This window comes from Pistacia vera, unplaced genomic scaffold (genome assembly GCF_008641045.1).
Source record: "Pistacia vera cultivar Batoury unplaced genomic scaffold, PisVer_v2 Contig28, whole genome shotgun sequence".
NCBI lineage: Eukaryota > Viridiplantae > Streptophyta > Magnoliopsida > Sapindales > Anacardiaceae > Pistacia > Pistacia vera.
In genome coordinates, this window is record NW_022196090.1 from 551,920 (window position 1) to 624,008 (window position 72,089).

Genomic DNA, 72,089 nt, shown 5'->3' on the forward strand with positions numbered 1-72,089 from the left:
TCGTGTTTCCCACTCTCATGTTCCAATTACCCATTTTCCTCTTCATTATTCTCGCAGGGTTCACCCTAGTTGTCCTGTAGATACTGGTACTTTGGTCCCTGATGCTCCCTCTCTCCCTACAACCACTCAAGCACCTTCTGAGGTTGTGGCTCCTTCCCGCTATCCTCAACGCACTCGTAAGTCCACTGAATTACCTGATTTTTCTTACTCTTATTCTTTTGCTTCTTTTGTAACCTTTATTTACAATCTTTCTGAGCCTTTATCTTATAGTGAGGTAGTTCTAGATCCACTTTGGTAGCAAGTTATGGCTGAGGAACTTTCTGCTTTGCATAAGACAGACACTTGGGATTTGTTGCCTTAACCCCCTAATTAGAAGGCAATTGGTTCTCGTTGGGTTTATAAAATAAAAACTAAGTCTAATAGGTCAATTGAGCGTTATAAAGCTAGATTGATAGCTAAGGGATTTTCTCAACAATATGGTATGGATTATGAGGAGACTTTTGCTCTTGTTGCAAAAATGACTATTGTACGTACTCTTATTACAGTTGCATCTATTTGTCAGTGGCATATATCTTAAATGGATGTTAAAAATGCCTTCTTGAATGGCAATCTTCATGAAGAAGTCTACATGGTACCTCCTCCTAGTATGTCTCATAGTCTTGGAGAAGTTTGCAAACTCAAGAAAGCTTTATATGGTCTAAAACAAGCACCTTGAGTCTGGTTTCTCTACTGTGATTTCTTCTCTTGGTTTTAACTCTAGTAATCATGATTCAACTCTTTTTATAAAGAGTACTCCTGCTAGTCGTATTGTACTTTCTTTATATGTTAATGACATGATTATTACTGGTGATGATGTTGATGGAATTGCCTTGTTGAAATCATATTTGGCTAGTCAGTTTGAAATGAAGGACTTGGGCTCTTTATGCTATTTTTTAGGTATTGAAATAGCTTTCTCTCCAAAAGGTCATCTTCTTTCTCAATCTAAGTATACAACTGACATCTTAGAGCGTGCTTGTCTTACAGATACCAAGATTGTTGATACTCCTCTTGAGCTTAATGTTCGATATTCTCCCTCTGATAGTGTCCCTTTGCAAGATCCCACTTTGTATCGCACTATTGTCAGTAGTTTGGTGTATCTCATTATTACTCGTCCAGATATTGCACATGCTGTTCACATAGTCAGCCAGTTTGTAACCTCCCTTACTACTATTCATTGGGCAGTTGTTCTTCGTATATTGTCGTATCTTAGGGGTACTATTTTTAAAAGTCTTTTACTTCCATCTACATCCTCTTTGGAGTTACATGCATACTCTGATGCTAATTGGGCTAGTGATCCTATTGATCGCAAATCTATCACTGGCTACTGTATTTTTTTAGGTGATTCTCTTATTTCTTGGAAGAGCAAAAAACAACCAATCATTTCTAGATCTTCCACAGAAGCTGAGTATCTTGCTATGGCATCTATTACCACTGAGATAGTTTGGTTACGTTAGTTACTTGCCAATATGGGTGTTTTTCTTTCTCATCCTACTCCTATATACTGTGATAACAAGAGAGCTATTCAAATTGCTCACAACTCAGTTTTCCATGAGTGAACCAAGTACATTGAGATTGATTGTCACCTCACTCGTCATCATCTTCAGCATGGCACTATTACATTGCCTTTTATTTCTTCTTCTATACAGATTGCAGACTTGTTTACTAAGTCACACTCTATCTCTCGCTTTCGTTTCTTGGTTGACAAACTCTCGATGCTTCTTCCTGCCACATCGTAAGTTTGAGGGAGGATGTTAGGATTTATATGTACTTTTTACTTATTCTTAAGGGTAGTTTAGTATTTTTACTCAATTGTGTATATATGTAACTTTACTCTCTTTTTCTTAGGTTAATCTTAATACATGGAACCCTAGTTTTCCTTTCTCAATCTTCTTTAAATCTTTGAGTATAGTATGTTAATAGAAGCAATACATGTCAAGATTAGATAGTTTACTGAAAATACAAGAAGATAAGGACATGAATATAATATTTGTGATGCAGATTATGATTTATGTGCTCAAAGCAGGCATGGAAAGAACTCAATAACAATGCTGCATACGTACTTCATTGGCAGATTTAGATAAAGAGGAAAGTCCAATCTTATTTTTGGAAATTGAAATAACATTCTGGCCGCATACAGAGAAACCAGATATTCCATCTCTATGTCCTTTAAAGACAATGGGTTGTGATAGCCAATTCCTGCAGGAAGTATAGAACAATTGAAGGAATCAGAAGGGAAACCATGTAATCTAAAACAAGAGTTCCACAAATCTCTTCCTGTGAGGAAAGTATTATTTGGGCATGAACCAGGAAATAATTGAGAAAATTTATCTGGTATAATAAGCCTAAACCAAAGATAGGAAATGCCTAAGCCTAAAATGGTATATGAATACGAGAAAGAAAGCCCATAAAGTAAGATTCAGGTATATGAAAATATTCCCCAGTCTATACCAAAATCATTTAAGAAGAATTCAGACAATTACACTTAATAATGTTTCTTTCATTTCCTCTCTCAATTTTACACCATCACAGTTACACAAAGATTGATTGGCGATTGGGGCATTTTCAAGCTGGCTAATCATTCGGAGGTTGTGACCAAAGGTAACAAATCAAACAGATGGCCACCAACTTGGATTACTGCACCTCTGTGGTGGTTTTTACGAGAGGAGAGGGAGGATCCATATTATAAACTGAAACTTTTAGCAGGACTTGCTCAGTTATTATAAGAACTTCCGCATTTTGTGTTTCTTGTACTTAGATCTAAGTTATATAGCAGTATTTTATAGGCATGAAGTTGTATTTTTCATTTTGTTCTTTCTTTGTATCATGCATCTTCTTCTTCAATGGGGGCTTTTTCCTGAGTGGTAGTTTCCTACACTTAAATTGTTTTGTTTACGTTGTGATAAACTCTACAATACATAATACATGAACCATTTCAACAACCTCTTTTCTAATTAGCTTTGCAAGTTAAACCAATCTCGCTATAAATTAAAGCTAAACTCCCCCACAACTTTGCAAACAAATTACTAATGGCCTTTTATTTTTCAGCTTTTCTTATTCCTCTCTTTTTAATTATTTTCTTTCCTTTTTCACTCATATGCCCTAACTCCCTAATCCCTATATCCAAGTACCTGACAAATAATTGTTGCCCTTTGTGGTGAAATTGTGACCCCAGAGCTCTGCAAAACCACTCTGAAAAATTTCACAATAAAATCCCAAGTGGCAGATATGAATGAACTTGGTGTAATCACAGTTCTCTTAGCAACCACGCAAGCAAGATTAACCAGAAATGGTTTCAAAGAAATCCTGCAAAATAAGAAAGATGATGCAGCGAAGAATGAAATGTTGAATTGTTGGAATGATTACACAGTAACAATGGACAAGTTAAGTGCTGTCCATTTGCCATCCAACCAGAAGGATTATAAGGGTATGATCAAATTGGTGAATGAAGCTGTGAAGATGTCAAGAAACTGTACAAATCTTAGATTTATAGACTTTCTTTTCTAGTTAGTATAGTATTATTAAGTTACGTTAGGAAATAATTTATAATCCTAATCACAGGAGAATTAGATTTATAGAATTATAGTTAGACCAGGATAAGATTTCCTGAAAATCTTAGATTTACAGTTAGACTGGGATTGGATTTCCTGAAAATCCTAGTAGATTTAGCCATTTAGGACTCTCATTGAGAGGCTATAAATACTTTCTCTGTAGCACCCAAAAATATATTCAGGAAACTAAAGCAAACAAGTTCGCCAAGTATCTTTTAAATATATTTTTTTCTTTTCCAGGTATCTTTCAAATAAATATATATATGTATTTCTTTTCTTTTCTTTTTTCAGGATGAAGGATAAGAAAATAAGTGTGGATTGGTCGTCAGATCTACCTGAAGGTATTCTTGAGATGATCTCAGAGAAGTTAACTCTAAGTGACTCCGTATCTTTTGGTAATGTTTGCAAGACATGGAGAGGCATTGTGACCAAAGCAATTTGTGCTAAGCCATCGCGAGGTTTTCCATGGCTGCTGATGTCTGGCCAATATGAAACCACAAGAATGAGTTGCTTCAGTATACTTAAAAATAAAATGCGGTTCCTACAGATCCCCAAATCTTACGGAGAATGTGTTTTGAGCGGAGGATGTGTTATGGGATCTTTTGAAGAATGGTTGATTATGGTGAAATTTCATCAATGTCCATTCAAGATCTCTGTGATTAATCCATTGTCAAGCGTTGAAATTCCTCTTCCTCTTGTGGATGAGAATTATCGTAAGTTGATGTTTTCAAAATATCCTGGTGATGAAAACTGTGTATATATGTTATTCACTCAGTTGTGGAGTAAGTCAATATTTTGGACCTCGGGAGCTCAAGATTGGTGTGAACTCGGAGCAGATCGGTACTATGATGGTATATCCTTGAATGGTTATTTTTATCTTCTGTACAATAATAATAACATCAGAGTCATTGATGGTACAAATATTCTTTCAACAGTTACAACTGAATTATACGAAGTTAGAATGCCTCATGACCTACCTATACAAGATGATGATGACATATCAATGTCATCGAAGNTACGGGGACAGACAGTTAGAGGGTTTACTTACTGAGCATTATTTGTGCTCACCCCGTTATTTTCCTTTGTGGATGCAGGTCCTAGGTGATGAAGCAGTCGGAGAGGCGTCGGCAAGCGAAGAGGAATAGCTACACTGTTCCCCTAATTCGTCTTTTAAAATGCATTTTTTGTAAACAGTACTATTTGTGTATAAAAGACATATGTATTATTAATGAAAAGAAACTTTGGGCCCAATTTTTTATTGCAATTATGCATGCATTGTACTAGTTTTCAGTAGTTGTTACAAGATCTACCTGAAGGTATTCTTGAGATGATCTCAGAGAAGTTAGCTCTAAGTGACTACGTATCTTTTGGTAATGTTTGCAAGACATGGAGAGGCATTGTGACCAAAGCCATTTGTGCTAAGCCATCGCGAGGTTTTCCATGGCTGCTGATGTCTGGCCAATATGAAACCACAACAAAGAGTTGCTTCAGTATACTTGAAAATAAAATGCCCCAAATCTTACGGAGAATGTGTTTTGAGCGGAGGATGTGTTATGGGCTCTTTTGAAGAATGGTTGATTATGGTGAAATTTCATCAATGTCCATTCAAGATCTCTGTGATTAATCCATTGTCAGGCGTTGAAATTCATCTTCCTCTTTTGGACGAGAATTATCGTAAGTTGATGTTTTCAAAATATCCTGGTGATGAAAACTGTGTATATATGTTATTCACTCGGTTGTGGAGTAAGTCAATATTTTGGACCCCGGGAGCTCAAGATTGGTGTGAACTCGGAGCAGATCGGTACTATGATGGTATATCCTTGAATGGTTATTTTTATCTTTTGTACAATAATAATAACAGTCATTGATAGTACAAATATTCTTTCAACAGTTACAACTGAATTATACGAAGTTAGAATGCCTCATGAGCTAGCTATACAAGAAGATGAAGACATATCAATGTCATCAAGGTATTTAGTGGAGTTATGCGGAGAGATTATCCTTGTGTATCGATATTTAAGGAGAAAACATGATTTCCACTCTAGCATAAGGTTCGAGACTTATGATTTTAAGATATGTAAGCTGGATTTATCCAAGAAGGCTTGGGTGGCATTAGATAGCTTAGGGGATTATGTTTTATTTGTGAGTAGAAATTGTTCAAGATCTATTCTTGCAAAGGAACTTGGACTTGGTATGGCGAATTGCATCTACTTCACTTATGAATATGATGAACCACTAATGAATGAATGGGAATTCCCTCAATGTCGAGAAGGTTCCAACCAAAGAGATTGGGTTGTTTTCAACCTCGACAAGAATCATTCAAAAAGTTTTTGTCCTACCGAAACTACACTAAATAGATGGCCATCTACTTGGATAACTGTACCTTTATGGTGGTATTTCAAAAGAAAACTCCTCTTTTTATGTAAAGTCTTAATATTTTTTTGTTAAACATTTTATTCTGTTAATAAAGTTTATATTATATGATCATATAACGTGATTATGTTTATTACTCCCTCTGTTTAGAATAAAAGTCGTTTTAGTCTTATAAATTTTTTTCAAAATAAATGTCGTTTGGCCAAATGCAACCCTCTCTCTCTCTTTCTCGAAGTATGCCCCTGTCTCCTCTCTCTCTCTCTTTCCCTCACCTCTCATCTTCTCTCTCTCTCTCTCTCTCTCTCTCTCTTTCTCTCTCTTTCTCTTTCTCTTTCAAAAGCCATTAAACACAACTTTTCCATCAATCATCATTGTTTTTTCTTCGTTCCATTTCCCATGCACTTTCAGAGGGAGGAGCAAAGAAAAAAAAATTTACATTAAAAAATTAGTTTATTAAAAAACGTGCAATAACTGAAAACGGCTTTTATTTCGAAACAGAGAGAGTAATTCTTTTAAGATTGAGATGATGTTAATAAAAAATAAGATCTTATTATGGAATCAATAGGAATAAAGTTGAAAACAAGTTCAATATATACAAAGATAAATTACATTTAGACACTAATTCACAGTAACATTTATTTTATTGATTTATTTTTCATAATAACAATGTAGATTGAAGCGATAGAGAAATTAAATAAAGAAAAAAAATAAGAATATCTATTCAACAAAGTATTAAATAATATTTATAGTGTGATATGATATTTAAAATGGCATACTATACAGTATAAACAACCTTTCCTTAATAATAATATAGGATCTTATAATTTTATATATTTCAATGCATAAATTGAGAACACTTATACTCCCATTGGACGGCGCGGGAGAAATAGAGAAGGCCTAGCTTTAAGCAAATTTATTAAGTCTTTGTTTTTTATGGTACATAACAAATAAGACTTTATTTGTAATGTATCCTCAAGATTCAACAAAATAATTGTTTATCAAAGTCGACAAGAAAGAAATACAAAGAGCAACAAAAGAACAAATATCTCCTTTCCTGCCGGAAACTCAAAAAAATGAATTTCCAAAAGAATAAGAGAACTTGCAATAACAGCAAGTCGGTAACATATACAACCCAAGCCAACACTAGACTCCTAACTTTACTGATAATCACTCAATAATTCACCACCTGCAGTCCATTAAGCCTGAAATATTAAAAATAGTGATTGAATTAGAGAATAACCAAAAAAAAAAAAAAAAAAAATTGGCAATCTAAAAGCGAATCCTAAATACAATATGAAGAGCATCTCCTGATGCAAGTTTTAATCGGAGCATTTGATTATCGTAGATGCTACTACATATACCTTGTTAGCAATGTTGTTCGAGAGCCATTCCAGTCCCTCATAAAGCCCTTCTCCAGAAGTGGCACATGTGCTCTGGATATACCTGCAAAATATCAACATTCAAAAACTTGAGTGTTTTCTATAGGTTTGATTGCCTTCCTCTGGGAGAGTAGCAATATTTATAAATTTTACCAGTGGCGTTGTCGTAGAGAATGAAGGCCAAGCTTATCGGTGATCTCTGCAGCATTCATTGCATTTGGAAGATCTTGTTTGTTAGCAAACACAAGCAACACAGCTTCCCTTAATTCATCCTGTCCACAACAAATAATCATCTTACTATGATTTTATGATAAAAGGTAGTTTTGGTTTCAGTGATATAAATAAATGAAATACAAAACCCAACTAAATTATCTCATGACTATAAAAGCCCCCATACCTCGTTCAACATTCTGTGCAGCTCATCTCTAGCCTCAACAACACGATCTCGGTCATTACTGTCCACCACAAAGATAAGCCCTTGTGTATTCTGGAAGTAGTGTCTCCATAAAGGTCGAATCTGAAATCAACAAACAAACATAGGTTTCCACACAAGTCATGGAACTGCTGCTAGCATAATAATAAGATTATATTTGTGAGTGTGTGTATTCCAGCCTAGTTAACGGGACAATGCAGCACACACAAATGAAAAAGGCATGGGTCAGATTTCCTCAACTAGAACAAAGAAAAAACTAGAATGAATAACTAAATGAAGTTAATTGAGCTAATGTTCAGTGCCAGTTTAGCTTATGGTCATGTGAACTAAGGAAGCCAATAATTGCCGTAACAGCAATTAGCAATACAAGTATCTAAAATATTTGCCCAAAAGAAAAGTGATTCAACAAGCAAAATCGTTTGAATGGATTAAAATTACATCAAACCTATAGTTCCACTCTAAATAAATAAACAAAGAGTAGAAATCAAAGTACACAAGCAACTTACCTTGTCCTGACCACCAACATCCCACACGGTGAAGCTAATGTTCTTATACTCCACAGTCTCCACATTGAAACCTGCCATAATAGATAAAATGAAACATTTTATAATTTAAATATCAAGCCAAAAAAAAAAAAAAAAATAGAGGACGTTATGGATAAGACATCGATTCTGTTGCATTGAAGACTTACTACTACAAACCATAGACCAACAAGCAATCTAGGAATTAACTTCTAATATACCAGATTAATCGAAAGGAAAAACACTATACCTATCATTGTCAAGAAAAAAAAAATCATAAGCATAAAACAATTCCCAGCTTTTGATATCTTCATAGAGATATATGATGCTAAACACCACAGAAACATATAATTACATCTATGTGAGCTTGTGCATACTAAAAGAATTTCCAAAAACAGAAAGCATACCAATAGTTGGGATGGTTGTGACAATTTCTCCCAACTTAAGCTTATACAAAATAGTGGTTTTACCAGCCGCATCAAGACCAACCATAAGAATACGCATCTCCTTCTTAGCAAATAGCTTTCTAAAAAGCTTGGTGAAAGACAGTCCCATCCTACTTCTGATACATCAAATTTCAAATAGTAAGCACAAGTTAATCATCAATTCAGCCAAACAAAAACAATCAATACAAAAATAGGTTCTCAAAAACAAATAATTTGATCTAAAATTCAATATAACAATCGAACATCAATAACTACGGTGATCTAACAGATCAGAAAAGTAAAGTAACAGATCTAATTTCAGATTTCAAAAACAACTAAAAATTCAGATTCAAATTCACTTAAGCTGTTAAATGAAGAACAAAATAGCATAAGATCTAAGCAGAATGGAGCTGAGAATTGAAGTGAAGTGAAGTACGAGAGAAATGAGAAGAGAAGAGAAACTTACGGTTAAGAAAGAAAGGATTTGAAATATGATGTGAAAAGGAGCCGTCGATCACCAGTTAACAAAATAAATTTCAATTTGGAGGGCTCTGTTTGCCTTTTATGTGTCTCGAGAAAAAAGGACGTAAGAGTTATTTCTTTTTTCCTTTAATTTTTGATGGGGTCAGTACTTTTTTCCTTTAATTTTTGATGGGGTCAGTGTAAAGATCGTCAACGAGGAAGGCTCGGTGTTTTGAGTCTTATTTGGCTGCGGTGTTTTGAGTCTTATTTGGCTGCGGTGTTCTGAGTCTTATTTGGCTGCGTTTTTGTCTTTCAAAAAGCCCTTTAAATGTCGACCATTAAAATAAAAGTCACAATTGGTTATAGCCGCAAAAAATAAGTATCATATTGTAATTCATGGTTCTTTTGTTGTTCAATTGAGATAATAGAGAGAGAGAGTTTAATACTAAAAACTATTACGAGAAAAGACATTATAAATTCTAAGTTCATCCACTCTATTTTATAATCTTAAAAACCTTTATTTTTTGCATAAATCTTAAATTTAAATTGTCATAATTATTGAATTGTTTGTTTATTGAAAAACACGTCCATTTTTTTCTATTTTGCAGTTAAAAACTGACATTTTTTTTTCTAAAATGGAAATTGAAGAAAGAGCCAAAGAGGTATTTTGAATATTAAATGGGTTTTAAAAAGATGTTTTTAATTATAAAATGTATATAGTAACGGGGATGCTGACCAAAAATTACTTCCCCCGAATAAAGCGCAGTTGTATTTTGCCAAAGTACTACCATTTGAAAAGGCTCATTTTAAACACAATCACTTGGATGTCAAGACCTTATATTACTTAGAAGTATTGTGTTTAAGTCATACCCATTCAATAAACCCGAAAACCCGAAGAATTAATTAAGATACGTACAAATTAACTGAAATACTCGGACCACAACAAAAAAAAAACAAAAAAAAAAAACCTTTAAACACACTCATCTTGAACTAATAGAGGTCCCTAGAAATGAAAACACAATGTACTCTCATCAAATCTCATTGACGGATTGTATTGCAACATGTGAAGATTATTTCTTCGCAAAGATGAACAGAGTCACTCAAGATTGCCAGCAGCAAGTGGGAGAAAGAATGATTCATTCATATGTTGTAACGTTTTTGTCAGTCAAATAAGCTACAAGCATATTAGCATCCTAGAACAGAAGGAAAAGGAGGTATCATTCAAAAGCTATTATACATTTACAAAATTCCGGGAGTAATGAAAATTTAACTTCTCATCATAACTATAAAGAAGGAAGAAATGAATCAAAAAGAATCTGTTCGAGCAAGGCTAACTAATCTAGTTAATGCAAATGCTTGCCAGTTGCCATCATACAACTGCTGAAGAACCATCAAGGTTTTCATTAAAAGAATCTCTTGTCAGAATCCTTCTCTTCCAGTCAGAAAATTGCAGTGTTACAGAAAACTTGCATCCCCTCCATGACAAATATCAATATTGCTTTACAGATAGTCTCTCTGTCAGAAAATGGAAAGCAAATAAAGGAACAGTGGTTAGATAGCAATTATCTTTCAGTCATTAGAACTGATGTGCACATACAGTGATCAACTGCCTACAAACTGATATACCAGGAAATGAAGCACACAAGCAGGACAGAGCTACAGTCCTTTCTCTGGAATTGTAAGAACAAGACTGGAACACAAACATGTACACCAGAAATGAATTAACAAATATGACACAAGATCTACTCCCTCCCATCCCAGGCACAGGGATGGTTCTATATTTCATTAAATAAATTCAAGTCCTGAGTTATATTAAAGCAAGGTATAATCCCATTAGCGTGCAGAGAAATTGGTAGACATTTTTTGTCCAACAGAAAGTTTTGCACACAACTAAATGTGTCAGAAATTTTATATCAAAGACTATAAATGCTATTTTACTTAAAAATCACAAATCAAGGATATTTTGCCTATGTGCACAAAGTGTCAAAGCTACATAGCTCGTATTGCATTTGCTGTTATAGTTAACCTTTAGATTTGTTAATCTTCAGGTTAATTAACTGGGAGATATACTTACTTATCAGTTCATAGGTAACTATCATTGTTGTTCCATAGAGTGACATATTCAAGAACCGAGGGCCAAAACCTCTATAGAATCCCCACCATCCATCTTCCTTAAGGAGTGTCTTCGTTGTCTTGAGTACTGATGGTCTTCCGACACCAAAGTTATCCATGACCTTTAGCAGAGAGAAAAAGCCAGTCAGAAAATAATCACATCAGAGTTCCTCTGAATATGGCATGTCTTAAGACCCTAATTCTAAAGATTATTCTTAATAAAACAAATCAAAAACTGTTTCCTTTCCATGGGTATACTGGACCAAAGAAACAGATGATAGCTCATCACATTACCTGAAGTCATGTCTTAATGGTGTCAATGGGGGTGGTGATTACTGAGGAGCAAGCACCAGCCACCATTCCTGCCGTGGCCTGAACTGTCACCATCTCCATATGAGATGGTTTCTTCTCTGCTTCATCTCCATACCCCAAGCTCCTAAGAATGAGAAAAGCACAATAATCTATTTAAGATATTCAGTCCGACATGGAAACTGTAATAGGAGATGATATACCTGTGGGAAAATTAGAGACACCTCCAAATTATGTGTTGGGCAGCGCCATAGGTACCCCACCAAAGTGCAGATGCTGGAGACTGGGTCAATGCTGTCAAACCAAATCCTCTATAAATACCACGCAACCCTTCAGTTTTTATCACTTTGCTTATAACATCAAATGGCCCATTGTAGAATGTAGTCCCAGGGAGCCCTTGCACCATCAATCTCTGGCAAATCTGAGAACGTGTCCAATGACAAATAAGGTATTATATCAAGAGATATAGAACATCCTAACTCTTTCTCGGTAGGGAAAATGGACTACATATGGCTTTCAACATATGAAATGTGCTCTGACATAGAGTATTAAAGCAGTTTCCTGAATCTCCAGGATAATCAATCTCAAGTAGACAAGTAACTTTAAAAAATATTGCTACACCAGCCTAGATCCAGACATTTGATTCACTGGATCTTTTGTTTTCTCTTCAGGACGGTGCTTCCCATCAACGTAGCAAAATAAACAAAAGTAAATTAACATGAGGAAGAACAGGTGTACGTACCACATCCAAAGGCACAAAGTACACACAAGAAACTAAATTTGACACCATGCCGGCCACTCCATTAGCTATTCCAACACGGGTTGCTTCAGGCATGTCCACACCTTCAGTATATTTCATCATCATATCTTTTGATACTTCAAGCGATGTCAAACACAGGACCCTACCAGGCATCGATCCAATGGCAGAAGTACCAAAACCTCTAAAAATGCCAGGTATTCCATCATTCTTCAATATATTACTAAACATTGATATCCCCCGTATTTGAGAGTAACCAGAACCAGCTACTTGCATTCTTGTCTTCACCACCGCAGTTGGATGTAATAAGGCTGACTGAGCCGTAAAGAGGATCGCCCCAATTATATGAAATCTTGACTTATCCAGCCTATATTGAAAGATTATGCAAAGCGTTAGTTCTGCCTTTCATTTTAGCACATCAAAACACTAGGCTTATTCTAAGTATTCCTATGTATATATCCAGAAATTAAAAATGAAAATCCAAAGTTTGGGAGTTTTGTGCTATAATAGAACTCAACCCTGCAATAATGATGCTTCAAAATTAAGCTCATTCCCTGTCTTGAACATGTAAATCACATTCTTAATTTGCACGCAACGTATAGTTAAACACAAAATCAACCCCACGATACTAAAATCGTCTCAGGATTTTCTAAGCTGTATTCATATTTGCTAACAGAGTCGACGCATGACCATGATCGTCTTATTGTTAAACTAACCATTACAAAACAAATAAAGCGAAAAAAAAAAAAAAAAACAACGAAACGAGTTATGATATTTTGACAGCTCAACAAGAAGAAGGGAGAGGAAGGAAGCTTACCTGTCCCAGTTGATGTCGGTGTCGGGAAGTGCTAACTCTGGAAGGGCAGCCTCGGCTTCCATCGCCATCTGTTTTCGTCTTCGGTTCTTTTTGGTACGGTGACAGCGACCAATAATCTCGCAGCTCTGTTGGCTTCAGGGGAGCGTCGGTTGAGTCAAAAATAAAGGAAGAAAGCGAAGTTTAGAGAAAATTCCAGTATTTTTGGTTTGAGCGGCCATGTGGGAAAATGCAATTTATTTAAACCAACTCAAACTCTTCCCTACTTTGAACACAACTATTCCATGACATTAATTCAATTATTCCAACGTCATGTCGTTTTCTACATATCTTATTCGTAATTTGGTCTCTAAAATAAACGTCATTTACTTTGATTAAGACATTAATATGAAATAGTCAATCTTTGCCTTGGATAGATTGGTCCAAGTTGAGATACTCAATCTCAAGCCCACTTCTAAATGCTCATAGCCCAATTCGGTTTGGCAGACTTTGAAGTGGAGTAGTGGACTCATATGAAAACGTAATCAGATGCCTGAAAACTAGGTCCATAAATAGTCCGGTTGAACTACCAGCCCGTCCCCCACCCAGGGGCGGACCCAGGCCATTTGAGAGTAGGCCTGGGCCTACCCTCAAATGAGTAAATAAAAATTTAAAAATTTTTATTTTTAATTTTATGGGATAACCAAATAATGAGTGTGAAGAATCCAAGCACAGAGGGCATTTTCATTTTTCACTACCATATTTTATGCAACACAAACCACCGCAACTTTAATGATGCAAAAATGCCTCTACAATACACCATCTCTTCCTCTTAACTCAGAAGCTTTTGCAGAAACAATTTAAGTACTCATTTCTAGCAATAATGTCCTTTGAAATTTAGTAAAAACATTCAACTTTGACAAGAATTCTCCTGAAGTTTTATAGATTATCATAAAGTTCTCCTAAAATTCATCAAGAGTAAACTTTATAATATTAATCAAAACTCACTTCTACAAATGACCTTTACCAATTTTCTGAAATAAAAAAAAAAAGGCAAAAACTTATACAGATAATTGAAAGAATGAATCATTCTTTCAAAACTAATAATTATCAATTCTGTGCAACTATACAAGACTTAACCTTTGAACACAAACTCACGCTTGCTTTTCTCTTCAACTTCAACCTCTAAATTCTAAGGTATTCGCTCTTTTCAATTATTTCTTGCATGTTTGGTTACCGAGAAAATGAGGTTGATTTTTCTACTTTTTTCTTTTATTTTATTTTATTTTTGTGCTCTAAATTTTTAGTTATTTTTTTTTTTTTAGTGTCATTATTTTTTTGATGAGAAAATGAGGCAGTTTTTTTATTTTTTTTTTTATTTTACTGTCTTTATCTTTCGTAATTTTCTCTAAATTCTATAGTTTTTATTTTATTTTATTAAGCTATTTTTAGTATGTTAGGTTGATGAGAAAATGATGCTAAGTTTTGTTCATTTTTTTGACAGTTTTTTTTGTTTTGTATTTTGATCTGAATACTATGGTTTGTTTATTTTAATTTATTAAGGTGTTTTTAGTCAGTTAGATTGATGAGAAAATGAGGCAAACTTTTATGGTTTTTTACCTCCTTTTCGTTTAGTAATATTGCTCTAAATTCTAATTTTTTTATTTAAGTATATTTTTTTGTAGTATGTTTGGCTGATGAGTAAATGAGGTAAAGTTTTGTTAAATTTTTAATCTCGATGGTTGAGTTTTGATTTTAATAGTTGGATTTGGAGTTATAAGTTTAAAGTTTGACTGCTTCTCTGGTGATTTTAATTTATTTATTTATCAACATTTATGTATTTTACTTGTGTTAAAGTTGTGATTGGACTTTAAATTTGTATGGAATATTTTTGGTAGATTGTGGTTGTTGTGAACTCTTTTGATTATATTGGATTTAAGTGGATTGTTAGATTCTTATGATTTTTTGCTCTCTTCACATTTAAGAGGTTTTTCCACATCAAAATTTTTTTGTGTTTCCTTGTGAGTTGGATGTGATTTTACATATTTGCTTTCAAGGTTTTGCTTCTCGTAGATTTATTTAAGTAGGAAAGTAATGTGTTATTGCATCATTTTCTTTTAGCTTCTTGATATTGTATTATTTTCTTTGCTTAAGGTTTGGTGGTTTTTTTTTTAAGTTTTCAATAGTTGGTTAACAAACAATGGGGGAGCCATGGAGGCCCCCTCTCAACAAAAATCCTGGGTCTGCCACTGCCCCCACCCAATCCTGTTACGATATGAGATCTGTGACATTCTCCCTCACCCAATCTTGTGACAAGGTATCACAGGTGGAGCCCTCTGTCTACCCATCCATCTCACTCTTGAGTCATACGTGAATGCCCTTTTGCATAGATGCTTAGCGGGACACCGAAATATGGATCAGACCTATTCTGATACCATTGTCACGAGTTGAGAGTTTCTCACCCAAAAAGCTAACTCATTAGGTGGAAGGATTCCCCTCCTCACAAACCTAAGACCTCCCCAATACGCTTCCGATTTGGGATCCATGACATTAGGGTTATAAGGGGAAAAGTCTCTCCACCTAATGGATTAGTCTTTTGGGTGTGAAAACTCCTAACCTGTGATAGTCGTATCAGAGCATACCTGATTCTTTTTTTGGTGTCTCGCCAAGTGCCCATGTAGAGGAGCATCCACATGTGATAGTGGATCCACTCGAGAGTAAGATGGATGGGTAGGCAAGGGGCCCACCTGTGATACGGGTTTCACAAGATTGGGTAGGGGAGAATGTCACGAATCCTACATTAGAAGCGCATTAGGGAGGTCTTAGACTTATAAAGGGAAGTCCCTCCACATAATGAATTAACCTTTTGGGTGTAAAACTCCCAACCCGTGACATTTGTCTCTTTTGTAAGAGAGCATTATATGTATCACGTTGTAATACAATCAATCAATAAAAGTATGTCACAAACTATGTTGACAATTAGCAGCTTTGTCTCCTATAGAAGAGAAAACGAATCAATATCGATATGAGTACGCCATAGGTCACAACAGCAACATAGGTTGAATTGTAACATTTCGGGTTCATGCAAAACATGTTTATTTAGATACATTGAGATTAGGCTGTATTTGGTACACTTTTTAAAATATTACTTGTAAAAAAAGTAAGTTGAGTTGAGTTGTTAATAAAATAGAATTTGAATTTGAAAATGTGTTTGGTAAATTATTTGAATATTATATTATAGTTGAATAAATTAGTGAATAATTGTTTGATATATTTTTTGAAAAAGGATTTTAAGATAGAATATTTTGGTGCATTTTATTATTTGATTATGATACTTTTCAAAATACATTTAAATAATATTAAATAATTATTTGGCAATTTTTTATCACTAAATTAAAAACAAATCACCCAGAATAATTTATCTACTAATACATCATTTTAAAACAAAACATTAATACATATTTAAATTAATAATACAAAGCTACTAATAATCAATTCTTAAAATCCTTGTACACTTATGTTCCATTAATAATTACGACATGGATTCATGTTGTATCCACATAGCATTAGTTGTATTATCTCTTAGAGTTGCCAAAGATAGTAGATAAAAGTAGTGAAAGAGCAAATAAAATAAATTAAAAAATGTTAGTATTAAATAAAATAAAATGAATTTAAATTTAATTTATTTTGTAATGTGAAAGTATAAGAGTTTAAGCGAGGTTTAAGCAGATAAAAGTAACGGGAGAAAACAATGATAGAATAGGATTTTGAAAGTTGTTTTGTGTAAATAATTAAAACAAATTCCTATTTTTACTGTTTAGACAAATAAGATTATAAGATATTAGACAATTTTAAGCTTATTATCTAGGTGATAATAGAGAGCCAAGCTTAAAATGTTTAACGTCACCTAGAAAATAGAATTAAAAATAATGTCATAATGAAATGTGACCACAAGTGATAAATGATCACTTTATCTGTCTAATTACCAGATTAGAGTTCTGATGAATTAAAAGTATGTAAAGTGAACTCAAGTTAGACATTAGATATATCTAAACTAAAATCTGTACAGCATTTACAAGAAAAGAGACATGCACTCCATAGGAAAGAAGGAAATGTTGTAGCATGTGATTCATAGTTTCATACCACATGTGCAAAACATTAACCAAAGGGGTAATGAAAGTCAAAATCTCAACTTTAACATTGTGTGAGACCTTGAGTTTTTTTTAAGAATAAAATCTTATAGAATACCCTTATTATTTTATTCTGTTTCTTGAAAACTTCATTTAATGATTGCTATCTTAGAGTGTTACCAAAGGATTAAGATAAATTCAATCTGCTGGGACATTTCTAGAAAAGCAAGTTAAATGAAAGTTGCAAGAATCGAGAAAAGAGGAAAATTACGATTTTGAATTATCACACTTTAATCACGTGTCGAGAAAAGAGGAAAATTACGATTTTGAATTATCACACTATAATCACGTGTATTCATTGGTCAACCAATTATATTTTACTTTTATGTAAAGATAGAACATAATTATGAATATAACGAATATTTTTTGTAAATGAGATTGTTAGAAAAATGTGATAAGTAATCTAGGGCATTGCATACAACATACAACCTGAGTTTCACAATTCGAGAAGTTATATATTCCTAACAAATATATGACTAACGTGCTCTCGAAATATGCATGGTCACACGGCATATTTACTAAGGTATGAACCTTAAAGAAGCATAGAGAGAGATAATCTCATCATGTGTGAGTGGGAGATATTGGATAAGTTCCCGTGGTATTTTCATTTTAAACTCGTTTAAAATGATTCCACCCATGATGAAGGGGCTTGAGAAGTGGAAACTGCCAAATGCAGTTTCTCACGAACCGCTTCCATATAAAAAGAAAGGTTTTCTTTTTAGAAAAGGTTACTCACTGTCACTCTCAAATATTCAAAAGAAAAATACGCTCTCTCTCTCTAGAATTTGGAAAACAGAAATACACTTCGTGGTTTTCTTTCAGATTAACTTTGTTGCTTCAGAGATAAGGAAAAGAGGTATTTATGCTGTGTTAATTCATTGTAGTTCATTTATATACAAATGTGATTGCAATGGTAACTATGATCTTGAGATTATGTTAGGATATATGTTATTCTATGTTATTTCCAACAAAATCCGTGTACACTTATGTTTCTTTTTCAACTAAACATTTTTTTATACCGTCTCCAGTTAGAGGATAATCAATTAATTCGAAGCTCGATAGAAAGAGGTATGTAATCTCGACAAAATTTTCATATAATTTTGCTATTAATTTATAATATCTGTATTTTATTTCTAGGGATTTTTTTTTTTTTTTTTTTTTTCTGTCTGTTGGGTTTTGATGTTATGTCTAGTTAATGTTTAATTTTCTTATGGACATCATCTGTCTTTGGAACGAGTTTAAAATTTCATCAAGTATTGATATGTGAATGGGATCGTCTGTATGATATGTATATATGAGTCTTAGAATTAACTCGTTGGAATTAGGGTTTTGTCTATCCAAGCCTAAGGATGGTTTTGAAACTCCCAAGCAAAATTTACATTTTTAAAGAGCTAATATTGATTTGGCATGAATGGCTGTAGGATAATGACTGTGATAATGTGTTGAATTAGCTGATATTTTTCATCTGAAATAGTAGCTTATATTTTAGACAGCTTGAAGAAGGATTTATGGGGATTGTCTTTACATTATACTCATCCTAAAATTTGTAGGCAAATATTCGTATGGCAACGGCAGAAGCGGCTTCTGCTTCTCTTGGTCCGCGGTATGCCCCTGATGATCCAACTCTTCCAAAACCTTGGAAGGGATTGATTGATGGAAGTACAGGTCTTTTATATTATTGGAATCCAGAAACTAACATTACGCAGTATGAAAAGCCGGCTGCAGCATTGGCCCCACCATTGCCGCCTGGCCCACCTCCTGCTACTACTACACCTAAACTGGCTCCTCTACCAGTGGCCCATTCAATGCAGCTAAATGGCGTGATGACTCAGCATGGTCAGCAGAACATGCACAACAACAGGGTCAACAAAGGAGCCAGTTGCCTCAGCAGCCTGGACAGCTAGTGGCACAGGTTTCTGAGCAACAGGATTCACAGCAGCAGGGTTCACAGCTCAGTCAGGCCACGCAACACCCAGGGCAATTTACACCACAAATGAGACCACAAATGATGCCATTTCCAGGTCAGCAAATGGCTCAACAGCCAGGTCAGCAGTGGCCCCAGCAAGCAGGGCAGCAATCAGTGCAACATCAAAATTCACAGATGACGCAACCTCATCAAGGACATCAATATGCACATCAGCAGTACATGGCATATCAACAGAGTATCCATCCGCAGGGATACTCTGAATCCATTTAAGATCAGTTTAATAATCTACATAGTCTGTGGATTTAGCTTTGCATTTGTCAGAAATGTTTGCTCATTTAACATGTAATGGATACATCACTAGGATCAGGAAGGTGAAGTTTCTACCCCTTTCTCGTGCATAGATGATTCTTCAACATTGCTACGGTCTATCATGCTCTCTGTCTCTGCAAGCAATGCCATTGGAGAGCTTAAATTATCGGAGTTATTATTAGTTGGGGCTGATATGATTGCGGACTGGCATGCTTGGGAAGAAACAGAGGATTTGTCTATATTTGACTGCATTAAGGAGGTCATTAGTCTACACATTACATACGGGCTCAAGAACTTTGTTGTCATACAGATGCCATCCCCTCCTGCTCCACCTGTGCCCCAACGGTCAATAATTGAAGGCATTTCTGCCTTTCTAAGTGAGGCCATTCTACAATATCCATCTGCAACCTGGAGGGCCTGCTCATGTGTGCATACACTGTTACTTGTTCCAAATTACTCCTCTGAAACAGAGGGTGTGAAGCAATCGTTGGCAGTTGTTTTCACCCGAGCAGCATTTTCTCATTTTAGAGCAATTCAAAGCAAGCCTTGCCCACTTTGGAAGCCTTTGGTGCTTGCTATATCATCATGCTACCTCTGTTGTCCTGATATCGTGGATGGAATTTTAAATAAGGATGAAGATGGAGGCTTCACAATCTGGGCATCTGCTTTGGCTTCTGTCTGTAGTAGCACCTTTGAACCTGGTCTTTGCACAGAGTCTGAGATTAAGTTAGCTGGTTAGTTCCTTTCTTCCTGAATTTTGAATTACTTGGAGGAAAGCCGTCTCAATATTGTAGCCACATCTTGGGATATGTACAGCTAGTTCTCTTTCTAGCATATTGCTTAATAGTCCTTTCTCTTTTTCAAAAAATAATGTCGCCTATTTGTTGGTTGATGTGGGCAAAATGTGGCTGAACATTGTTTTTCATATAATTGATACTGTTTGACATTTATATTTTTCTGATTGTTGATGTTTCACTGTTGTGTTAAATGGTACCTTGGGCCCCCAACTGACTGATCAGGAGCTTCACGGTTCAACATTTCTGCTGGGTGGGGATTTGACATATATAGTTGCTCCAGAACTGTTGTCATGTTCACAATACTGCTATTTGATTTGTGTTGTGTCATACATATAGCACTTCTAGGACTCCACAAATGACAACCAAAATTTTTAGTCCTTGTGATTTCACTTTGTTGTATGGGTAGATGGCTATTCAATAACATTATGTTAATACTCCTACCTTTCCAGGGTTGAAAACTGAATGTCAACTTTGGTTGACGGTCTTTTTCTCTCTTATCTTCTTTCACTGCTCTCTTTCCTGAATTATTTCAGTATAAGGGCCTATCTAATGGCTGTTAATTTGCAGTATTAACGCTGGCCAAAGTGGTTGAACGGCTTCTAGGATTAGGGAATCCAGGGGGCAATTTGTTACAGGATTGCTATGCTTCACTAATGGAGGCATCTGTGCGGCTGAAAGAAGTACAGGAAGAAACAGAAAATGATGAAGAAGATGACGAGGCTGAAGATGGAGATGAAGATGATGATGATGAAAGCCAAGATGATAATGAGGTTTGACTTTCAAAATACAATATCATTTTTCATATACTGTTGTGTTTATTTGTACATACTTAACTGCATCCATGTGTAAAAGCATGTGAAAACAATCACGCCAAGGATAGATCATACATATAGATGTTGCTGCATATATAGGCCAAGGGCTATGAACTAATGTACTTTATGCAGGGCCTCTTATATGCAAAACAGTTGTGAATTATTTACTTATCTGCTATTCTGATTGTGATTATAGGTTCTTTACAAGAGGTTGACCAACTGAATGTTGTGGCATCATTGATAGAGAGATACCACAATGTTCTTATGCAAGGACAGGCATTGCTATCACAGGAGCTAATTTCAAAATTCCGGAATGCCTTCCCTCAGTACAATTTGTTTTTCCAGTTATCAAAGTGAGATGGGGGATTTTGTAAAAAATTTCCAGGGCTGACTGTGAGATGCCCAAATACTGAAACTTCTCATTATTTAAATTGGCTTGTTTTTATATTATTTTTTGTATGAGTGTTATTCACAAAAAAATATGAGTAGTTCTACTTCTATGCAAGTTAATAAACTAAAGTCTTGTTTTTTTAAATAAATTTATTCTTAAATTAAGTTATTAAACATACCTTTATTTTCTTATGAACACTTCTGACACCTCAATTATGTAAATATAAACCTTAATTTTTTATATTCGTATTCAAAGTTCAAACTAATTTTTTGGATTAAGTTTCTTATTCAATCTAGTTTGAACCTTTTGATAAATATGAAATATTTTGTAGAATTAAGAAATTTTGTCTTTATGGGAGGACATAATTTTGAAAATTGTGTTAGCCTCTTCAAAGATTAATTGAGGTGTGTGTAAGTTGGTTTGGACATTAAGGTTAAAGAAAAAATAATTTTGAAAACTATATTTCTTTTGATAACACTCTTTGCTTCATCAACTTCTCTTTACCTAAAGTAAATTCTTAAAAAAAAAAAAAAAAAAAAAAAAAAGATGAATTTTAGCAAAACAAAAAGTGAGATACCGAAAACAAGCAATCAATTATAAATATAATATCTATGTTTTTATAAGGAAGTTGCTCTCTATTGAAATAATTGAACTAATACTTTTATTATAAAATTAAAACTTTTTTATATGTATCAAATAAAAATTATTCTAAATTTTAAATTTTATTTGGGGTAAAAAGAATTTGTAAAGGGAAAAAAAAAAGAATGTAGGTTATGATTTGATCTTTTGAGTTGTTTTATTTACGGACAAATTTATAATTAATTTTTTTTTTTTTAATAAAATTTCTTTATTTGATCTGATTGCAAAGGCGACGGCAGGTTGCTTATTGGAATCTAATTTCTTGACGGCTGCAAACTGCCTACTTCTCATAACACCAAAATGCACTCTTCCATATGAGCCCTGACCAATTAATGAGTCTCTACAAAAATTCTGTTTTATTCCTTTGAGTTCATCAATTGAAATGGCAGGGACAACTATAGGTTGAACCTTTAATGTCTGTTTCCTTTGGTGCAGCTGCTTTCATGTAATAACCTCCAGTAAGGCCTTAAAAAAACCACCTGATTAGGTTCATAATAATGAAACAAAAGCCATAATAGATGGAATGACAACGAGATATATAAAAAACCAGAATTTGCACACCATATTACTTGCTAAGTTATTAGGTGCAAATGGTCCGTTCTTGTTAGGTTTGTTGAATGGGGCTTTGCGGCATTAGCAGTAATGGCTCAGTCTTGGGAGAAGTTTCATGCCTGAAGAGGTATTTTGTGTCTTATTCTAGTACTTAGAGCTATGTTATATAGCAGTATTTTATAGCAATGAAGTTGTATTCAGAGTGTTGCCTTTTCTTTCTTTACTTGCTATTAATTTGTCTTTCTTATAGCTTTTCATAATGTAGTAGTTTCCTACACTTAATTGTAAATTATCCCCTCTTGATTCTGATTTTGTTCTTTGTTTCTCTCATGCATCTTCTTCTTCAATGGTGTTTTTAGAGCTTTTTTCCAGAGTGGTAGTTTCCTACACACTTAATTGTTTTGTTTACGTTGTGATAACCTCTACACTACATAATACATGAACCATTTCAGGTACAGCCTCTTTTCTAATTAGCTTTACACGTTGAACCAATCTCGCTATAAATTAAAGTCAAACTCCCCTACAACTTTGCAAACAAATTACCAATGGCCTTCCATTCTTCAGCTTTTCTTTTTCCTCTCCTTCTATTTCTTTCCTTTTTCACTCATATGCCCTGACTCCCCATCTCCAAATACCAATAAATCCACTGTTTAGTTCCATGTTTCAAAAATTGAAAACACTTGTATTCACTCCATAAAAGAGCACAGCAAGTTGTCGGACATTATTCTATTAAGGTGGTATGGTGAGAGGGATGTTTATAATAAAATTGATTCCGTGTTAGTATTTCTATTATGTTTATGACAGATGGTCCATTCTTATTGGTTGAACCTTTAATGTGTGTTTCCTTTGGGGCAGCTTCTTTCATGTAATAACCTCCAGTATTGCCTCTTAAAAAAAAAAAAACAAGAGTAGGTTCATAATAATGAAACGAAAGCCTCAAAGCCATGATAGATGGAACGGCAATGAGTTATATAAGAAACAGGGGTGCATTTAGTTTATTATTTATAACCATATTTCTAATCTTATTCTCCAAATATTGTTTGGCACATTATTCTAAAAATATTACTATATTTTTTAATTTTTAGACCCCTTACGTTTATTAATTTTATTAAATAACCCCCCCAAAAAAGTTTAAAAATTAACAAAAACACCCCCATCAACCTATACTTGCCAGATTCCGGCAACCACCATCGGTGGTAGCCGGAACCTATACAATGGCCTACACCACAACCAGCACTTGCCGGTAGTTCACCGATTTGACGGCCAAAGAAATTACCATCGTTGACCGAAAACGACATCCATATCTTTAGCCGTTGCTGACAGCCAAAGATGGACTTCTTTAGCTTTTTTCGACCGTCGACGGCCATATCTGACAGTAGATCTGGCCTTTTCTGGCCAAATCCGTGGTGGATCTGGTCGGAAAAGGTCATATTGACGCATTACGACACAGATCCGACTAGTCTGTGTCGTAACGTAATTTTTCGGTCAAATTCTGGCGGTGGTGACCGGAATCTGGCACTGCAGGTGGTAGGGGTGTTTTTATCATTTTACATGTTGGGGTGTTTAATTAAATTAGCAAACCTAGGAGTTTTTTTTTTATAAATTTATAAATTTTACCTTATAATACTCTCCTATTCAACTATCCAATATTATTCTTAAAATCCTATTCAAAATAATAAATCAAACGTACCGTAGAATTTGTTGAAATGGGTCTTTGCGGCATTAGCACTAACGGTAATGGCTCAGTCTTGGGAGAACTTCATGCCTGAAGAGGTTAAGCATAACTAATTAAGTGACAAGTGGAAGTCTGGTCAAGCTGCCATTGCTAAATCTTTGTCAAGAGAGACTTGGCTTACATGCAGTCATCGAAAATGTGGTTGTTCAATTCTCACCATCATTGACAAATGACAATGACCAGTAACGGATCTAGGATTTTTATCAATAGGGGCCTCCATGGCTCTGCCATTGTTTGTCAAACAACTAATGAAATATTTTAAAAAATCATCAAACCTTAACCAAATGAAATAATATAATATCAATAATCTCAAAGAAAATAATGCAACAATACAATACTTTACCACTTGAATAAATTTATGAGAAGCAAAACCTTGAGCAAATTATGTTAAATATAACATTCAATTTACAAGGAAACACAGAGAAATTTTTACATGGAAAAATCTCTTCAATTAAAGAGAGCAAAAGACCATAGGAATCTAACGATCCACTTAAATCCAATATAAGTAAAAGAGTTTCTAACAATCACAATCCACCGAAAATGTTCTACACAAATTTCTTATTTATTTATTTTTTTTAATATTTTTTCTTTCAAAATTATAATATAAATTTTCATGACTTTGATCAGGCCTAGCCGAAGCTAAAGTCAACCAAAACTTATCTTAAATCAATACTGCCTTGACTTTTAATATGAATTAATAAAAAAATGGGAAATTTTCTTAGTATAAACATAGATAATAACTCAAACTTTTTAATAATTTTGAACAGTTAAACGGTGACGTTTGAAATATAGGAAAGTGGTGGATGAAGAATATCGTTCAGTAAAATATAATTAAGGTTTAATTTGGAAAAGCGGGAACATTCTTAAACATAAAACACAAAACAAACTCGCAAGATTCATGCTTTTTTCCATCAAAAGAATAAAAAACATCTAAAAAATAAGCATGATTCAACCAAAAAATAAACTAAAATGAAATTACCAATACACATAGCTAAAATTAAGAAAACAGAAAACGAAACTAATTGCGACATCTTGATGAGTGAAAGCTTCAACAATTTCAGTCTTCAAAAGTTTTAAGAACGAATAACATAGAAAAAGTGAAAGAGAGAATAAAGAATTTTAAGATAAAATCATAAAAAAACAGATGCACGTAAAAAATAGTGAAAAGAGTTTTAAACTTTTAATATGATGTAGATGTGGAATATATATATTAATAATAAGTTTTTTATGAGTCTGGATATATGTATAATATATATATATATTTTTTTTAAATCTGAAGATAAGCCTATATATATATATAGAATTATTCAACTCCAAGAACATATCTCAAAGAAATTGCTGGAATTTCCAGATGTGCTGGAAGATAAGCACATGTTACAACAATTTCTTGGATTAGCTAATTACATGCGCAAATATGTTCCTAATTTCGCTAATGTAATTAATGGCTTGACGCTTAAGGTTAGTGATAAAGTGCCCTGAGTTTGGACACTTGAAGATACTAATTGTGTTAAGCGGACCAAAGCCTTGACAAAGCAATTAAAACCTTTAAAACTCCCGGAAGATGAGGATAAACTCATTATAGAAAGCGATACATTTCACTTGTATTGGGGAGGTGTACTTAAGGCGAAGGGTCCTGACACATATGGAACGACTCTTCCTCATTATCAAGTTCTTGGATTTGAATTCCCCGATTTGGGTTTAATTCCACCACGCTGATTCCAAAACCCATCGTTTCGGCCACGTAAGAGCCTTAGCATTGACTACCATAGGTCGAATTAGAATTACAGAATCCTGTCCCTGGCCATGAACCTCAGTATCTGCACTGGAGTTCATACGTATAAGATTAACAGAATTTATCAAGCGATAAACTAACCTATACTGAATTGCTATTCCATCACTAGAAGCCATCAAGTCTTCTAGTCTGGAAGTATGAATTCGAAGAACCATAATCCGTTTGAGGTTTGGAACCTGGAGACTAACCATATATCCTGGTTTAACAGTCCCATAGGCATCTCCCAAAGCTAGATTAACGTGAAAACCGCCAACTAGAGCTTTACCAAACGTAAGCCACCATCTGTCCAATAAAGCGACCTGAACAGGTACATTCATTCCTCCACGGAATAGTCTCTGCACACGAATCTGTACAGCACCAAGTTGTACATAATTATACTTGTCGTTTGCCCGTTTGGCAAGATTTCGAACCTTCCATAGCCACTCGTCATTCGAGAGTACTAATTCACCCTCTCGAGATTGAGACAAGGCTACACGAACAGGTTTTTCATGTACATCTTCCAAGCCTTCAACTTTAAATAGCCACTTAGAGTGTTTCTCAAAAACCTCTCTAGGTGTTAACCTCAGAATTACCCAATTGTCAAGGTTACCCGAGTGATCCTCGTAATTAGATGATGAACTAATTACCGAGTTAGGATGTTCATCTTCATTTCTAATTGGAATAAGATCATCCTCATCACCTATTCCGCTATTCTTAGGATATTCATTAAGACTACACGTCCGTTGCATGAATATACCTATGCGTTGAAGATTTGAAGATTGTTCCTCAAAAGTCATATCTTTTGAGTTATCCTCTGAAGAATCGGAATCATCAGAGTAATCCGAAATTAATTCATAAACCACATCATCTGAATCAATTTTGTATCCCCAAATTGGCTCAAATTCAGAAGTTTGACTTTCCACGTTGACTTCCAAAAATCTTACTGTTGCCTTCTTCTTTCCCTTATGAGGGCATTTATCCGCAAAATAATTTTTGTCGTCACAAATCCAGTAACAATTACAATCTTTTGCGTTTTTGCCAGATGGGCAGGTAGCACAAAACTTACGCGTTCCGCGTTCCTTAGCGTTAAGTTTACCTTTCCCTGTTCGCCTAATAAACCTTCCATGATTCGGAAGATTCTGTTTATTAGTAACAGGTTGTTTTACTATATTACAAAAACGTTTAGGCTTAAAGTTTCTTTTACCTAACGATCTTTTTCGTCTCATATGGGTTTTCCAACCTTGATGTTTAGTCGAATTCCTCGACTCACAGCCATATTGTCCTGGCACGCCATCAAAGTTTTGACAACAAGATTCATTGAACTCAAGCCTTTTAGCTTCCTTATTCAGCTTGGCGTTCAAACATCTTGTCCTCACGAGTTGTCTAATAGCTTCTATTCTTCCTCCCAAAGAATCAACAACCTGATTCTTTTCAAGTAGAAGCTTAAACGCCTCGTTTGCTGCCTTATCCCATCCTGGGGGAAGCTTAGCAAAGAAAGTATTCTTCATGACTTCTTGTGTGCCACCAGGCAACTGATAAAAATATCGTCTATACTCACAGACGAAATTTTCAAACAGACACATGTCACAAAGCCTAAGCTTTGTTAAAGCTTCTAAGGCAACTACCTCTGCGAGATTCCTACTGGTAATAGTTATCCCAGTAAATTCTCGACAAAGCATATCCTTGAAAAGTGCAAAGATAGCCTCTCCATGCTTCAAGTCCCTTATAGTATCTAACAGACCAGTACCAGCTTCTAGACTTCTCCAAAAGCTTCATGCAGCTCCCTGCAATATGGATCTTAAGAACCTATAAGTATCACTGAGTCCAAAATTCTTGTTTTGTATATGAACCCAATTAACAGTTTCCCATGCTTCGATTGCATCCGTTACATTCGTAACACAATCGATGTTTAGGAAACTTCCGCTAGACGGTATCTCCACCATTCTAGGTACTCCCCTAGATATAAACTCCAATCTTATCCTTGTGGGATAAGTTTATTTATATTCGGGTTTGGAGATTTCCTTAAGGAATCCTTCAAAGGAATTTAAAGGGTTACGAATTCCTTCAAGCGGGTCATCTTTAAATTCAGACTCCCTAAGTTTCGAGATTAGCTCATCGAGCTCCGCCTTGTTAAGACCTGGAGTAAGTTTTAATCCTCCAGTTTCATCTTCTTTTCTTTGTTTCTTCATTTCTTCCTCATAATACCTTCTGATTAAAAAAAATGTGAGGCTACCCTCGAAGGGGCTGGGATTGGTTAAAAGAGGTTTTTTTTTTTCAATAAAGCTAGGGACAACAAAAAACCTACACCGAAATTGTGTACCGGCCTACGTGTAACACGCCTCTGAGTTTTTTAACAATTTTTTTCTAGTGAACGGCCGTCCATCAAATTTGGACAGCCGTTCACTCACATGGACGCCCGTCCATATTATATAGACGGGGGTCCATATACCAGGGACGAGCATCCCCATTTAAAGGATGCCCGTCCATAAGTAAAATGGAATAAATTTTTTTTTATAAAAATTAGGGACGGTCGTTCATCCATTATGGACGACCGTCCCTTCATTTTGGACAGGCGACCATAAATAAGGGACGCCCGTCCTTAACCAAAATATGAAAATAAAAAAAGAAAAAAAATTTGGGGACGGCCGTCCCTTAAGTTTGGACGGGCGTTCATACTTTAAAAAAAAAAAGAAAAATTCTAAACATTAAACACCTCTTCTTCTTCGCCATCTCCTCTCTTTTTCCTGGTCTTCATTCTCTATCTTCTTCGCCTTCTGAATTGCTTGGGAACCCATTATTCGACATCAAATGCACCTGAAAAATTCAAGTTCATATGGTTTCCTTAGATAAAGAATCTATTTCCTCTATAATAAGCAGCATGGAATTCCTATTAGCATATCTCTGAGATATTGTCAATGGAAATGGACTTGCAACTAAGGGCCAGTAGCCCCAACTTTATCTTATCACATATAACAGAGTGAGACATGGATGCTTACTGGTGTCAGAGGTTTGATTGGTTCATGCAATTTAAGATCATCAGCACCATGATCCAAGTAAACATCACAGACTCCCTCCGTCACCTTTTCTGGAAATGTTTGAGCAAATCTTTTATTTTGCTCTGCAAGGTGTTTCAGTTTAGCCTCATGCTCCATTCGTCTTTGATACTCCAAGGTTTCTTCAAGCTTTCTTTCCTCAGCTTCAAGCTCAATTTTACGTCTAAGTTCCTCTTCCAGAAGTTTTAAGTCATCACCATTCATAGAAACACCAGTCTCTGAATCTGGATGATCACCATCGGATTCTGGATACGAACTGCACTAAGCCATGAATTCAATATATTAACAATAAACCCCCTCCTAGTATAGCATCTATTTACAAAAAATGGTGGCATGTAATAGAAAGAGTGAGGGCATATGTGCAAAGAAAGAGCAAAAGGAAGACATACACCCGCTTAGACGTCTCATCATGAACCATATCATGCTGATTACCACTAACAAACTGAAAAATACGAAAATATTAGACCTGCATCATGGATTTTGTACGTACAAACAAAAGAAAACCACAAACTTGAAACCTTTAAATCCTTGGTTTTCCTGAAATCTTTGTTTCTTTTTTTTATCCTTCATCTTATCATGTGTATGCTTCGAGTTATCACTACCTCCTCAGGCACCCTTCTTAGAATCAAGTGCAAGTTCTGCTAAAAATGCTTCCCTTGCAGCATCAAACTTCTCTGTGGCATCTTTCTCTGCAAGATCCTCCAAATTAACCGAGTTCCCAGCCCTAAAAAATTTAACCAAGTTAGGCTTTTGCCATCTATCAGATATGTGTTGCAGTAGATACTCCAAAGCACACTATTCGTACTTATCATTTCAAGTCTTATATTGTTTCATCTTCTGTTGATTCTGGTGTGGAAGGAAATCCGGATATTGTTGTTACAGTTTTATACAAAGAAACGAACAAGTTTATTTTTCCATCAGTAGCAGCAGTCATTTCAACTTCTGTCCTTGCAACTGCAATGGCTATTTTATGGGGCTTTAAGAGAAGGAAAGAAGGTATGAACACCGCTAACCTTATATATTGACTCAGAAATAAGAATTTCTAGCACTGCATGCACACACAGAGAATTGCCAAGGGTATCTCAAGCTACAAGGAGGAAATCTGAGAGGACTAGTATACACTAACTCATCCACGAAACAGTTTTTCTTATATTTATTTTCTTTTCTTAATCAAGTCAGAATCATTAAATCTTATATTTATGTTCAATGAAATGAGAAACTAATTTTTTTTTTTTTTTAATTGCAGTANTACCTTTACCCTAATCACTATCAAAATTGATGATTTTGAAAATTACCATATATGCTTGAAAAATTTTCAGTGGGTGAGTCCACAAAAAATGTGATTCACCCGTCATAGATAAAACTTTCTCTTTACTTGGAATGGCACAAACCCTATTCTTCTTATAATTTTCTCAAAATATTTTTTTTATGCATATGCTCTAAGTTCAAATAATATACGAAGCATTTGACACTATATATAACCCCGTATATAAAACATACGTTCTCTGCCTTGTTGGTCCATAATATCCATTAAGGATCCAGAGTCCTACTCAGACCCTGATACATCTCCTTCCTACTCTATTTCTATCCTAATTCACAAAAGATTCTGAATCTTATGTGAATTAGGACTCTCACTCCTATAAAGGCAAGTAAATCAAGATCTTCCTATTTACTAGAACTCTACCAGTATGGACTCAAAGTCCTACTAGGATTTGAAGATTTTATGACAACTATAAAAAGAGAGGTCCTGCCTCTCATAAGGCATTGAATATTCAATACCACCTACTAGCTCCCAAGTTCTTACTCCCAAGAACAATACACCTTCATCATAGCTTTAGTCTCCGATCAGACTTCAGTAGCCCTTCATTTCCTTAACCTACACTAAATAGCCCCTTTCAACCTTGTTGACTTGAGTATCAGAGTGCCTACGGCAGACACCACACTGGTGTTTTACGTAAGCTTTGCGCTTATTTTCTTTGTGTACAAGTTCAGCGGATTGTCAGTGGCCTTAACCTCACAAGATCAGTCTTTCCTCGTAACCATATATTTTTACTATCTACATGTGGGGCCCTCGCCTACTTGTCCACCTCACTCTTATGTGGACCCATAATCACATGTGATGCCCCTACGTAGGCGCTTGGCAAGACATCTATTATGAAATATGCCCAAAATCTATGAAAGTCAAATGAAACAAGTGAAAAATATAAAACAAGTAACACAAAGAATTTACATGGAAACCCAAATTGGGAAAAACCACGAGCAGAGGATGGAGAATAGTCCACTATAATGAAAGTTTGATTACAAATCTTCTCTCTCTCTTTCTCAATAGATTTCAGGAAGAAAAAAAAAATAAAGAAGAATAGAATGGTTTCTCACCAATGACATTAGGGAGTTTATATACCAAAACCCTAAGTCCTTAAGAATACAAAAATGTCCTTACTAAACACCTAAATAAATCAGGACAATATAAAAGGAATTTGTGTCACACATCAACAATCTCCACCTTTACACAAATTCAAAAACATCAACAATGAGTGACTTGATTCTCCACCTCTTCCACAAAACCCCTTAAGGGTTATTTTCAACACTTGACGCCAACTTATGCTTGAACTTAGTAATGGGCAAAGGCTTGGTGAGCATGTCAACTGGATTGTCTGCAGTACAAACCTTCTAGATGAAAATCTCTCCCTTAGCAAACACATCCCAAACAAAGTGATATATGACATCAACATGCTTGGCTCTCTCATGATACATATGATCCTTAGTTAAGTGAATTGCACTTTGACTATCACAATGAAGTATGATAGAAATAGACTTGAAAGTAATTTCACTAACTAAATTTCTAAGCCAAATTGCCTCCTTAATTGCCTCTGTAATGGCCATATATTCTGCCTCTGTGGTAGACTGAGCAACTGTAGATTGGAGGGCAGCTTTCCAACTGATAGCACATCCTCCCATGATGAACACATATCCTGTTAATGATCTTCTTTTATCAAGATCTCCTACATAGTCTGAGTCCACAAAGCCTGTCAACCTGTCACCACTCTTACCATACTCCAAACATGCATCTGTGGTGCTTGCCAAGTATCTAAGGATCTACTTGATTGCCTCCCAATGTTGTTTGCCTAGATTAGCCAAATATCTGCTTACAACACTAACAGCTTGTGTAATATCTAGTTTGCTACATACCATCAAATACATAATGCTCCCAACTGCACTTGCATATGGAATCCGTGACATTTGACTTATGTCCTTATCTGTGGTAGGACACAAGTCTGTTGTCTGCTAACAATTTAAAGTGTGCTGCAATAGGAGTAGACACTAGCTTAGCCCTATTCATGCCAAACCTACTTAATACCTTTTCCACAAAAGCCTTTTGTGAAAGATACAACATCCCATTATTTTTGTCTCTGATGATCTCCATGCAGCTCCCAAGTCTTTCATATCAAACTCAAAACTCAGCTGTTGTTTCACCTTCTTGATTTAAGGCATGTTAGATGCTATAACTAACATATCATCCACATACAACAATAGGTACATATTAGTACCATCTGAAGTCTCTTGAAATATGCACAATTATCATAATTGGATCTCTTAAACTCAATATTCCTCATGAAAGAATCAAATCTTTTATACCATTGTCTAGGTGACTAATTAAGGCCATACAATGACTTCTTCAGCAAATGCACATGGTCTTCTTTACCAGGGACTTCATAACCTTCTGGTTGCTGCAAATAAATCCGCTCCTCAAGATCACCATGAAAAAATGTAGTGTTCACATCTAGTTGTTCTAGCTCAAAATCATTCATAGCAACCAAAGACAATAAAACACGAATAGAAGTATGCTTAACAATTGGTGAGAAAACATCATTAAAATCAATACCTTGTCTCTGACTATAGCCTTTAGCCACTAACTTGGCCTAGCACTTGAATTATCAATCTTCATTTTATAGACCCACTTGCCGCTAACAATCTCCTGCAAGTGTCCATGTTTGATTCTTTTGTAGGGACTGAATTTCTTCTTTCATAGTTGAGATCCAGCTCATAGCATTTTTAGAAGATATGGCTTCTTTGTAGCTTCCAGGTTCACTGTATTCCACCTTTTCAGCTATGGCAAGGCAATAAGCAAAATCTGAATAGCCATACTTCTATGGTGGTTTAATGGTTCATCTGGGTCTATCTCTAGCAAGGCTATAAGACTACTCTTGTTGATCTTCCTGAATCTCCACTGACTTTTTTGAGCTTTTTTCATTAACCTGATGATCACTCTGAGAACTAAGAGGTTGTGTAGGCTAAGTAACAACTTCAAACTCCACATGTTCTTGACCTTTCTCCTTGACTTGAACAGGTTTTTTTGTTGCTTCCCCTTTGTCTTTGAGCATGGAAGAATCGTCAAATGTCACATCTTGGCTAATTAAGAACTAATTGTGATATGGATACCATAATCTATATCCCTTCACACTAGATAAATACCCAAGGAACACACACTTCTTTGCTCTTGGTTTAAGTTTTCCTTCATTTACATGAGCATATGTAGGACAACCAAAAACTCTCAATAAAGAATAATCGGCNTCTCCGTAAGAAAGCTATGTCCACTTTGCTGATGCGGAATTTCGCTACGAAGAAGAAGAAAATAAATTACAAGAATCTCTCACAAGTCTCACAAATTGGCTCACTTACCAAACCCTATTTGGTGGCTTTCACTCTCAAATTGTGGTTTTGCCTTCTATTCAATTTGTGATATCTAACTCTAGCACTTAACCCCTTTTTATAGGTAATTCATGGGACACTATTCCTAATAGGACTCAAGCCCATATCCTAATAGGAATTATATTTTAATTCCTAATACAATTTATAATCTTATTCCCAATTGTATTCCTAATTGAAAACAATTCTACTTAAACACAAATTAGTAAAATCCATGTCCTAATCCAACTCTAACTTGGATCAAATTTGGCTATACAATCTCAACAATCTCCCACTTGGAGACTAATTCAACAAGTCTTCAATTCTTCACTTCCATCAGCAGCGGCATCAACTTCTCTTTCTTCAAGCGATAAGTCCAATTGAAGTTGTACACAACTTTAGTTTCTTAATGGTAACCACCTTCGTAAACATATCAACTGGATTTTTACTCCCTTCAATCTTCTCGAGAGCTATAACTCCTTCTTCCAAAACTGAGCGTATGAAATGGTAATGAACTTCTATGTGCTTTGTCCTAACATGGTAGACTGGGTTCTTTGCCAGGTGAATTGCACTTTGACTATCACAATACAAAGCGCTTCTCTCATAATACTGACCCAATTCTTCTAGGAACCGTTGTAACCATATTAGCTCCTTACTAGCTTCTGTCATAACAACATACTTTGCCTCTGTAGTAGAAAGAGCAACAATCTTCTGTAACTTTGAAACCCAACTGATTGCTATACCACCTAACGTAAAGATAGAACATGTGGTACTCTTGCGGTTATCAACGCCACCAGCCATATCAACATCCACATAATCTTGTAGCTCTAAGTCTGACTTCTTAAAGCATAATGCTGAATCTTTAGTACCTTTCAAATATATGAGAATCCACTTCACTCCTTCCCAATGTTGCTTTCCTGGATTGCTCATGTACCTACTCACAACTCCTACTGCATGTGCTATGTCTGGCCTTGTACACACCATGGCATACATAAGACTACCAATCGTTGATGCATAGGGTACCTTGGCCATGTAGTCTCACTCATGCTCTGTTGTAAGTGACTGATCTATGGATAGTTTAAAGTGAATAGCCAAAGAAGTACTTACTGGATTTGCTCCATCCATATTGAACCTATTGAGTACTTTCTTCACATACTTTCCTTGTGATAGCTTCAAGAAACCTTTGGCTTTGTCTCTGGTAATCCTCATACCAAGGATTTGTTTTGTAGCTCCCAAATCCTTCATAGCAAACCCCTTTGACAATCTCCTTTTTAGTTTGTCTATTTCATGTTTATAAGCCCCGCTATCTAGGCGCCTGTTTTAGCCTATATAGGTTTTTTTGAAGTTTGCACACCATTCCCTCATTTCCTTGTACTTTAAAACCCTGTGGCTACTGCATATAAATTTCTTTATCTAGTTCTCCATAAAGAAACGTCGTCTTTACATCTAACTGCTCAAGATAAAGGTCTTCTTTTGCCACTAACCCAAGTACTGTTCTTATTGTAGTCAACTTGACAACTGGAGAGAAAATTTTAGTGTAGTCAATGCCTTCTTTTTGCTGAAATCCTTTCATGATAGTCTAGCTTTGTATCGTTTGCTACCATCATATTCATCTTTCACCTGATAAACCCACTTGTTTTACAATGCCTTTTTCTCTTATGGTAGCTCTGTTAACTGCCAGGTTTGATTTGTTAATAATGAGTCCATCTGATCCTTCATAGCTAGCTCCCACTTGATTGAGTCATCAACTTGCATAGCTTCCTCGTAACACTTTGGTTCACCACCATCAGTTAGTAAAATATAGTGCAAAGAACAGGAGTACTTCTATGGTGGTTTTATAGTCTTAGAAGATCCTCTAGGTTCGAACACAGGCGTTTGTGGTTAAACTTCTTAAGCTATATTATCTTGATCTTCTTGGTCATTGTCTTGCATGCTATTCATCGGGAAGTCTTTCAAAGGATCTACCTCTTGCTTCTTCACTTTAGTGCTTGGATTTTCTAACTTCATGTTGAACCTATCCTTGTACATTACTTCTTCATTGAATATGATGTCTCTGCTCCTTATAATCTTATAGTTTTGGTCATCCCAGAACCGATAACCAAACTCGGCATCACCATAACCAATGAAAAAACATTTGGTAGATTTAGCATCAAGCTTACTTATAAGAGTAGAGTCAATGTGAACATCTGCTAAACAACCAAACACTCTTAAGAAAGAATAATTTACCTCTTTGCCACTCCAAACTTCTTCTGGGATCTTGCAATTTAGTGGTACATAGGGTCCTCTCTTGAGCAAGTAGACTGCAATAGTAATTGCCTCAGCCCAAAATGTCTATGGTACTCCAGCATGCAATCTCATGCTTCTTGCATGCTCATTTAGGGTTTTATTCATTCTTTCAATGACACCATTCTGTTGAGGAGTTGTAGGAATGGTCCTCTCCATCTTGATCTCTGATAATCCGAGAATTATACTGTTTTTATTAGGCTTTTTGGTTTAGATACTTCTTAGTTCATTTTTGCCTGAATTGATTCTTAATTCCCTACATTTTGTGTTTCAGGCCAAAATGGACATTTTGAGTAAATAATGAGTGAATTGGAGTTTCTGGACCCAGAAGTGAGCGGATCTTGGAATTTGAAAGAGTTCTGAAGCAGATGGAAGCACTATGAAGCTTGTTCCCATGGGAAAGCATTGGAGATTAAAGATTCAAGCAAAGAAACAAGCTGAGGGCAATTCTGTAAATTTAGAATTTTTCATGAAGGTTCGCCGTGGTGAAGGAAGTTAACAACAGGATTCCAACTTACCTCGTCGCCGCGAAGAAAGTCTTCCTTCGCCGCAGAGAAGTCTGCGAATTTCAGATTTCTTCAAAACGCACAGTTTCATTTTAGGAAGGTTTTAGGTTTTTAGGGCTACGCATAAAAGGAACACATTGCCATTTTTTGTAAGGGGGGAGACGTATTTGCCTTGTTTTAGAGTTTTCTTTGAACATTACTTGGATTTTTGTTGAGGAATAAAGAAGATTGGAGATTTTAACCTTGAAGATTCTTCAACTAGGGGAGATATCTTTTCTTTCTCTTTATTTCAATATGCTTACTGTTTTATTTACTGTTTTCTTTGCTGTTTATGTTAAATTAGTTATGAACTAACCCTTTTTGGGTTAGGGTTTTGACGAACTTCGGATTTTTTTTATGGATTAATGAATTGATTACTATTATTTCCATCCCCTATTGCATAGATTGTGTGGTTATTCTGTTTTTATGGAATTTATTTGATGAACATGATGAGATTGAGAAATGAATCATGTTGAGCTTCTTGGGTAATCACCATTGTAGTATTAAATGCTAGAGATAGATTTAAGAACCAATGAAATCAACCTAGGGTTTTATTAGCTTAATGAACTTGATTCTATTATTCTTCAATTTGTTGGGTGCGGAAGTGTAATAGAGAAAAGTAGGAATTCATAGCCTGAGAAGGTATGTTTGACAATTTAGAGAATTCGATTTACAATCCGTGAATGTGAGTGTGGAATTAGCATAATCCATTGAATCCATCCATAGAGTTTGAATAAAGTCAAAACCCTAACCGTCTGTTAAATTGATATTATCCTTGCATTTAATTTCTTTCTTTCAATATTTAGTTTTTAATACTTAGAGGTTTTGTTTTTGGTTTAATTTTAATTCTCCCATTAATCCAAACAATTGTGGTTGCTCCAACTTGAGAAACACTTAGGAAAGTTAGTGCTTAACAAATCAATCCTTGTGGGAACGATACTCACTCATCACTTTATTACTTTGTGCGACTAGTGCACTTGCTATTTATGCATGTTGTAGTTACAACGCATCAAGTTTTTGGCACCGTTGCCGGGGATTGATTTGTGTGTTAACATTAAATTTGCTTGTGTTAGCTAGATTGGAGCTTTATTTTTGTTTAGTTTGTTTTTAGTTTAATTTTTTTTTCTTTTTTTCTTTTTGTTATTCTTTTTGGTTGGCTTGTGATCTCACTTTTTGTCTCTTTTTGTGTAGTTTATGTGAAGAGCAAGACGTCAGCTAGTGGTTCCTGTTGATCCTGAAATTGAAAGAACCACTAGAAGACTAAACAGAAAGAGAAGAGAACAAGAAGCCAAAGTTGAACCAAAAGTCATAGTTGTAGAGATGGCAGAGAATAGAACACTAAGGGAATTCTTAGTTCTCACAGTTGAAGGCAGAGGGTCGAGTATTACTAGACCAGCGGTACAAGCCAACAACTTCGAGATAAAGCTGGCAATCATCCAGATGATCCAACAGTCGTTTCAGTTCAGGGGTGATTTGAAGGAAGATCCAAATCTACACATTGCAAATTTTTGGAGATTTGTGATACTTTCAAGTCAAACGGAGTGTCAGATGATGCCATCAGATTGAGACTATTCCCATTTTCATTGAAGGATAAAGCTAAGGGATGGTTACTGGCACTACCATCAAGAACAATCACCACATGGAATGATTTAGCACAAAAGTTCCTGACCAGATTCTTTCCTCCAGCAAAGTCGGCAAAGCTAAGAAATGATATCACATCATTTATTCAGGAAGAGTCGGAATCATTGTATAAGGCTTGGGAGAGATACAAAGAATTATTGAGAAGGTGTCCACATCATGGGTTGCCAGTTTGGATGCAAGTCCAAACATTTTATAATGGATTAACGGTGAATGTGCAAACTATGGTAGATACAGCATCGAGAGGAGCACTGCAAAATAAGACACTGAAAGAAGCTCACGAGTTGCTTGAAGTTCTGGCAAGCAACAATTATCAAAGACCTAATGAGAGGGTGCAACCAAAGAAATCCATGGTCCTTCATGAAGTTGATGCATATACAGTCATCTCAGCTCAACTGATAGTACTTCAGAAATAGTTGGGAAGTATGCAGGTAAATTCCATTCAGGCGTCTCAACTAACTTGTGAATTTTGTGTAGGTAATCACGTGAGTAGTGAATGTCAAGTAGGGAACACGTTTGCCTCAGCATCTTCATCATCGGAGCAGGTTAACTACTTGGCTGGAAATCAAAGGCAACTGAACAATCCGTACTCCAACACATATAATCTTGGTTGGAGGAATCACCCGAAGTTATCTTGGGGCAATCAAAACCAACAGAATCAGCAAAACAATCAATGGAATCAAAGGGGATTGCCAAACAACCAAACAGAGCAAAGGGTGACAAAATTGGAGGACATGTTCAGAAAGTTTATGCAAGAGACCACGAGTTTTATGAATGAGACGAGAACAAATTTTAAAAATCAGAGGGCATTTATTCAGAACTTGGAGGTACAAGTGGGTCAGTTGGCTGACAAGTTGAATGAGAGACCACAAGGCTCACTACCGAGCAACACAGTGACTAACCCACGTGAGCAAGCAAATGCAATAACTCTAAGAAATGGGACAGTTTTAGAAGAGGTGGAAAAATCAAGAGAAGAAGGAACCCCACCAAAAGAAAAGGAAGATTCCGAGGACGAAGTTGATGAAGAGATCATTACCGAAGAGAAACCAACCAGTTCGAGGGAAGATGAACACAAATGGGAAGAGAGGCAAAGACAAAGGAAGGAGAAATTGCCATTTCCCAAGATACCACCAGAATTGGCACATCACACTCCTCCTATGCCATTTCCTCAGAGACTAAAGAAAAAGAATCAGGATAAGTAGTTTTCTAAGTTCATTGAAATATTTAGAAAATTGCATATTAACATTCCTTTTGCAGATGCATTGCAGCAGATGCTGAGCTATGTGGAATTTCTCAAGGAGATTTTATCAAACAAAAGGAAGTTGGAGGATGAGGAAACAGTGATGCTCACGAAGGAGTGCAATGCCATTCTCCAGAAGAAGCTACCCTCGAAACTCAAAGATCCAGGGAGTTTTACTATTCCTTGCATTATAGGAGACATTACTTTTGATCGAGTATTATGTGATTTAGGTGCTAGCATCAATTTAATGCCTTTTTTTGTTTTTAGGAGATTGGGAATTGGTGAAGTGAAGCCAACGACCATGTCGTTGCAACTGGCAGATAGATCCATAAAACATCTGAGGGGTATAGTAGAGGATGTGCTAGTGAAAGTGGACAAAGTGATTTTCCCGACAGATTTTGTTGTTTTAGACATGGAAGAGAACAAGGAAATGCCTCTTGTTTTGGGCCGACCATGTCTGGCCACATGAAGAGCACTCATAGATGTGCAAGAAGGAAAGTTACTATTGAAGGTTCAGAATGAAACAGTAACGTTCAATGTGTTTGAGGCTATGAAGTTTCCATCCGAGATGGATTCATGCTTTAGTGTTGATGTGGTGGATAAACTAGTAATAGAGACCATTGAAGAGAACACTCCACAACTACAGCTAGAAGCATGTATTGCACAATCAAGAACAGTTGAGGTAGAGGAATTGGCAAAGAATGAATGTGCTAGATTGTTGGAAGCACTTTGGCCGATTGATGACAACCAAGATCTTGAATTTGAGGAATTTGATTTTGAGAAAGAGAAGGAAAGGAAAGAAAGGAAGAACCTCCAAAGTTTGAATTGAAACCTTTACCTTCCCACCTCAAATATGTGTATCTTGGGGATTCAGAGACCTTCTTAGTAATCATCAGTTCAAAGTTGAGCAATTTGGAAGAAGAGCGATTGATTCGGGTTTTGAGAGAACATCGATCAGCAATTGGATGGACTATTTCAGATATTTGAGGCATCTCTCCATCTTTCTGCATGCATAAGATACTTATGGAGGATGATATCAAGCCTAGAGTTCAACCACAACGAAGATTGAATCCTTCGATGAAGGAAGTGGTGAGAAAGGAAGTGGTGAAACTTCTAGATGCGGGCATAATTTATCCTAATTTTGATAGTCCATGGGTAAGCTCGGTGCAAGTAGTTCCGAAGAAGGGAGGTATCACAGTGATTAAGAATGAGAGCAATGAATTGATACCAACCAGGACGGTCACGAGCTGAAGAGTGTGCATTGATTACCGAAAATTAAATGCAGCGACAAGGAAGGATCATTTTCCACTTCCTTTCATCGATCAGATGTTGGAGAGTTTAGTAGGGCATGCTTACTACTGTTTCTTGGATGGTTATTCAGGGTACAATCAGATTGCCATCACTCTTAAGGATCAAGAGAAAACGACCTTCACTTGGCCTTACGACACCTTTGCTTACCGAAGATGCCCTTTGGGTTATGCAATGCACCAGCCACATTTTAGAGATGCATGATGTCAATCTTTGGTGATATGGTGGAGAGGTTTATAGAAGTCATGGATGACTTCTCTGCTTTTGGTTCGTCCTTTGATCATTGTTTATCTAATCTTTCGTTTGTTGTGCAGCGAGTCAAGAGACGAACTTGGTGCTCAATTAGGAAAAGTGCCACTTCATGGTCCAGGAAGGGATAGTGCTTGGTCCTTAAAAGACGGAATAGAAGTGGATCGATCAAAGACGGACGTGATTAAGAAGCTGCCACGACCCTCAAATGTTAAAGCAGTTCGAAGTTTCTTGGGGCATGCGGGGTTTTACAGACGGTTTATCAAGGATTTTTCTAAGATCTCTAAACCCCTTTGCAATTTATTGATTAAAGATGTTGCTTTTGATTTTAATGATGAATGCATGCATACCTTTCAAACTCTAAAGAAATTACTTGTATCTGCACCTATTATTGTAGTTCCCGATTGGGGACTACCATTTGAATTGATGTATGATGCTAGTGATTTTGCACTAGGAGTAGTGTTAGGACAAAGAAAAAATAAAGTGTTGCATGTAATTCAGTATGCTAGTAAAACGCTCACTGATGCACAATTGAATACACCACCATTGGAAAAGAATTGTTGGCTATGGTTTTTGCTTTTGATAAATTTCGTTCATATTTGCTAGGTGCCAAGGTGATAGTCTTCATAGACCATTTAACACTCAAGCACTTATTGGCAAAGCAAGAAGCGAAACTAAGGCTGATAAGTTGGATCCTATTGCAACAAGAGTTTGAGTTGGAGATATGAGATAAGAAGGGGTCGGAAAATGTGGTAGTGGACCATTTGTCAAGGATTGAATGACCAATTCAAGGAAATGAAGAGGAAACCCAAATCAAAGAAACGTTCCCAGATGAGAAATTAATGAGAGTGGAGGAGGCACCATGGTATGCAGATTTTGCGAATTACTTGTCGTCAAGAGTGCTCTTAATAGGCATGACATTCTAACAAAAGAGGAAGCTTTTCTCTAATTTGAAGTATTACTTTTGGGAAGAACCATTTCTTTATAGACACTGTGCTGATCAGATGATACGGAGGTGTGTTCCGGAAGAGGAAACGGAGAGTATCCTATAGCATTGTCACGAAAGGGAAATGGTTGGTCATTTTGGAGAAGCTAGGACAATAGCTAAGGTTCTGCAATCTAGGTTCTATTGGCCGACCCTTTTCAAGGGTTCTTTTTGGATGGTTCAGGAATGTGACCAGTGTCAACGGAGTGGGAATATTTCAAAGCGGGATGAGATGCCACTGAACAATATCTTAGTTGTTGAGCTTTTTGACGTATGGGGATTTGACTTCATGGGTCCTTTCCCAAATTCTTATGGGAACATGTACATTCTGGTAGCGGTGGACTACGTATCAAAATGGGTGGAAGTAGTTGCATTGCCATCAAATGATGCCCAAGTGGTGGTTAATTTTGTGAGAAAGAACGTTTTCTCGAGGTTTGGGGTACCACGGGCAATAACCAGTGATAGAGGATCACATTTTTGCAACAGGCAATTGGATGCATTGTTGGGGAAATACGGGGTAAAACATAAAGTTGCAACACCCTACCACTCATAGACCAGTGGACAAGTGGAACTGTCGAACAGAGAATTGAAGGGAATCTTGGAAAAGACAGTCAATGCATCGAGGAAGGATTGGTCACGGAAGTTGGATGATGCATTATGGGCTTACCGCACTACATTTAAGACTCCGATTGGTATGTCTCCATTTAGGATGGTCTATGGGAAGGCATGTCACCTGCCAGTAGAGCTCGAGCATAAGGCATATTTGTAGCGCCCCACTTAAGGTACGTACTCAAGATTTGCTGTATTGCTTAAATATTTATTGATTTGGTTTTAATTGAGTTTGTATGTTGAGTTGGTTGAGTGTTTGCTTCGAAATTGGTTGAGTTTTGAGGACTCTTAGAATTGCAGTCTTCGCCGAGGCGAAGAATAGTGTTCGCCGCGACGACATTGGCTTTAAGTAAGGCGGTGTCGACTCTGTAACTTTTCGTTGGGGCGACGGAAGTTTCTTCGCTGCGGAAATGAGCCAGTTGAAAAGTTTAATGAGTTTCTAAAGAATTCTTCATAAGGGTAAAAATGACCTTTCTACCCCTAATTAGTAGAAAAAGTGAGAAGTAAAATGTAAGAAAATTTAGTAGAGAATGTGTTGGAGATAAGGGTGTAATTGCAAAGAATCAAAGGATATAGGTGGAATTTCTAAGGAAGAGTAAGGGCAAAATTGGAAATGATAGTTATATTATGAGCTAAAAGGGGTTAAGTGAAATAAACCCTTCATTTTTCACCCATTTCCACCGCCATATCCATTCTATAATTTCTCTCAATCTTCCATTCAATTTTCCTAAGATTTCTAAGGGGTTTAAGAGAGCTTTTGAGTAATTTTGAGTAGAGATTTCATCTAAAGCATCCTAAGGTAAGGATTCTTGCTTTAGATGTGAGTTTTGCTTATGGTTATATTGAAGTCTTATATTGTTATTATTGTTCTTATTGTTGTTTTAAGTTGAAGAGAGAAGACAAGACAACAAAGGAAAGGAAAAGTGCTAGAGAAGTCACTTTTTCCCAAGGTAAGTAAATCCAAACTAAATTGAGATTTAAGAATTCATTTGAGTAGAGATTGTGTATGTATATGTATGTATTATGTTTGCTGAGAGATTGAGATGTTATGAGGATTTATCTATGTTGATATTGAATATAATTGAGTTATGAGAAGTGTTGTGATTGAATGATGATGAGTTGAGTTTGATTGAAGTTAGAGGGAGTTTTGAGCAAACCCTATGGGAGTGTTTTGCCTTGACAGGAAATTAGAGTGTATAAGGGAGTTTTTCTCCCATTTTGGATGGTTAGAGAGAAGAGTAGAGTTATAGATAATTAGAGCTTTGGTATGCACATGAGTTGTTTGATGAAATGCCTAAGTGAGAAACTGCCCTATCACAGCCGTGACTTTCTGAGTGGTTTTTGGGTGTTTTATGGATTAAACTAGGTTTAAACCAAAACATCAAAGTTGTAGCCCTTCTCTAAGCTTTAAAATGAGACCAAAACCGTAGCAATCCAATGTGTATAATGCAAGTTATGCCCTTTTTAGTGTGACCTGTGCAGAATGACAATTTTGGAGTAACATTGCATTTGTTCACTCATGAGTACATTAATGAGCATGAATCATTCATATGCATTAATTATGCATTAAAGAAAGAGCAGAAAAAGAGTAGATCATTTTGAGTGTGAGCTTTATTAAGAGAGAAAAAAAGAATATAGTAGGTTGTGCGATAGGGAGCTCGTGAGTAATGGGTAGAGTATTCTCGCATGTACGCCGCATTGAGAGAGCGGCATGAGTATGAGAGAGAGAAGTGGTGTAGCCCGTGAGAGTGCATGCGGATGAGGGCTATACCCAAGAGTACCCAAGAGAGAGATTATTCACTCACATGGCCAAGGGTTCCGAATCCATGCATAACCAACTCCGATCGGGTAGAATGAGGAGAAGTCACGTAGGGCGGGAGCGAGTCCTGGCCGTGCCTTCGGTAAGATGAGGCCATGACTACTAAAAAGAGTTCATAGAAAAGAGTTATAAGAAAGAGAAAATAGAGAGAAGTATCAGAGAGAGAGTAAATGAGAATTGTAAGGAAAGAATTAGAGAGAGAGAGTTCTGGGGATAGATGAGTAGAGGATTTACTTACTAAGCATTAGTTGTGCTCACCCCATTGTTTTCTATGTTTTTGCAAGATCTAGGTGAGGACACAATCGGATGGACATCGACGAGCGAAGGGAAATGGCTACATTGTCCACCCTGTTTTTAATGTTTTTGTACATGATACAACTTTTTGTATAAAGAATGTGTATGTTTAATAAAAGAAAAATTTGGGCCCAACCTTTTTATCCTATTTTATATGTATTTTATTATGTACATGTTTTATGAGTATTTGAGTAGAAAGTGGCTATTACATTTTTGGTATCAGAGCCAAGATTTTGGGTTTTGACAGTGTACCATTCTCGTCGCTACGATGTCTGAGAGCCGACTGGGTAAGTTAATTCTTTCCTTACGCTAAGTGTTTCTTTAAATTGATCAAGTATGGTTGTTTTGTAGATGAGGCGTAGTAACAGGAGGAAGGGTAAGAATGTGATAAACGAGGGAGAATCCTCTAACCCATCAGAACCAACTCCCCCTACCCTTGATGAGACGATGATTCGAACCATTGTCCAGCAGGTATTAGCGGAGAGTCAAGGGAGAGTTGTTCCGAAGAGAACCAAGGCCTTCAGTAGAGTACCACCCACAAGACAAGAGCGAGAACGGCCGGTACCTCAGACAGTACAGACTCTAGTTGATCCGATTCAGGGCCTTGCAAACCAGCACCAGCCGCTAGCGTTTAGGGGTACTAGGGACCCGCTAGAGGCAGAGGAGTGGTTTAAGTCTGTAGAGCGGATGGCGGCACTATTTTCTATGAATGATAGAGAGAGGATTAGATATGCTAGTTTCTTATTTAAGGGAGATGCCCAAATTTGGTAGGAATTAATGGAGGAGATTCATGATATGGCCTCGATGACCTGGGAAGGATTCAAAAGATTGTTTGAGGCTGAGTATCGAGCAGAAGATCAAGTACATGAGAAAGTCCAAGAGTTTATTCATCTGCAGCAGGGGATTAGTACTGTGAAAGAATATTCAGTAAGATTAAACTCCCTTGGTCGTTTTGCACCTGGGATAGTGTATACACCGGAGTTAAGGAGAGATAAGTTTGTACAAGGATTGAGATCAGATATTGCCCGAGATGTTATGATAGGAGCCGAGCCTCCTCATACCTACAGTGAAGTGTTAGCAAGGGCTTTAAGGGCAGAGATTTATGTAAATAAATATCTTGCGGAAGGGTTACCTCTAGCGGTACCTAGTGAACCATCCACTACCTTACAGAGGGAGAGAGTAGATGTTACAAGGAACAAAGATGTAAGGGCCAAGAAGAAGTTTCAACCCAAGAGGAATAGGAGAGACTGGCAGAACAAGCGGCCCAGGACAGAAGGGTTTCCCCCTTGCGCTAAATATGGGAGGAACCATTCAGGAGAGTGTTTGAGGGATAGAAATATAAGTTACAGGTGCTGACAGCCAGTGCATCTGATGAGGGATTGTAAAGTTCCTCTTCCACCTGTAGCTCAGACTTCTAGAGGTACCAATGCCAGAGTTTTTACAGTGACACAAGGTGAAGCCGAAGCCAGTTCATCAGCCGTAACTGGTCAGTTGTTATTCCATGCTATTTCCTTATATGCTTTAATTAATTCTGGGGCTACCCATTCTTTTATTTCTCATGGGATGATCGAGAGATTAGGATTGAAACCTATTAGAGTGAGTCAACCTATTAAGATAGAATTACCTGATGGGTAAGTGTGTTGACTCAGGAGATGTTATTAGGAGAGTCTGTAGTGATCCAAGGTTGAGAGTTAGCAGTTGACTTGATAGTTTTTTATATGCCCGACTTTGATGTGAAATTGGGCATGGATTTCCTAGGGAGGTATGGAGTAGAGATTGATTGTCGGAAGAAGAAAGCGAGATTTAATCTCGATAGTGGAGATAAGTTTAGTTTTGGAGAGGGCCATCAGTTGAGTATGTTGATTAGTAGTGTAAAGGCGAGAAAGATATTAAGAAAGGGGTGTTCTGGATACATTGCTCATGTAGTTCAGAGTGGTGATGTTCCACAGTCAGAAATTCAGAGAGTGTCGGTAGTTCGAGAATTTTTAGATGTGTTTCCGGACGACTTACCAGGTTTGCAACCGGAAAGAGAGGTTGAGTTTAGTATTGAACTAGCACTAGGAACAGCACCCATATCTAAAGCCCCAATGGCCCCAGCAGAGCTTCAAGAATTAAAGAAGCAACTCCAAGAGCTTTTAGATAAAGGTTTTATCTGACCGAGTCATTCTCCATGGGGAGCTCCAATCCTATTTGTTAAGAAGAAGGACGGGTCACTATGGATGTGCATTGATTATAGAGAGTTGAATAAGGTGACAGTGAAGAATAAGTACCCTTTACCTCGAATAGATGATTTGTTTGATCAGTTGAAGGGAGCAGCAGTATTCTCCAAGATTGATTTGAGGTCAGGGTATCATCAGGTAAGAGTGGCCAAGCAGGATATAGCTAAGACTGCTTTTCGTACAAGGTATGGGCATTATGAGTTTATAGTGATGCCGTTTGGCTTGACTAATGCCCCAGCAGTTTTTATGGATTTGATGAACAGAGTATTCCATGACTGTTTAGATCAGTTTATAGTGGTGTTCATTGATGATATTCTGGTTTACTCCAAATCAAGAGAAGAGCATGAGGAACATTTGAGAATAGTGCTGTAACGATTGAGAGAAAAGCAGTTGTATGCAAAATTTTCTAAGTGAGTTTTGGCTCGATCAAGTGATATTTCTGGGCCATACTGTGTCGAAGGAAGGGATTTCAGTAGATCCAAGTAAGATAAAGGCAATCCTTGAGTGGCAGAGGCCGAAGACAGTAAAAGAGGTCGGAAGTTTCTTAGGCCTGGCAGGTTACTACAGATGATTTGTTGAAGGGTTTGCCCAATTGGCTAAACCATTGACAGCTCTTTCCAAACAAAAGACTCCTTTTGTATGGTCAGAAGCTTGTGAGGAATGTTTACAAGAGTTGAAGAAGAGGTTAACAACAGCTCCAGTGTTAGTGTTACCATAAGAAGGGGTAGATTATAACATTTATATGGATGCTTCATTGCAAGGACTTGGGGCGGTGTTAATGCAATTAGGTAGGGTGATAGCATATGCCTCTCGGCAACTAAAAGAGTATGAGACAAGATACCCTACGCATGATTTAGAGTTGGCAGCTGTAGTTTTTGCTTTGAAGATTTGGAGGCATTATCTTTATGGTGCCAAGAGTAACATCTACACTGATCATAAGAGTTTAAAGTACTTCTTCACTCAAAAGGAGCTGAATACGAGACAGAGAAGGTGGTTAGAGCTGGTTAAGGATTATGAATGTGAGATCAAGTACCAACTGGGAAAAGCTAATGTAGTAGCCGATGCCCTGAGTCAAAAAGCTTATTTATCCCGGCTCACCAAACAGAAAGAGCTAATAGAAGAATTATGTAGAGAACAGATTGAAGTGATTCCGGGAAGGATTACCAGGTTAGAGATTCAGTCTACTTTATTGGAGGAAGTTAAAGAGAAGCAAGTGGCCGATGAGTGGTGTTAGAGAGTAGTGTAGCAACTATTTGAGGGCAAGACAATGGAGTTCCATTTAGTTGATGGTGTTCTTTACTTCAGAAATCAGTTGTGCATTCCTCCAAACGATGAGTTGAAAAAGAGAATTCTTTTAGAGGCACATGACACACCATACACTGCTCATCCTGGAGCAACCAAGATGGACCAAGATATAAAGAAAGGCTACTGGTGGCTAGGTATGAAGAGAGATATAGTAGAGTTTGTAGCTAGATGTTTGACATGTTAACAGGTGAAAGTAGAACACCAAAGGCCGTCAGGATTGCTTCAGCCACTTAGTATTCTAGAATGAAAATGGGAGAGTATTTCAATGGATTTTATTACAGGTCTCCCTAAAGTACAGAAAGGCTATAATGCTATTTGGGTGATTGTGGATAGATTAACTAATTCCGCTCATTTCCTTCCAATAAAGGAGAGTACCACCTCGGATCAGTTGGCTCAAATTTATGTGAAAGAGATAGTCAGGTTACATGGTGTGCCCAAGATTATAGTATCAGATAGGGATTCAAGATTTGTCTCAACTTTCTGGACTAGTTTACAGAGAAATTTGGGTACCCCTTTGGCATTCAGTACTGCCTATCACCCTCAGACGGATGACCAAACAGAGAGAACAAATCAGGTACTTGAGGATATGTTGAGAGCCTGCTGCATGGATTATAGAATGTCATGGCACGAAATGTTACCTTTGGTGGAATTTGCCTACAATAACAGTTACTAATCTACAATTAAAATGGCACCTTACGAGGCTTTATATGGTAGACGATGTAGGTCTCCACTACATTGGGATGAGATAGGTGAAAAGGATGAGTTGAGTACTGCACTTAGGCCAGAGGTAACTCAAAAAATGATAGAAGATGTAAGAGTAATCAGAAAAAGAATGAAGCAAGCACAAGATCGACTAAAAATTTATGCCGATTTAAAGAGAAAAGAAGTGGAATTTCAAGTGGGTGATAAACTATTTTTGAGAGTTTCCCCTTATAAGCGAGTGATGCGCTTCGGGAACAAAGTGAAGTTAGCACCGAGATTCATAGGTCCATTTGAGATATTGCAACGAGTGGGTAAAGTTGCCTACAGATTAGCACTTCCACCTAGTATGGACAAGGTGCACGATGTTTTCCATGTCTCAATGCTACGGAAGTATGCAAGTGATCCCTCCCATATCCTGAGTGTAGAGGACGTTGAGTTAGCAAAGAACCTCGTGTATGAGGAACGTCCAGTACAGATTCTAGATAGAAGGATTAAAGAACTCCGAAACAAGAGTATTCCGCTAGTGAAGATCCTTTGGAGGAATCACAAGGTAGAAGAAGCGACATGGGAGGTAGAACAAGACATGGGGAATCGCTTCCCAGAGTTATTCGTGTGAATTTCGGGGATGAAATTCTTTTGAAGGGGGAGAATTGTAACTCCCCACTTAAGGTACGTACTCAAGATTTGCTGTATTGCTTAAATATTTATTGATTCGGTTTTAATTGAGTTTGTATGTTGAGTTGGTTGAGTGTTTGCTTCGAAATTGGTTGAGTTTTGAGGACTCTTAGAATTGCAGTGTTCGCCGGGGCGAAGAATAGTGTTCGCCGCGGCGACATTGGCTTTAAGTAAAGCAGTGTCGACTCTGTAACTTTTCGCTGGGGCGACGGAAGTTTCTTCGCCGCGGCGATGAGCCAGTTGAAAAGTTTAATGAGTTTCTAAAGAATTCTTCATAGGGGTAAAAATGACCTTTCTACCCCTAATTAGTAGGAAAAGTGTGGAGTAAAATGTAAGGAAATTTAGTAAAGAATGTGTTGGAGATAAGGGTCTAATTGCAAAGAATCAAAGGATATAGGTGGAATTTCTAAGGAAGAGTAAGGGAAAAATTGGAAATGATGGTTATATTATGAGCTAAAAAGGGTTAAGTGAAATAAACCCTTCATTTTTCACCCATTTCCACTGCCATATCCATTCTCTAATTTCTCTCAATCTTCCATTCAATTTTCCTAAGATTTCTAAGGGGTTTAAGAGAGCTTTTGAGTAATTTTGAGTAGAGATTTCATCTAAAGCATCCTAAGGTAAGGATTCTTGCTTTAGATGTGAGTTTTGCTTATGGTTATATTGAAGTCTTATATTGTTATTATTGTTCTTGTTGTTGTTTTAAGTTGAAGAGAGAAGACAAGACAACAAAGGAAAGGAAAAGTGCTAGAGAAGTCACTTTTTCTTAAGGTAAGTAAATCTAAACTAAATTGAGATTTAAGAATTCATTTGAGTAGAGATTGTGTATGTATATGTATGTATTATGTTTGCTGAGAGATTGAGATGTTATGAGGATTTATCTATGTTGATATTGAATATAATTGAGTTATGAGAAGTGTTATGATTGCATGATGATGAGTTGAGTTTGATTGAAGTTGGAGGGAGTTTTGAGCAAACCCTATGGGAGTGTTTTGCCTTGACAGGAAATTAGAGTGTATAAGGGAGTTATAGATAGGGTTTAGGGTTTAGGGTTATAGATAATTAGAGCTTTGGTATGCACATGAGTTGTTTGATGAAATGCCTAAGTGAGAAACTGCCCTATCACAGCCGTGACTTTCTGAGTGGTTTTTGGGTGTTTTATGGATTAAACTAGGTTTAAACCAAAACATCAAAGTTGTAGCCCTTCTCTAAGCTTTAAAATGAGACCAAAACCGTAGCAATCCAATGTGTATAATGCAAGTTATGCCCTTTTTAGTGTGACCTGTGCAGAATGACAATTTTGGAGTAACATTGCATTTGTTCACTCATGAGTACATTAATGAGCATGAATCATTCATATGCATTAATTATGCATTATAGAAAGAGCAGAAAAAGAGTAGATCATTTTGAGTGTGAGCTTTATTAAGAGAGAAAAAAAGAATATAGTAGGTTGTGCGATAGGGAGCTCGTGAGTAATGGGTAGAGTATTCTCGCATGTACGCCGCATTGAGAGAGCGGCATGAGTATGAGAAAGAGAAGTGGTGTAGCCCGTGAGAGTGCATGCGGATGAGGGCTATACCCAAGAGTACCCAAGAGAGAGATTATTCACTCACATGGCCAAGGGTTCCGAATCCATGCATAACCAACTCCGATCGGCTGGAATGAGGAAAAGTCACGTAGAGCGGGAGGGAGTCCCGGCCGTGCCTCTGGTAAGATGAGGCCATGACTGCTAAAAAGAGTTCATAGAAAAGAGTTATGAGAAAGAGAAAATAGAGAGAAGTATCAGAGAGAGAGTAAACGAGAATTGTAAGGAAAGAATTAGAGAGAGAGAGTTCTGGGGATAGATGAGTAGAGGATTTACTTACTGAGCATTAGTTGTGCTCACCCCGTTGTTTTCTATGTTTTTGCAAGATCTAGGTGAGGACACAGTCGGATGGACATCGGCGAGCGAAGGGAAATGGCTACATTGTCCACCTTGTTTTTGATGCTTTTGTACATGATACAACTTTTTGTATAAAGAATGTATATGTTTAATAAGAGAAAAATTTGGGCCCAACCTTTTTATGCTATTTTATATGTATTTTATTATGTACATGTTTTATGAGTATTTGAGTAGAAAGCGGCTATTACAATATTGGGCAGTTAAACAATTAACCATGGACTTAAGAGCTGTTGGGGAGGAACGGATGCTGACTTTGAATGAACTTGGTGGGTTCTGTCATGAAGGTTATGAGAATGCTAGGATGTACAAGGAAAAAACCAAGAAGTGGCATGATAAGCATATTAGGAAGAAGAACTTTGAAGTGGGGCAGAAAGTGTTATTGTTTAATTCTAGACTTAGGCTTTTCCCTGGAAAACTTAAGTCTAGATGGTCCGGACCCTTCATAGTTACAAAGGTTTACCCATACGGATCGGTGGATGTGTCCCATGAAGAGAAGGGCACATTTAAGTTCAACGGACAGAGATTGAAGCTGTACATTGATGGCGTGATGAGTTGCAAGTCAGTCGCCATCCACCTTGACATCCTGACATGAGAACTTGAGAGAGTCAAACTTTCCGACTATAAACAAGCACTCCTTGGGAGGCAACCCAAGTGTTTTCAATTGATTATATTGTTTATTTCTTTGCATTTGTTTTGTTATCTTTTGATTTTTGATTAAGTTTAATTTAGGTACTTTTGGATTTTTCAGGCGAAGTTTTGAACTAAGGCAAAAAAAGAAAAATGTTCCAGATTTCACCGGGGCGAAGAACATTTAACACAAAATGGAAGTGGAAAAGTCCCAGACTTCGCCACGGCGAAGATTGTTTTTCGCCGAGGCGAAGTAGCCTCTTTTTGTGATGCAGCTTCTGTATTTTTCCGCCACGGCAAAGAATTTGTTTTTGCTGCAGCGAAGAAGGTTGGGTGAAATTTTGCCAAGTCAAGTTCGCCGCGGCGAAGTTAATGCGAAGAATTAACTTCGCTGCGGCGATGTATGCACTGTAATTTGTCGCCGCGGCGAAGAAGTCTGCTTTTTATAAATACCCACTTTCTTTTCTTCATTTTTCACGCAAACCTTCAAACACATTCGAGAGCAAATTTTTCCACCTTCAATCTTGAGCCTTTCCAGTGAACTTCCATCACTTCTTCTAACTCCTAAACCATCCCAAACACAAAATCAACTCATTTTAGCGGGGATTTTTGCGAAAAAAAATTGCGAAAAAAAATTGCGAAAAATTGTGGAAACCCTTGGTTTGCAAAAATTGGGGATCTTGCGATTTGGATTGAAATCTATAAAATTGGTGGTGAAAGCTTCTTGGGATCAGTAAGATTTCAAGCGTTCCTAACTTTGAATTACACAATTGCGAGTTTTGAGTGTGGATCTGAAAATTTTGACTGTTGAAGTTAAGTTTTGGGATTTTTGTGAAGTTTTTGTTTTGCTTGTGATTAAGGAAGTGTGGATCTTGAATTGTGTGATATTGAGGAGTTTGGGTTTTGATTTTTGGAGTGTTTGGTTTGTTGCGGAAAAATCGTAGTTTAGGGGTCATTTTTCAGTTTTTGGAAGTTGTGGTGCTTGTGCAGGATTGAGTGTGGTTGTTCATAGGGTGCTTAGAATTGAATTTGTGAGTTTGATTTGTTATGGGGAAAATGCCGGTCAAAGTACCATCCAAAGGTAAAGGAACAGGGAAGAAAGTGGACAATCGGTTTATAAGTGACAACGCTGGGCAACAGTACGAAAGAGCAGCCCAAATAAGGGATAAAGGATTCATTGCCGAGCGTGGATTGACCACTGTCCATGCTAAAGAATGGAGTCAAGGGAGATGTTGGGGGCTGTTTATGAGTCAACCCGAGCAAAAGCGGTTAGAGCCGCTAGTGAGAGAATTTTATGCCAACCTCCTAGAGTGTGAATCTGGTACTGGGTTTGTGAGGGGTACTGATGTGGCATTTACTGCAAAGGTGATCAATGAATTTTATAACTTGCCTAAGATTGACCGGAATGATTATGCGAATTTTAGGAAGACACAGTTTGAGATGATATCACTCTTCCAATCATTACAAAACCGAACACCACTTGGGAGGTTTCGAAAAAGGGCAAGAAGAGCATCAAGGGAACTAATTTGACATCGATGGCTCGGTTGTGGCAATACTTTATTAGTGCGAGGATGATGCCAGAAACGCACTATAGTACGGTGACTTATGAGAAGGCATTATTGCTCTATTCTATTGCCACAGGAAAGAGTATGGATGTGGGACAAATTATACTGAACAACATTCAGCATGCAGCCAAACTAGGGCAAGGGAGTTACCGGTTCTGACATCTCATTATAGCTTTGTGCACTCGAGCAGGAATCGAGGTACATGATGATGAGCCACTTATCCATGTTGCCCCAATCCTCGACTCAGACTATTATCACAAGCATCTTGAACGTCTAGACGATGAGCAACCAAGCGTAGGAACAAAACGACAAAGAACCACACAAGGAGCTGCCACATCATCCAGTTCCACAGCCACCACAAGGGAAATGATGCAGTAGATGATGGGTCAGATGAGACGTATGGCAAAACATCAAGATTGGCTGGCAGAGCAGACCCAAATGATGTATGACATGCAGAAGAATAGCTTCAACAAGCTCAATATTGATACTGCAGAATTCCAATGGGCTAACTAGGATTCAGATGAGTGGATGGCCTTCGACACAGAAGAGGACGACACCGAATGAGAGGATGAGGCCGACGAATGAGCCGTAGCAACTATTTTGTATTTTGTTTTTGTTTGTTTTTATTTTGCTTTACTGTTGGGTATTGTGGAACTTTGAACTGATTTGTGATTTGTTTGTGATTTGTTTTTGGATTGTTTTTCGTTTAGTTTAAATTTTTGTTGAATTTTTTAGTTGAAAGGACGAGATTAGGATTGTAATATTTTCACATTAGTTAGTGACATTTTCTAACAGTGGACACGACAGAATGTTAATTATTTTACAGATTTTGGTGATGAGAAAGCCAAGGAAAGGGTGTGTAAGCTGTTGAGAGAAACTACGACTTCACGGATTAATCAGGGAACTATCTCGTCCCTTTATAAATTCTGTTTTTCTATTCCTAAATTGTGCATAATGTGACATTGGGGACAATGTCATCTTTGGTTTAGGGGTAGGGAAAAATTTGAAAAATTTTAATTTTTGTTTGTTGCTTTCATGTTTTGTTTTGTATGCCTATGATGAATTACATAAGTCTATGATGAGAATAGGATTGTTGGATTTTTATTTCTGAAAAATGTTAAGCATTGCTTTAAGTTTATGTTAATTGACTGAATTTTGCTTGAGGTTTGTTGAGTGGTTCAACCACCATGTTCATTATTTTCGGCATGCTTAGATTCATTTTATGTGGTTAGGTGAAGTCTTGATAATGCTGGTGGACTCTAGAACCTAGTTTAGAATTGCTTGAGGCGAAATTCTGGGAATAGACATTGTTGAGGAATTGATTTAGGCATTTTTTCGGAATGTTTGAGCCTTTCCAGCCGACCGTGAATTCTTTCCCTAGTTACCCATTTGAACCTTATGAAATCATTGTAGTCCCTTTTTGTTTTCTTGTGCAACCAATAACGTCTGAAACTTTCACCCTAAACACTTCCACAACCTTTAAGAGAATCCTAAAATTTTTGCAAACACAAAGAGTTTGGAGAGTTGTGAGAACGAACTAAAAGACTAGTTTGAGGGTCATGAGAAAAGCAAGAAGAATAAAAGGGGTAATTAACCTCAATAAATATTGTTAAAGAAAAAAAAAACAACAACAGAATTTGAAAATTGCAATGCAGAAGCAAAAGAAGATTTATGCATGATTGAGGGTTATAAATTGGTTGACTTTGTAGTGATGGTTGAGGAAGAAAGTGGAGATTGATTTGAGTTTTTATGTTTGCTTAAAGAAAACTAAGTTCTCTTGCTTTGTTTATCCAATCCATTTCATTGAAGCCCACTAACCAAGCCTAACGTTACAAACCTTTCAAGACCTTTTGATCTTTAGTGATGTCTAATCCTCATTAGTGAAGAGTAGTTCGATACTTAGGTTTATGGAGTCTGCCATCATTTGATACACTTTGCATTTCTGAATAAAATAATCCGGGAAGTCGAAATGTGGACTGAAGTGGGGATCACCTACTTGGGGGACCAATAGAGAAAGATAGTCGATGCAACTTATAACTTTTTGGAGTCTTATGTTTTTCTTTCTAGTTTTGCTGTTTTGCGTTGTTTGGGCGTTTATTGTTTTTCTTTCATTTTGTTTTGTACCTGATGCTCGAGGACGAGCATGTCTTTAGTTTGGGGGTATTTGATAATCCGAGAATTATACTATTTTTATTAGGCTTTTTGGCCGGATTTTAGATACTTCTTAGTTCATTTTTGCCTGAATTGATTCTTAATTCTCTACATTTTGTGTTTCAGGCCAAAATGGACATTTTGAGTAAATAATGAGTGAATTGGAGTTTCTGGACCCAGAAGTGAGCAGATCTTGGAATTTGGAAGAGTTCTGAAGCAGATGGAAGCACTATGAAGCTTGTTCCCATGGGAAAGCATTGGAGATTGAAGATTCAAGCAAAGAAACAAGCTGAGGGCAATTCTGTAAATTCAGAATTTTTCATGAAGGTTCGCTGTGGTGAAGGAAGTTAACAACGGGATTCCAACTTACCTCGTTGCTCTGCGAATTTCAGATTTCTTCAAAACGCACAGTTTCATCTTAGGAAGGTTTTAGGTTTTTAGGGCGACGAATAAAAGGAACACATTGCCATTTTTTGTAAGGGGGGAGACGTGTTTGCCTTGTTTTAGAGTTTTCTTTGAACATTACTTGGATTTTTGTTGAGGAATAGAGAAGATTGGAGATTTTACCCTTGAAGATTCTTCAACTAGGGGAGATATCTTTTCTTTCTCTTTATTTCAATATGCTTACTGTTTTATTTACTGTTTTCTTTGCCGTTTATGTTAAATTAGTTATGAACTAACCCTTTTTGGGTTAGGATTTTGATGAACTTCGGATTTTGTTATGGATTAATAAATGATTACTGTTATTTCCATCCTCTATTGCATAGATTGTGTGGTTATTCTGTTTTTATGGAATTTATTTGATGAACATGATGAGATTGAGAAATGAATCATGTTGAGCTTCTTGGGTAATCACCATTGTAGTATTAAATGCTAGAGATAGATTTAAGAACCAATGAAATCAACCTAGGGTTCTATTAACTTAATGAACTTGATTCTATTATTCTTCAATTTGTTGGGTGCGGAAGTGTAATAGAGAAAAGTAGGAATTCATAGCCTGAGAAGGTATGTTTGACAATTTAGAGAATTCGATTTATAATCCGTGAATGTGAGTGTGGAATTAGCATAATCCATTGAATCCATCCATAGAGTCCGAATAAAGTCAAAACCCTAACCATTTGTTAAATTGATATTAACCTTGCGTTTAATTTCTTTCTTTCAATATTCAGTTTTTAATACTTAGAGGTTTTGTTTTTGGTTTAATTTTAATTCTCCCATTAATCAAAACAATTCCGGTTGCTCCAACTTGAGAAAAACTTAGGAAAGTTAGTGCTTAACAAATCAATCCTTGTGGGAACGATACTCACTCATCACTTTATTACTTTGTGCGACTAGTGCACTTGCTATTTATGCATGTTGTAGTTATAACGCATCAATCCCATTATTAGCACAATATTCTTTGAACCCTTGATCAATGTACTCTCCCCCATTATCGGATCGCAAGCACTTCACCCTTAGGTTTGTCTCATTTTCAACCATGGCTCTCCGCTTTTTAAAAGTATCAAAAACATCAGATTAAATTTTCGAAAAATAAACCCATACCTTTCTGCTTGCGTCATCAATGAACGTCACATAATACGTTAAGCCTCCAAGAGATGACATAGGAGCGAGTCTGATAGAATAGGAACAAATTGTTTTGCGAGGAACGTGTTGAGGATGATCGATTTAAAACCCTAAGGAAACTAAGTCCTTAAAACCCTAATCTTGAGACGCCACAAAGGTTGATCACTCCCTTTTATAAGTGTTGTTGATTTTCGCAAGTGTACGAAATCGTGCAAGTAATAAAGTGTATAAATACGGATATCGAACCCAACGGAATTACTAATACCAAGTACCACACTAACCTATCTTATTGCTATTTGATTAATTAGATTTTTAGAATGATTCAATGAAAAATAAAACAATTTAGAAACAAAACAACAAACTTTTATTAATACTTTGGTAAGAAATCAGTACGACTAAACCTAGGGCATAGATTTCACACCAATTTAATCCTATACATTGACAATTATTGTTGACCCAATAAAGTTTATTCTAAACACCAAACTCCCTAATATTTCGCTAACTTTCTCTCGAACAGTTAACAAATTAACTCCCAATTACTAACCCAAATTATCTCTAATCAGATTTAAGTAATTAGAGATCATTAAGTTCTATGGAATTTACCAGAGCCTCACAGATCACGGTAACCTATCTCTAGCGTTCACTCAATCTATGGTTTTATTACCTTAGACTAATTGGGTTTCATCTCTCAATCTCAGCCTAACCCATAAAATCATTCAACTCTAGGGCCCTTAAGAATTGAAAGCTTTAAGCGCAATAATAAAACTTAAAACAAATTAGCAACAAATAATTCAATGCATATTCATAAGATTGGGCTACATCTTACCCCTAGAAAATAAAATTAGTTCATACTTTTTATAATAAAAGCCATTGTATTCATAAACATGAGTATAAGAAAGAGTAGAAAAACTTCTCTAATTGGTGACTCAAAATTGTAGGACTTTACAATCTCCAAAGAGCAGCTGAACTTCTCTCATTTCTTCCCCTAAAAATCAGCTAAAGACATCTATTTATACTCCTAGGGTTTTAGGGTTATGATTCCCACTATCCTAATCACTTTAGAACTCTTAAAACAGGAAATACACGTCATAAATTTAATCTAAAAAAGTCCAGATTCGCAGTTGTGCTACGGCATTGTGCCTAGGCATAGTTGATTCTGCCCCAGAACTTGAAATCTTGACAAGACAGTGGTTTTTGAGCATGATAACGTTCGAATCTTGCAAGTGGTAAAAATATGAATTGTAGCCCTTTGAATCAGCTTTCCAATGGTTCAAGAATAATCTCAATCCAAAATCTACAGCTCAAGTTATTGTCGAATTACTGTCGCATGTTCAAAACTGGAGCGTTTTCTAGGAGTTTCACTTTAACTTCAAATCGCCCTAACTTCTTCGTTTCAGCTCCAAATCACGAACCATTTGATTCTTGTCATCCCACATTCCATCATCGATATAACCTTCATCTGAATATCATCTTTAAGAGCCTGAAAACACTTGACACATACCTGTGATCCCATAAAAGACATTTATGAAATAATTAATAATTAAGTTAAATTTCACAAATTAAACACATTTTTCCACAAATAATCCAATTGAATCACTAACAAAATATGTATTTTCAAGCTTTTATCAATAAGTCGAATTCAAGCATTCAATCAAGAACACAAAAAGGCAAAGCAAATAGCTTTTAGAAATAAACTTCAATTGATAATAATTTGTCCCCCAAAAAATAACATGGCTGCTCCTTTTTATAAGCAACAAACCCAAAAGAAAACCCTAGCTAATTGAAAAATGGGTTGGGCCTAAGTACAAGCGAATTGGGCCTAATTAAACCTTAAATAAATAAAAGACTAAATAATCTAATGATAATTAAAACATAAAAAAAAAAACCCAAGATTAAATAAATGAAAATTAATTCCTAAATTAATCCTTGCTTCTAACTTGATCTTTCGAATCTACCCCTTGCATAAAAAGATAATAGACCATCCTTGGTGAAGCTTTGAAATCTTCGACTTTAGTCTTACAGTCTTCCAGTACAGCCTCTTTGTACTGCACTTCCATGATCAAGCCTTGCAAAGCCTCTTTCATCCTCTTTGTCTTTGCCCTAGTCATTGGACTGCCAATTCCTTGCAAAGGATCTTGAGAATATTTGGGAACATCAACTTGGTCAGCACCTCGATCTCCATTATTCCCCTCCTCTTCTAAAAGATTCGTCCTCAAGTCTCCTACATCAAACAAAGACAAATTAGCAACATTAAAAGTTGCACTAACATTACCATAGTCGCTTGGAAAATCTAGCTTGTAGGCATTATCATTGATCCGCTCGAAGACTTGAAAAGGTCCATCTCCTCGAGGTTACAATTTTGATTTCCTTTGTGTGGGAAACGTCTCCTTATGCATGTGCACCCAAACCCAATCTCCAGGTTGGAAGACGACCTTCAAACGCCCCTTATTGGCTTGCTTAGCATATTGCTCATTCTTCCTTTCAATGTTGGCCCAAACACTGGCATGTAAATCCTTCACAAAATCTGCCTTTTTCTTACCATCAAGATTAGCATGCTCATTAGTAGGCAAAGGTAAAATATCCAAAGGTGTTAAAGGATTAAAGACATAAACAATTTCAAAAGGAGAAAATGAAAAATTAGAATGAACAGTCCTATTATATGCAAACTCAATATGTGGCAAACACTTCTCCCACTGCCTTAAGTTCTTTTGAATGATAGCACGCAACAAAGTAGTGAGTGTACTATTAACTACTTCAGTTTGGCCATCTATTTGAGGATGTGCAATAGTAGAAAATAACAGTTTGGTTCCTAATTTATTCCATAAAGTGCGCCAAAAATGACTTAGGAACCTAACATCTCTATCACTAATAATTGTCTTAGGCAACCCATGCAAACGAACCACTTCGTTAAAGAACAAATCAGCAATATGTGTTGCGTCGTTTGTTTTAGAACATGCAATAAAATGAGTCATTTTACTAAACCTATCAACAACAACAATTATGCTATCTTTACCACTTTGAGTCCTTGGTAATCCTAAAACAAAATCCATAGATATATCAATCCAAGGTTGATTAGGTACAGGTAAAGGGGTATACAAACCACTTTGAGTCCTTGGTAACTTTAGATTTTGCTTGCCTACATGTAATGCACTTATCACAAACAGATTGCACATCATGCTTCACATTAGGCCAACAAAAATGCTCACATAATATATCTAAAGTCTTTAGAACACCAAAGTGACCCATCAAACCTCCCCCATGACTTTCCCTAACAACCAACTCATGAACAAAACAAATAGGCACACATAATTTATCTTTCTTGAATAGAAATCCTTCATGCCTATAAAAGTCACCAAACGCACACTTATCACATGCATTCCATACTTGGCTGAAATCAGAATAATTGGCATACAAATCCTTAAGCAATTCAAAACCAAGTAATTTAGTTTGCAATGAAGTAAGTAATACGTACCTCCTAGACAATGCATCAGCCACAACGTTTTCCTTCCCATGCTTGTATTTGATTACATAAGGAAACGTTTCTATGAACTCCAACCACTTAGCATGTCTTTTATTAAGCTTACCTTGGGTCTTCAAGAACTTCAAGCTCTCATGATCGGAATGAATGATGAATTCCCTCGGCCACAAGTAATGCTACCATGTTTGAAGAGTTCTCACTAATGCATAAAGCTCCTTGTCGTAAGTAGGATAATTCAACGCTGCCCCACTTAGCTTTTCACTAAAATAAGCAATTGGTTTGGAATCCTGCATCAAAACAGCTCCTATTCCAATCCCGGATGCATCACATTCTATCTCAAAAGCTTTATCAAAGTTAGGCAAACACAACAAAGGTGCATTAGTTAGCTTATCTTTCAAAGTTTTGAAAGCCCGGTCATGCACATCATCCCACTTAAAAACAACATTCTTTTTAACAAGTTCATTCAAAGGTGCAGCAATAGAACTAAAATCTTTAACAAACCTTCGATAAAAACTTGCTAAACCATGGAAACTTCTCACCTCGTTCGCATTCTTAGGTGTAGGCCAGTCCTTTATTACCCTTACCTTTTCTTCATCAACACTAATACCCTGCGAACTAACAACAAATCCAAGAAACACAACAGATTCCATGCAAAACGTGCACTTCTTAAGATTAGCATACAATTGGTTCTCCCTCAACACACTAAACACAGCATGCAAGTGTTTCACATGTTCATCCAAATTTTTGCTATAAACTAAAATATCATCAAAGTAAACTACCACAAATTTTCCCATGAAAGCATGCAAGACATGGTTCATTAACCTCATGAATGTACTAGGTGCATTAGTTAAACCGAAAGGCATTACTAACCACTCATACAATCCATATTTAGTTTTAAATGCAGTTTTCCATTCATCTCCCTCTTTCAGGCGAATCTGATAATAGCCATTCTTTAAATCAATTTTAGAAAACAATTGAGAGCCATGCAATTCATCAAGCATATCATCTAATTTGGGGATAGGATGTCTATACTTTACCGTTATCTTGTTAATAGCTCAGCAATCCACACACATGCGCCATGTTCCATCTTTCTTTGGGACTAAAAGGATAGGAACCAAACATGGGTTGAGCCTCTCCCGTACAAATCCCTTTTGCAACAGGTCATCCACTTGCCTTTGTATCTCCTTCGTTTCCTTGGGATTAGCTCTATATGTAGGTCGATTTGGTATGGCGGAACCAGGTATGAAGTCTATTTGATGCTCAATTCCTCTTAGAGGAGGTAATCCATGGGGAATCTCCTCAAGAAATAGGTCCTCAAATTCTTGCAATAAAGACATGACAACACTAGGCAAAGATGATTTAAGGTCGTTAGTAGAAAAATAAACATCCTTGTACATAAGTACAAGTACTTGTTGCCTTGCCATCATTACACTCTTAACCTCATGTTTTTCAAAAAGTACACTCATTCTTTTATTTTTCTCTCCATGTTGCTCACTTTTCTCTCCTTTTTTCTCACTTTTCTCTCCATTTTTCTTCTTTATCTCACTTGCTCTCTTTCTATTTTCCTTTTGCTCACACTATTGTTTCTCTCTCATTTTGCACTCCCTTGCTATCCTAATCTGGTCCTTATAAGCTTGCAAAGGTTTAAGAGGGGCTAATACAACTTTTCGGTTGTTCATTACAAAAGAATAACGATTTTTGTACCTATCATGCGACACCCTCCTATCAAACTGCCATGGTCGTCCAAGCAATATATGACCAGCATACATCGCTGCCACATCACAAATAACCTCATCCTTATACTTGCCAATTGAAAAAGGAACCCGAACTTGCTTGTTTACCTTCACTTCTCCACAGTCATTCAGCCATTGTAGCTTGTACGATTTAGGATGCTTCTTCCACTTCAAATTCAACTTTTCTACCAACAAAGTACTAGCAACATTAGTACAACTCCCACTATCAATAATCAACATACATACCTTATCCTTCACATGGCATCTTGTGTGAAAAATATGCTCACGTTGCTCCTCATCTCCCTCATCCTTAAGCTATATACTCAGGGCTTTCCTTGTAACAAGTAAATCACCATGCATAGGTTCTTCCACTTCAACATCAGAACAATCCTCCAATGGTGGCATCTCATCGTCACTTGAGCAAGCACTTTCAACTTCTCTATTTGCCCGTACAACCATAACCTTTTTGTTTGGGCATTCGGAAGCAATATGTCCAAATCCTTGACACTTGAAACACTTAATATCACGTGACTTATTAAGAGTTTTATTTTCGGGTTTACCTTTAGGAACAGTAACCGAATTCTTTGACTTTGCTTCTTCTTTTGTTCTGAAGGCAGCTTTGTTGTCCTTCCAATTTAATCTCCATGGAGAGCTAGAGGACGAACCAGATTTGAACCTCTTGGACTTGATTTTCTTCTCCACTTTAACAGCTTTGTGCAGTAGTTCCTCTATCTCTACGTAATGTTGCAACTCAACCACGTCAGCTATCTCATTGTTCAATTCGGCAATGAATCTAGCCATTGTTGCTTCTTTGACTTCCTCTATGTTTGCTCTAATCATGGCGATTTCCATCTCCTTATAATAATCCTCTACACTCATGGAACCTTAAACCAGCCCTTACAACTTCCTATACAAATCTCCATAGTAATGGTTACGTATAAATCTCTTGCACATCACCAACTTCATCTCTTTCCATGACTGAATAGGCCTCTCACCATTTCTACACCTATTGATCACCAATTGATCCCACCATATACCTGCATAATCTGTAAACTCCACGGCTGCTAGCTTTACCTTCTTCTCCTCGGAGTAATAATGACAATCAAATAGGTGCTCAACCTTTCTTTCCCACTCCAAGTATAGCTCACGGTCATTCTTTCCTTGAAAATTCGGAATTGCCAAAACTATAGCTCACGATCATTCTTTCCTTGAAAAGTCAGAATTTCCATCTTTATACTGCCTATATTGTTATCTCTTTTGGAGTCAACCTTCTTGGTTCATTCATAAATTGTTCTCTTCACTTCAGAATCAGCTTCGTCTTCTTAGTCGAACTCACGTCTTCTATGTGATTTAGAACTGGAAGAGGACTCCAAATCATTCAATCTCGCATTCAGCAATTTAAATTGGTCATTAACAGCCTTGATGAAGAATTTCATGTCAACCTCTTGTGGTTCTCCTCCCTCCTTACTCATGGTTTCAACCAGTAAAATTAAATAAAATAAAAGGTGTTGTTCCTCACACACTCCCTCACGTGTTTGCGCTCAAATCAGATTGTTATCACTCGTGTTTCACACTACGCTGGCTTTTTCTTGATGATGATCTCTCTTGCCTTTTACCACTCAAAGCCAAGCCAGCCCCCTTTATATTCTTAACAGAATCAAAGAATTCAACAAATCTCAAGAAACAACCGGTTAGATGGTGACAATCTCAAAAATCAGAACTTTAAAAACTTAGTTGAGGCAAACAGTGAACAGAAAGAAAGACCCAAGATGATTCTAGAGAACCAAGAAAAATAAGAAAACTCTAAAAGAAAGCAAAAGACATGTGAAAGAAATCACTGAAATTGACGCTAAATGATTAAGAAGGCAAAAGACACAAAACAACCTTGTATATGCTTGAAACAATCACTAGAACAAAAATAAAGGGAAACTAGAACAAAATAAAAAGGAAACTAGAACAGAATAAAGGAAACTAATTCATCAAGAATAAGAAACTCAAGCAAGAAAAACAAGAATTGGAAACTTAATTGAACAAAAATAGGATACTTAGCAAAGAGAACAAGAATGGGAAACTTAACAACTCGAAATTGCCACTTTGTTCTTTTTTTTTTTTTTGGCTGCCTTTTCTTTTTTACGCAGAAGAACTATGAAAAGACGAATTCAATATTTTTTTTGAATCAAGAACGCAAACAAAGAGTGTTGGAGATAAATAACCTGTTTCCAGCAACCAAAACTCTGATATTAAATGATAGAATAGGAACAAATTGTTTTGCTAGGAACGTGTTGAAGATGATCGAATTAGAACTCTAAGGAAACTAAGTCCTTAAAACCCTAATCTTGAGGCGCCACAAAGGTTGATCACTCCCTTTGATAAGTCGAGATTCAAGCATTCAATTAAGAACACAAAAAGGCAAAGCAAATAGCTTTCTGAAATAAACTTCAATTGATAATAATCTGTCCCCCAAAAAATAACATGGCTGCTCCTTTTTATAAGCAACAAACCCTAAAAGAAAACCCTAGCTAATTGAAAAACGGGTTGGGCCTAAGTTCAAGTGAATTGGGCCTAATTAAACCTTAAATAAATAAAATACTAAAGAATCTAATGATAATTAAAACATTAAAAAAAACCCAAGATTAAATAAACGAAAATTAATTCCTAAATTAATTCTTGCTTCCAACTTGATCTTCCGAATCTACCCCTTGCATAAAAAGATAATAGACCATCCTTGGTGAAGTTTTGAAACCTTCAAATTTACAGTCTTCTAGTACATCCTCTTTGTATTCCACTTCCATGATCAAGCCTTGCAAAGCCTCTTTCATCCTCTTTGTCTTTGCCCTAGTCATTGGACCGCCAATTACTTGCAAAGGATTTTGAGAATATTTGGGAACATCAACTTGGTCAGCACCTCGATCTCTATTAGGGTCCCCACACCTCTGTATGAACCAACTCCAACTTCTTTGTCTTTGGTTCCCTTGTTACTTTGGAAAAACTTACTCTTCTTTGTTTGCCAAGGATGCAACCTTCAGTCAAACTGTGATCAATCAACTTTAACTCTAGTAGTTTTCCCTTTGATTGAAGCTCCTTCATTCCTTTCACGCTGATATGCCCCAAGTCTACAATGTCATAAACTCGAGGTAACACTAGCATCTGCGACTACAACTGGATCACTGTAATTAGAAGTCATGTAAAGAGTTCTAGTTTTATTTCCACGAACAACCACCATGGCTCCTTCAGTAACTTTCCATGCACCATCCAAAAAAGACACACTATGCCCTTCATTGTCAAGTTATCCAACTGATATTAGATTGCACATCAATTTTGGTACATGCCTTACTTTCTAGATTTTCCACACATATATGTTTGCCATTGTCAACCTAACATCACCCATACCTACAATGTCCAAAGGTTCTCCATCTGCTAGGTATACATTTCCATGATTTCTAGCCATATAATTTTCTAGAATTTCATGGTGTGCAGTGGTATGAAATGAAGCTCCTTAATCTAAAATCCAAGAGTCAATAGAATTATCAACAGATAAAAGTAAAGCATCTTGTACCTCCTCAGTTACGGCATTGGCGGGGTCATCATCGTTGTTCTCCTCTTTCTTTGGTGCTTTGTAATTCCTCTGTATGTAGCCTTTGTTACCACAATTCCAACACTCAGCCTTTTTCCTAAACCTGGACTTGCTTCTTCCGTTCCTTGATTTTGATCTTCCTCTGCCTCGGTTTGATTTTCTATTGTAGCCCCTGCCTTGTTTCAACATTCAAAACATTCGATGTTATCTCACCTGAATCTTTCCTGCGAACCTCTTGAGCAAGAATTTTGTCTCTAACATTTGTAAGTCTTAATCAATGTTCTGAAACCCGGACCGGACCGGGCAGTCGAACTGGTCCGACTGGGTTTCACTCACATTTCCGGTTTAAAAAGAGTAAAAAATCAGAATTTTGCTTCAAACCGTTTCAAGCCGCGGTTGGACTGCTTCACTGTAGCAAACCGGCAGTCTAACCGATATGACAAGGAAATCCAGTCCACACCCAATCCGGTTTAATCATATGAAATAAAATAAAAAAGTAAAAAGTAAAACCACAAAGTCAAAGTGCCCCCAAATTTTTTAATGTGAAAAATTGAAAATTTTCAATTTGCTTTTGCGTTGAGCTGTGTGCTACAGAGCTGTGTCTGCCACTTTTTTTTCTCCTTTTTCTTTTCGGTTTACTATTTTGCCTGTTTGCCATTCGCGATCTGCACTCTCTCCAGTCCAGTCCTCCTCCTCATGTCCTCCATTCGCGATCTCATATCTCCTTCAAGCTTCAGTTTTAGCAGTTCAGCCTTCAAGTCTTTAGCCTTCAAGTCTTCACTCTTCAGGTCTTCAGTCTGCTACTCTACTTTAGTGCTTCTTCCTTGCCGTGGCTAGTCTACTGCAAGTCTTTATTCTTCAACTTCAAGTCTTCAATGTTTCAACCTCTTCAATCATCATCGTCGCTATCTAAAAGTCTGCTTCTTGCTTGCCATTGCTGGTCTGCCGGATTAGTCACTTCAGTTCAGATTTCAGCCGTTGGTGGATTTATATTTGATATTACTGTGTAATACCTTTAATGATGTTTGAACTTTGAAACTTTAGAGTTTAGACTTGAGGATTGAATTTGTAAACATAACTTTGATGGTTTTATTATTATTGCAGGGTTGGATTGATGGTTTTTAAATTTTAGTTAGATGAAATCATGAAAAACCTGGATTTTTTTTTTGTTTTTTTGTTTTTTTTTGTTTTTTTGTTTTTGTTGACGTCACCGATCCAACTGACCGGTCGGACCGGTTGCCCATCCCGACCAAAAGCTTCACAGATTTGTTCCTCATCTTTGCTTCACATCTCATCCTTCTCAGGTTGGTTTTGTTTTCATATTCATTTTGGTAACGAATCTTCTAAACTTTTTCTGTTCTTTTTCATTTTTTTACTTCAACAATGCTACAAACACCGGCGTTTTTACACCAAAATTTTGTACCGGCTTACGTGTATACTGACTCAGACCAATCAACGCATTTTACGTTATTAAATTTTTTCTAATGAACAGCCGTCCATAACATATGGACAGCCGTTCACTAACATGGACTCCCGTCCATATTATATGGACGGGAGTCCCTTTACTACGGACGAGCGTCCTCATTTAAAGGACGCCCGTCCATTGATAAATGAAATAAAACATATAAAAATTTTAAAAAAATCTGGAATGGACGCCCGTCCATTGATAAATGAAATAAAACATATAAAAATTTTAAAAAAATCTGGAATGGACGCCCGTCCATTGTGTAAGGACGACCGTCCATAAGGGATGGACTGTTGTCCTTTATTTTTGGACGGGCGTCCCTTCTCCAATTAAAAAGCTTCAATTTGACTCGTTAGTTTATCAACAGCGGCATTTTTTCTTCAAGCTGATATTTAGCCTCTGAAACTCGCACGATGTCCAGCTTACCTGCTCGACCCATTCCTGCTCGTCACGTCCAACACTAAGCATGCCACGTTCTCTGCATGCGCAGACTCTTCACTTCTTTTAAATCCTCGTAATCTCTCCACCATCAGATCACTTCGAAGGAAAGCTGAAGTTGCAGAGTGAGTTGAAAATGCCAGGCCTTACAATTGGAGATACCTGTCCCAACCTTGATGTCAAAACCACCCAAGGAAAGATGAAGATCCATGACTACGTCGGCAATGGCTGGGTCCTTCTCTTCTCTCACCCCGGTTGGTTACCTTCTGTTTTGCTTTTAATATTGGTTTCATTTGGTGGTTTTAATATTGCTTTTACCTTCTTCTCTCACCCCATAAAAATTGCTGAGGAAGATAATAAACATCCCACACAGTAGCATCAAAAGGCAAATACAGGATTAATAAACTAGTTACAACAATTGGCTGTCAAAGGATCAACCAAAAAACAAAAATCCCAACAACCCAAACAACAACCATTTCCATACATTTCTTTTCCGCTTGGTTTCCAAACCCACCATCATATCGACCAGGCAAGAGAATACAAGTTCTAAAATGGAGGTTAATAGGCAAAGGTATAACCAGAACAGACGTATTTCCGGCTATAGGCTGGTGACTGGCTGCATTTTCTAGTCGCTCCCATGCTTCTTTTTGCTTCTCAGCTACCAAGCTTAGCCTTGCTTCTTCTTCCCTAAACTGAGAGTGGCAAGACATGAACAGTACATCATCCATCTCTGAGAACATCTTTCTGACATTCAGAGTGAGGTTCAGCACTGTTGGGTTCCAATGGTTTTGAGCGTTTTTCTCTAAAACCGGAAATATGACGGGCATAACCACCCACCGGTTATGTGCAATCAACTTGACAATTTGATCGTTGCTCCACAAAAAAAGGGCCTTTCAGCCACATGAAGAAAATGAAGTTAGAGAGAACATATCTTGGAGCTTCTTTTTTAGGCAAAAAGCAACACTACTAGAAAAAGACTTCTAATATATACAGTTTTTTTATAAAGTGACGCCCGTCCAATAGCAAGGGACGCCCGTCCACAAATTGTGGATGGGCGTCCCCAAAGTTTTTTTTTTTTTTCATATTTGGGTTAAGGGATGCCCGTCCATAAAATATGGATGACTGTCCATATTAACTGGATGCCCGTCCATAAAATTTGGACGGGCATCCATTGTTTTTTTTTTTTAAAACAAAACAATTTTTTATGGACGGTCGTCCATTCCACTATGAACGACCGTCCAGGATGTATGGACAGCCATCCGAAATCGTTGGACGGCCGTCCATTTATGTCAGTATTTAATCGTCCAAAGTGGCGGCCTCCACGTATTTCGGTGCAATTTTTTGGTGGATATAACATTTTTCTTTTTACTTTGTGAGCTCTGGTTAACGAATTGACAAAGACATTTTGGTATAACCGTAAAATAATTTAAGGAGGGCAAGACGGGAATTAACATTTTATGTTACGATTTTGCGGAATTGGGGGGAGCTATTTTTTGCAAATATTAGGGAGGTCTATGTAATGTACCATTTGTTTTTTAAATTATATCAAAATCATCCTCTTCAAATACTGAACCAGTCTTCCTTCAAATTTAAATTCGTTGGTTGCTTCTTTTCAGTTTTCATTTCGTTTTCTCCTGATCTGACTGATAAGCAAAAAATAGTCTCTCACAATAGTAAAGGCCTCACTTCACACAGATCTTAGCGGTATAATTCTTCATTTGTGGCTATTTTCTTTTTCTTTTTTCTTTTTATATAATTTATGCGAATTATTCTGTGTTTAACTCTTAAATTAATGCGTATTCATTTGCAATTTGTAATATGATTCTCAAAAATTACGAAAATCAGTTTCGTTTTCCGTTGATGTGGAGAAAGAATAGTACATTCACCAAGTAATATCATAATATTTGTTCTCGTTCAGTTTAGACAATTTGATCAAAAAAAGGCGTCGTTTTCATCGGAGCGGAAATGGCAGCGAAGCAAATGGAGGAGATTCAGAGGAAATTAGGAATGCTGAATTATCCAAGAGCCAATGCGCCGGCGCAGTCTCTTCTCTTCGCCGGCATGGAGCGTTACGCTCTTCTCGAATGGCTCTTCTTCAAGTAATATTTTACCATTTTTTCTCCTTCAGTTTATGCAATTTGATAAAAAAAAAAAAAAAACAGTCTCGTTTAATGGTTTCTATTCCGATTCTAGGTTATTGGGCGATAAATCTCCTTTCTCACAACAAAATTTACAGGGAGATGCTATGGATCGCGATGAAGAGACCGGTCGCATTCAATGTATGTTTAATTTCATCGTTATTGTTATTAGTTTGGTTAAGAATACAGAATTTGATTTTGTGGGAGGTGTAACTGATTCTCCGAAAAGCACTTTCCGCAACATTATTTCAAATTTATGTAGAAAGTAGAAAATTACTTTTGACTTATTTTAAAAATGCTTTTTCAGTGTAAAAAGCATTTGGAAATGTGCTATTATCATTATGGTTAATAACCTGATGTTTTGCAGATTTGGCAGAGATTGCGAAGTTTTTGGGTATTACAACAACTATAGATGTTGAAGCCATTCAAGTAAGTGAATCAAGTTATTTGTTCACTATGTCAGTTGCTTAATTTACAGTTTTTTCTGTATGATCATTTTTATTTTGAATTTCTTTTTTTTTTTTTTTAGTAGGAACTGTAGTATATGTGTTAGATTTTCTTTTTTCCCTCTACTAGTAGCTTGAACTATGTTCTTGAGTCATATTGTGAAATTTAATTTTCTTGAGATAATCTGGAATGTTGCACTCATTTTGGGGTAGCAGAAAAGTTGAATGGTCTACAGATCTTTGGAAATTGTTGAAATTTTAATCATTTTTTCTTTCAAACTTGAATTAAGAATAGCAAGGTGATAAAGCTTTCTTTTCCTGAAGTTGGCATGGAAGCTGGTAGCATGCAATATACTGTTCTTAGCATGAACATTATGAATTTTGTTTCCATAGAAGTTGAGAATATATTGAGAGCAAGAAAGTTTAATAAAAAATAAAAATAAAAAAAGATGATTGTTTGGGTTTGTTTTTATCTTCTTTCTCGTAGCATAGAGGAGTACTAGAAATGAGTTAGTTTTTTTTTTATTTTTTTTCAAACTACCCAGAATTCTCTTGACCTTTCTTGTGTTTATAAAGTTTTAAAATGGGGGCTACTTCTCGACCTTACACATTTCATTCACAGTGTGAATTTGACAGAACACAACACATACATGTAAATAATGTAAATTGTACCTTCAGTTGCATCATTATATTTTATGCATTATTTTTTTGTTTTTCTGATTGTTAATATCTGTCATGTGATTTGAGTACATATATTGAACATAATTGGTCTCCTACAGCTCCCTATTACGTAGTGTGGGAGGTCCAAGACATGCCAATCATAAGTTTGAATTTTTGCATCTATGATCTGCACTTGACTAATGTTTGAGGGAGCATGTGTGTTTACTAAAAGTTTAATAAGTGAATAACATTTTACATTTCAGGGGCGTGGAAGTTATGAAGATCGAACTGAAATGCTTCAACTTATAGTTGATCTTGTGGAGGCGAGCATCTATGCTGATAATCCTGATTGGAGGTTGATATGACTGACTTTAAATTAGTTGAGAAATTATATTTGCTTTCATGGAAGACATGTATAACTAAAT

General features: G+C 36.6%; 4 protein-coding genes, 1 non-coding gene and 1 pseudogene across 6 annotated transcripts in view; 2 read left to right on the top strand and 4 right to left on the bottom strand.

Annotated features, from left to right (window-relative positions):
- Positions 1 to 6,847: 6,847 nt before the first annotated feature.
- LOC116134016 (ADP-ribosylation factor-like) lies at positions 6,848 to 9,344 on the bottom strand. The gene is made up of 7 exons (XM_031419665.1): positions 9,185 to 9,344; positions 8,701 to 8,855; positions 8,279 to 8,349; positions 7,737 to 7,856; positions 7,493 to 7,611; positions 7,322 to 7,403; positions 6,848 to 7,162 (listed from the first exon to the last, which is right to left on the bottom strand). The coding sequence occupies exons 2-7, from the start codon at positions 8,846 to 8,848 to the stop codon at positions 7,157 to 7,159; spliced, it is 546 nt and encodes a 181-aa protein (XP_031275525.1). The 5' UTR covers positions 8,849 to 8,855; positions 9,185 to 9,344; the 3' UTR covers positions 6,848 to 7,156.
- Positions 9,345 to 10,300: 956 nt separating this feature from the next.
- On the bottom strand, positions 10,301 to 13,407 carry LOC116134015 (annotated as a pseudogene).
- A 6,363-nt stretch (positions 13,408 to 19,770) lies between these two features.
- On the top strand, positions 19,771 to 21,409 carry LOC116134008. Its single transcript, XM_031419657.1, has 3 exons — positions 19,771 to 20,311; positions 20,942 to 21,144; positions 21,383 to 21,409. The coding sequence occupies exons 1-3, from the start codon at positions 19,771 to 19,773 to the stop codon at positions 21,407 to 21,409; spliced, it is 771 nt and encodes a 256-aa protein (XP_031275517.1).
- Positions 21,410 to 38,538: 17,129 nt separating this feature from the next.
- Positions 38,539 to 38,645, bottom strand: LOC116134019. The gene has a single exon (XR_004128637.1). It is a non-coding gene; the product is annotated as a small nucleolar RNA R71 (small nucleolar RNA).
- An 18,886-nt stretch (positions 38,646 to 57,531) lies between these two features.
- Positions 57,532 to 64,415, bottom strand: LOC116134009. The gene is given in 9 exon segments (XM_031419659.1): positions 57,532 to 57,657; positions 59,186 to 59,233; positions 59,766 to 60,139; positions 60,293 to 60,845; positions 60,847 to 61,072; positions 61,205 to 61,838; positions 62,286 to 62,534; positions 62,931 to 64,103; positions 64,280 to 64,415. Coding segments are annotated over 9 exon segments (3,519 nt in total).
- A 5,621-nt stretch (positions 64,416 to 70,036) lies between these two features.
- The window catches only part of LOC116134014 (AUGMIN subunit 7), a 5,946-nt gene continuing 3,893 nt past the window's right edge, over positions 70,037 to 72,089 (top strand). Inside the window, exons 1-5 of one of the 2 annotated variants that reach the window (XM_031419663.1) lie at positions 70,037 to 70,124; positions 70,339 to 70,519; positions 70,614 to 70,699; positions 70,926 to 70,987; positions 71,928 to 72,019. In XM_031419663.1, the coding sequence (XP_031275523.1) occupies positions 70,386 to 70,519; positions 70,614 to 70,699; positions 70,926 to 70,987; positions 71,928 to 72,019 (374 nt within the window). In that variant the 5' untranslated portion in view covers positions 70,037 to 70,124; positions 70,339 to 70,385. The remainder of the gene's footprint in view (positions 70,125 to 70,338; positions 70,520 to 70,613; positions 70,700 to 70,925; positions 70,988 to 71,927; positions 72,020 to 72,089) is intronic. The other variant, XM_031419664.1, reaches the window with a different exon arrangement.

Bases quoted from the DNA above. Each gene is read 5' to 3' on its own strand.
- LOC116134016 (XM_031419665.1), bottom strand. From the start codon at position 8,848: ATGGGACTGTCTTTCACCAAGCTTTTTAGAAAGCTATTTGCTAAGAAG. The intron at 7,857-8,278 runs GTAAGTTGCTTG...TGTTGATTTCAG, and splicing joins ATGTTGGTGGTCAGGACAAG to ATTCGACCTTTATGGAGACA. The intron at 7,404-7,492 runs GTAAAATTTATA...GATATTTTGCAG, and splicing joins TCTCTACGACAACGCCACTG to GTATATCCAGAGCACATGTG.
- LOC116134008 (XM_031419657.1), top strand. From the start codon at position 19,771: ATGATTGCGGACTGGCATGCTTGGGAAGAAACAGAGGATTTGTCTATA. The intron at 20,312-20,941 runs GTTAGTTCCTTT...GTTAATTTGCAG, and splicing joins GTCTGAGATTAAGTTAGCTG to TATTAACGCTGGCCAAAGTG. The intron at 21,145-21,382 runs GTTTGACTTTCA...TTGTGATTATAG, and splicing joins AAAGCCAAGATGATAATGAG to GTTCTTTACAAGAGGTTGAC.